The sequence below is a fragment of the Pollicipes pollicipes genome, unplaced genomic scaffold (genome assembly GCF_011947565.3).
Source record: "Pollicipes pollicipes isolate AB1234 unplaced genomic scaffold, Ppol_2.1 Scaffold_4740;HRSCAF=5597_pilon_pilon_pilon, whole genome shotgun sequence".
Classification (NCBI taxonomy): Eukaryota; Metazoa; Arthropoda; class Thecostraca; order Pollicipedomorpha; family Pollicipedidae; genus Pollicipes; species Pollicipes pollicipes.
Window position 1 is genome coordinate 40,716,926 of NW_023596545.1, and position 70,770 is coordinate 40,787,695.

General features: G+C 50.5%; 3 protein-coding genes and 1 long non-coding RNA gene across 4 annotated transcripts; 2 read left to right on the forward strand and 2 right to left on the reverse strand.

The window, feature by feature from the left end:
- Nucleotides 1-10,752: 10,752 nt before the first annotated feature.
- Nucleotides 10,753-21,570, reverse strand: LOC119098394 (cilia- and flagella-associated protein 45). Its single transcript, XM_037221310.1, has 11 exons — nt 21,379-21,570; nt 17,268-17,457; nt 16,807-16,914; nt 16,260-16,460; nt 15,646-15,801; nt 14,806-14,946; nt 14,327-14,500; nt 14,013-14,186; nt 13,363-13,578; nt 11,598-11,767; nt 10,753-11,355 (listed from the first exon to the last, which is right to left on the reverse strand). Exons 2-11 carry the CDS (start codon nt 17,409-17,411, stop codon nt 11,271-11,273), a joined length of 1,569 nt encoding a protein of 522 aa, XP_037077205.1. The 5' UTR covers nt 17,412-17,457; nt 21,379-21,570; the 3' UTR covers nt 10,753-11,270.
- A 1,587-nt stretch (nt 21,571-23,157) lies between these two features.
- LOC119099050 (39S ribosomal protein L39, mitochondrial-like) lies at nt 23,158-31,037 on the forward strand. The gene is made up of 8 exons (XM_037222101.1): nt 23,158-23,300; nt 24,202-24,393; nt 24,815-24,948; nt 26,789-26,897; nt 27,550-27,771; nt 29,440-29,578; nt 30,094-30,175; nt 30,752-31,037. The coding sequence occupies exons 1-8, from the start codon at nt 23,246-23,248 to the stop codon at nt 30,815-30,817; spliced, it is 999 nt and encodes a 332-aa protein (XP_037077996.1). The 5' UTR covers nt 23,158-23,245; the 3' UTR covers nt 30,818-31,037.
- Nucleotides 31,038-34,730: 3,693 nt separating this feature from the next.
- On the forward strand, nt 34,731-39,579 carry LOC119099000 (uncharacterized). The gene is made up of 4 exons (XR_005094301.1): nt 34,731-34,859; nt 36,725-36,805; nt 37,175-37,315; nt 38,832-39,579. It is a non-coding gene; the product is annotated as an uncharacterized LOC119099000 (long non-coding RNA).
- A 9,387-nt stretch (nt 39,580-48,966) lies between these two features.
- On the reverse strand, nt 48,967-55,581 carry LOC119098395 (uncharacterized). Its single transcript, XM_037221311.1, has 8 exons — nt 55,495-55,581; nt 53,386-53,573; nt 52,140-52,320; nt 51,077-51,216; nt 50,372-50,462; nt 49,631-49,745; nt 49,338-49,479; nt 48,967-49,021 (listed from the first exon to the last, which is right to left on the reverse strand). Exons 1-8 carry the CDS (start codon nt 55,579-55,581, stop codon nt 48,967-48,969), a joined length of 999 nt encoding a protein of 332 aa, XP_037077206.1.
- Nucleotides 55,582-70,770: the final 15,189 nt, after the last annotated feature.

Below are 70,770 nucleotides of genomic sequence, written 5' to 3' on the forward strand. Positions count from 1 at the left end.
GGGTATTTGCGAACTAAAAATATTATCATCCACGCATCACCTCAATAATTTCTTCTTTTTGGTGCCTGAATTAGCTTTAATTGTATGACACGCAAATAAATTGCAAAGTGCGGCTGGTACTCACGGATTTTGAGTAGGACGGTGGTGGACTGCACATTAGCGCTTCTACGCTAGTTGAAAACATCGTCAAAAAGCGGAAGCAACCATGACTTCATGCTCGTTTTGCGATCTAACCTCAGTGACGGATCCACCTGAGGGGGAGGGGTCCATAGGTCCATGTCCCCCTTCTCTTGGGCCCCAAACACCCCACATACTCCAAAGGGGACCATAGCCGGCCAAACGAACAGTTAAAAAAAAGAAGCAAAATTGATGTCTTTGGACCGCCGGGCGACCAAGAACAGCTTTTAGCGATGATAAATTGCTCACGAGCAGAACAAATAAGTAGTCATTGATAGCAAAATAGTCATTATATATATGTATATAGAGAGAAGGAGAGAGAGAGAGAGAGAGAGAGAGAGAGAGAGAGAGAGAGAGAGAGAGAGAGAGAGAGAGAGAGAGAGAAGAGAGAGAGAGAGAGAGAGAGAGAGAGAGAGAGAGAGAGAGAGAGAGAGAGAGAGAGAGAGAGAGAGAGAGAGAGAGAGAGAGAGAGAGAGAGAGAGAGAGAGAGAGAGAGAGAGAGAGAGAGAGAGAGAGAGAGAGAGAGAGAGAGAGAGAGAGAGAGAGAGAGAGAGAGAGAGAGAGAGAGAGAGAGAGAGAGAGAGAGAGAGAGAGAGAGAGAGAGAGAGAGAGAGAGAGAGAGAGAGAGAGAGAGAGAGAGAGAGAGAGAGAGAGAGAGAGAGAGAGAGAGAGAGAGAGAGAGAGAGAGAGAGAGAGAGAGAGAGAGAGAGAGAGAGAGAGAGAGAGAGAGAGAGAGAGAGAGAGAGAGAGAGAGAGAGAGAGAGAGAGAGAGAGAGAGAGAGAGAGAGAGAGAGAGAGGAGAGAGAGAGAGAGAGAGAGAGAGAGAGGAGAGAGAGAGAGAGAGAGAGAGAGAGAGAGAGAGAGGAGAGAGAGAGAGAGAGAGAGAGAGAGAGAGAGAGAGAGAGAGAGAGAGAGAGAGAGAGAGAGAGAGAGAGAGAGAGAGAGAGAGAGAGAGAGAGAGAGAGAGATATATCTCTCTCTCTCTCTCTCTCTCTCTCTCTCTCTATATATATATATATATATATATATATATATATATATATATATATATATATATATATATATATATATATATATATATATATATATATATATATATATATATATATATATATATATATATATATATATATATATATGTAGTCAGTCCCCGATCAGCGCTGTGATCGGGGACCTACATAATGACTTGCTTGGTCGCTCTTGATCGATCAGGGGCCATCCACGGATTCTTCCCACTCGCCCGGGAGGCTCTACAAATGCTATTCCCGGGGACCATATGTTATCTGGCGCGACAATCTCGGTTGTTCAGGAACCCTTCACATTCGTCTTAGTTTTCACTTGCTTGGAAAGCCCTGTGCTGTCGCTGAGGCTATAGCAGTTGACGTTCCGAGGCGCTCGAAGCCCAAGAGCCCTCGACATTGGTGTGGGGCTTTTTCCATTTGATTTCAGTCGTGGCGGACACTACACTAGCCTGTCGGAGCCCCTCCTGCCAACCTGCCCGGGCATGATCTATCACACAGAGGCCCGACACCGTTCCCGGATAACAAGTCGAGTGGAAAAGGTCGAACAGAAATGAGTTGAACGGAAAAAGTCGAGCGACAAAAAGCAGGAAGAAGAAATCAAAGTCGACAGAAAAATGTCGCATGAGAAATCATCTACAGGAATGCAATCTCGGCAGGTGTTTAAGTCGAATCGGGAAATGTCGACGGATAAAAATATTAAAAGGATATAAGTTTAACAGCAGAAAAGTAAAAAGGAAGACAAATTGTGTAGTCTAGAGCAGTCTTTTCCACTTAAAAGTGTACCAATGGTAATAAGCATGCTTAATCCATATTTTTATCATTGCTTCAATATCTGCAGAGACATTTCCTTCACGGCGGCTTTTGTAGCGCTGCTACCTAAGGGCTTAAGGGCCGGGCCTGCGCAGCGGCGCGCGGCACATTTTCCCCGACTATCTACGTATGTCCGTGAAGCTACCGATTTATTTAGCGAGTTATTCAGCAATGAGTTCTGATTTCTCTGAAAATGGTCAAGATCAATTTTGATACGAGAACATCGAAAATAAAGCTAATTTTACAATGTCATGTAGCCTAAAGATCAAAACCTAAGTCAAAGGACGGGAATCTCCTAATCACTCAAAAATCACCGCTCGATCTAAAATTTTCGAGCACCAAAAAATTCACATGCGCAAGAACCTTGCCGATCAAGATCATCCTTCAAGGTCAAGTTCAAGCACACAGAACGGGGAACTTCGTACCACCCAAAAATTACTGGCCGATTTCATGTTTGCCAGCGTTACAATTGTGGTATCCTTATAATTTAGTAGTTGCTTCTCTTGTAAATTGTCCGCTGCGTCTGAACCTTGGAACAATGAACAGTCCGGTATATGAAAAAGTGGCGGCGAGTACGGGACACACGCAGGTTTGATTTAATTCGTTATTTGAAGTTATATAGACCTAGATTAGCTATATAAACTATCAAGAAGTGTGCTAAGACATAGAGTATATTTTGAAGGTGGTAATATGACCAAGTTTTGGCAAATTGCACTGGAAAATCAAGATGAGTCTGGGCCTTGATGTGCCACAAGCTTATCAGAAAGGAGAGGACTTCGAGTTGTGGCTGGGTAGCTTTGAACTTTATGTGTGTGCAGTTGGAGTGGTTGGGACAGAAAGAAAGAGAAGCAACTACTAAATTATAAGGATACCAGATCTCCCCCTCCCTAAATAAAGCTACCCTTTTGATACACCCGTTGTTTCCGTCAATAATTGAGTTCGCACGCTTTAGCAATACCTTAACTTTCTTAGACATCGTCTGAACGGTTAAGAAATACAATGAGTTCACAAACTTCTCATAACCAAAATTACAAACCGAAAATTCCCCTCCACAGCAATTTCTCTTCTACGCCACTGACGTGAATCAGCACTGACTATTTAGCATGATACTGTGACTTTACAAAACTCTTTGGACGTAATCGCGATATTTACAGGAAGGTTTTACCATACGTCCACTTCTAGTTGTCACCGGATCAGGCGTCACGGCTGGCGTCGGTTCGGCCAACTCGACTCTCGGCGCGGCCTGGTCCTGTGGCTGGTCGCTGCTGCGAGGCGTCTCGACACCCCGCGTCTGCTGCTCCTCCGGTTGGTCCCTGCCACGAGGCGTCTCGCCACCCCGCGGCTGCTACTCCTCCGGTTGGTCCCTGCTGCGAGGCGTCTCGACACCCCGCGGCTGCTGCTTCCCCGGTTGGTCCCTGCTACGAGGCGTCTCGCCACCCCGCGGCTGCTGCTCCTCCGGTTGGTCCCTGCTGCGAGGCGTCTCGCCACCCCGCGGCTGCTGCTCCTCCGGTTGGTCCCTGCTGCGAGGCGTCTCGACACCCCGCGGCTGCTGCTCCTCCGGTTGGTCCCTGCTGCGAGGCGTCTCGACACCCCGCGGCTGCTGCTGCTCTAGTTGGTCCCCGCCGCGAGGCATCTCGGCACCCCGCGGTTGCTGCTCCTCTGGCTGGTTTCTGCCACCAGGCGTCTCGGCACCCCGCGGCTGCTCCTCCGGTTCCTCCCCGGCCCCATCGTCCGTTGGAGAGCGTGGAGATTGCTCCTCCGCGATTGATGGCTGTGCGGGCTGGTGTACGTCCTGTGGTCCGCCGGCTCCCGAGGTGCGCTCTGGCAGGCCTGCCATACTGGCTGCCTGAAACATCCTTTGTCCATTTTCTGCCGTTTCTTGCATGCGGCTTGCTCTTGGTGGCTTTGGTTGTTCTCTTGGCTTCGCAGTAGCTGTCCAGCGTGGCGTGACCACACCAATCCATCCACGGTCACTGTGTACGAGACTGGACCGGTGCGGCCTATCACCTTTCCTTGCTTCCATTTCGCTCCTCCCGCACAGTTCTGACCGAGAATCGTTGATCCAACCTCAAACTCGGGGAACTGTCTGTGGTTCTTCATCTAATTCATCTGGGCGTTGAGGACTTTCTCCGCTGTGTTGGGTCTCAGCAGATCCATTCTCGTTCTCACTCGTCGGCCCAGTATGGCCTCGGCTGGCGCGATTCCTGTCGCCGCGTGTTCTGTATTCCTGTACTTCATCAGGAACGAACCCAGGAGAGTTTCCACTGGTCGCCCGTCTCCTGTTGCCATTGCCGCATTCAGACTGTTCTTCATGGTTTGGACCATTCGTTCCGCCAGACCGCTGGACTGTGGACGATACAGAGCCACTTGGATGTGCTTGATGCCCAGCTTCACCATGAAGTTTTCAAACTCCTGGGACCTCAGCTGCGGTCAGTTGTCAGATATTAGTTGGATTGGGATACCGAACCGAGCAAATATGCTGGTCAGCTCCCAGGTGGTTGTTCCTGCCGTGATGTCCCTCATTGGTACGATTTCCGGCCAATTCGAGTGGCTGTCCACCAACACGAGGAAATATCTTCCTCGCATTGGACCTGTGAAGTCCAGGTGTACCCGCTCCCAGGGATTTTGGTGTGCTCCCATTGGTGCAGGAACGCTGCCGGCCTTTCTCTCCGCGTTTCTTGGCATCCTGCGCACCGCTTTGCCAGGCCTGTCATGTCCTTGTCGATTTTGGGCCACCAAACGTAGCTCCTGGCGAGCATTTTCGTTCTGGTGATGCCTGGATGGCTGTCATGCAGCTCCTCCAGCACTTGGTTTTGCAGCTTCTTGGGGATGATCATATTCAGAAAAAAACTAGCTTCTGTTCAAAAGTCCTGGCGTCTCAACGTCACCCTGTAAGGTCAACTGCGAGCTCAAAAGACTGGGAGCTATTTAAACGATTTAAATAAAAACTGTTCTGAAGATCAGCTTTGTGAGTCCCGGTTTTTTGATGGACTCCAGTTGATACGTTTGGTAACATTTTGATATTTGCAATTTAAAATCGGCCGGTAATTTTTGGGTGATATGGGTTTCCCGTCCTTTGAGCCCGCATTTGATTTTGAAAGGTGACCTTGAGAGGTCATGACTTTTTGACGGACGCTAGTTTGCTATGTGGTGAATATTCTGGTGCCGAAAAGTTTAAAATCGGCCAGTTAGTTTTTGGTGATATTGAATTCCCATCATTTGAGCCCGCGTTGGACCTCGAAGGATGGCCTCAAGAAGGCAGGACTTTTTGACGGGCCGACGCTAGTTCTTGCGCTGGTGAAGATGCTGATGTTTGCAAGCCTAAAATCTGCCGGTAATTCTGTGGTGAAATGTAGCTCCCCGTCCTTTGAGCATGACTTTGATCTTGACGGATGACAATGTCAGGACTTTTTGGCGGACGCTAGTTCCTTCTATGGTGAAAATTCTGAGGCTGGCAAGTTTGTATTCTGCCAGTCATTTTTTTTTTTTTAGTGATAGGGCGTTTCTCGTCCTTCGAGCCCGCGTTTAACCTTGAAGGATGTCCTTGAGAGGTCAGAACTTGTTGATAGACGCTAGCTCTTTTTGTGCGAAAATTCTGGTGCTGGCAGCTTAAAAAATCACCAGCAATAGTTTTTGTGATGTAGAGTGACTATCATTTAAACCCCGTTTCATCTTCAAGGGTGACCTCGAGAGGTCGGGGCTTTTTCATTGACGTTAGTTTTTTCCGTGGTGAATATTTTGGTGCTGGCAAGTTTAAAAGCGGCTATTAATTTACTTGGTAATGTAGAGAACCTGAGTTTGACCTCGAAGGGTGACCTTGATAGGCCAGGACTCCTTGCCGGACGCTAGTCTTTTCTTTGTTGAATATTCTGGTGCTGGTGAGTTAAAAGCTGGTCGATATTTTTTGTTGATGTTGAGTTCCCGGTCCTTTCAGCCCGCTTTTGACCTTCAAGTATCACCTTGGGAGGCCTGGAAGTTTTGATGGATGCTAGTTCTTGAGATTGCGAATATTTTGATGCTTGCAAATATAAAATCGGCCGGTAACTTTTGGGTGATGTGGAATTCCAGGTCATTTGAGCCTGAATTTAATCTCGAAGGATGACCTTGATAGGTCAACACCTTTTAACGGACGCCTTTTCTTGCGCGTGGAAATTTTTGGTGTCGGAAAATTTTTAACTGGCAGATAAGTTTTTAGGAACATGGAGCTCCACGTCTTTTAACCTAGCTTTTGACCTTGAAGGTCGCATGCTATTGCAAAATAAACTTTATTTTCGATGTTCTCGTGCCATACTTGACTTCAAAACCCTTGTCACAGAAATCGAAGCTCGTCGCTAAATAAATCGTCGAATATATCGCCAGCTTCACGGGCACGCGTTTGAGGAGAGGGATCGGAGCAGAGTATGTAGGGGGGCCACAAAAGAACGAAACTTGTCTGCTGTACGACTGTATTGGCAGTGAATCCGCGTGTGCATAAAACCCTAATAATCCACATTGTGTAGACCTGTTCCAAACACCAAACTAAGGTACTCGATATCAGCGAAGAAGGCGTTAAAGACTTGTTCTACGGCCAAAAAAAACGTCAAAGACTTCGTCTAGAGCTTAGTTTCGCGAGATCCGTTGGGGGAGGGGGAGGGACAGGGGAAAAATGCAACTTTTCTTCAAAACGCCAACGGAAGGTTTTCTCTCATGACCTGACCCACCTCTTTCCTAAATTTGCCTCCTCCTCTATTTGAATAGAAAACTACACCCGTGGTTGGCATGAATAATTCAAGAGTTCTTATGCCGAGTTATTAGCCTTCATTTTGCCAGGAGGTACAGTTAAACGGCGCAATAGACCAAACATTGGTTACACTGTGAGTACTCGGCGTTTTAAGCTGCGTTTATAACAAATGTGTCACCACAAGCACTCAATGTCCCCTGGACTTCCTGCCGACTTTTATCCATTTTAACTTTTCGTCTTTTGACTTTTCAACCTGACTTATTCTTGTCGTTGTTTAGTTTTAGACTTTCTTAAGTAGAGTTTTTCTCCTTCCATTTTTTCAATTAGGTGTTCCCTGTCGGCTTCTTGTCCTTTGAATTTCACAATCTGTCTTCTATTCATGCGAATTTTTGTCGTTCCGCCTTTTCCCGATTCGCCTCTTATCCCTGCCGACTTTGTATCCTTAATCCTTTGCCGACCTTACACCACCATCATTTTAAACTTTTCGTCCCTCGACTTTTTCCGATTCAACCTTTATCCCCGTTGACTTTTATCTCGAATTTGCATCGTTCTGCTTTTTCTTTCGACCTTTTCCATTCGTCTTTTGTCCAGACACATTCCGCCACATTGGTCCTGAGTACTCCAAATTTGTCCGGAGGGCCTTACGCTGTTATCGGAGGCCCCGCACATGCATCTGCCAAGGCCCTCGAGAGCGTTCGGGGGTGTTTATTCATGTATATTGGTTTTGGGTTATCCAGTTTACTCAGAGGCCCCTCCGCTATGACCAGAGCCATAAATGTTAACCTAGCGAGACACTCTGCACCCTGCTGCCGAAAGCTCCACATGGGCATGCGTTTTCAGTGTCCCTGCGAGGTAGGGTACGGTGTGGAGGCATAAGCCGCGTTTCAAATGGACCACACGGAATAACTAAGTTTTCGTTTTGAGAACTGTTTGCAATTCTTATTGTAGAGCAGCATCGACAAGAAGACTTTGCTTGCTTTATTCAACAGGCCCTCGGGTGGCCTGTTGGATATCCTTCACTAGGGTGGGGGTCACTTCGACCCTCCTAAGATCTCAGGAACTAAGAGGACTAGAGACGATAAATCCACGGGGTGTCTTGGCCTGTATGTGAGCTCACTTCAGTCAAATTGTGAGATTCCTAGGCCATGACCTTCGGGTCAAATCAGGTCAAACTCCAGGTTCGCCTCCAAAGTGCCCCCAGAACCTAGATACCTGTTCTAAGCGAAAGGTCACATGCTCATTTGAGTGCAGTGACCTTATCCGACCTTTCGAAGGTCATGGTGATAGAAATCATACAAGACTGCTTTCAATTTGCAACTGAATAAGCGACAAAGATTACGCTAGACAGTATGCTCCTAGAAGCAAAATGTTCACCTGGGTCAGTTAAGGTACGTGACCTATTCTGACATTTAAAAAGTCAATGGAAGATGCATAATGCAGTTCCTGTTATCAATAATTTCGAACTGAGCACCAGAAACTACTCCAAACAGCAGCCCCTAGAGTAATAAAGCAGGATGGTTTTGACTCTGGTCTGACCTTCATACCTGATCCTTGGTCAATGGAATTGCTTCATTCAATTGCTGTGTTGCCTAATAAAGTACTTCAGAGATGTACGGCTTTATCCAACACTCCACTGCTGCATCAGATTAAACGATTCCCCAGAAATTAACCCCGCTGATTCCATGGTCTGACTTTATCCTGTCTTATGTCAGCGGCCTTACATGGTACATTTAATTTTTGATACCAAACGAAACGCTATTCAATTATCTAAAGCTATGCAAAATGTGGTATGGCTACATCGCACTGTTCGGAAACCCTTTCGGAAAAACCTTCGGGGTCAAACTGCCCCTCCCCAACCGAGCGCGTATTGAAGTTCTTGGATCTAGAGGTCATGATATTGGGTGGGTGCACAGTGCGACAAGAGTTAATTCGGGTTTAGTTGCCGGTTTCTGTGAAAAAATCGATGGCCCGCGAACTGGGGCTAAAAAGTCCACATTGAAAGACTGCGTCGGCATGAAGGACGCACGTAATTATTCGTAAGCGGGTGCATGCGATGCGTAAAGCTCGTATGGCAAAGTACGTTCGCAGAAATTCGGAGGCAAAATTCTGTATGCCAATTGTACATACGATACGAAGTACAAATGTAAAATACTCGCATTGACAAAAGCTTTTCGGAACAAAAGTTTCTATGGAAACGGTCCGTATGTATTAAGTACTAAGAACGTACTTACTCGCGGGGTACACACACAAACATTCGTAGCGGTCCAAATTCGCTCGCAAAAATACATACGTTAAGCGATGCACGGCACGGGGATGTGTGAAGGTTATCCAAATCGGGCCAATTTTGATGTTCCCGTGGCATAATTGACGTAAGTCGTTCAGTGCATTAGCGGGGAACATTACTGACATAGATAAAACAGTAGACTTAGTCTTATTCCTCGGAAAAAACAGAAGAATGGAAATATAGTTTGACTGATATTTCGGCAACATGCCTTTATCGAAACAAAGCAAAAGTGAATTCAAAATTGCCCCTCCCCAACTTTGAAGGATTGTCAATTGCTTTTGTTTCGATGAAGACATGCTGCCGAAATACCAACCGAACTATATATCCATTCTCCTGTTTTTTTCCGAGGAATAATGCTAATACTACTGTTTTATCTATGTGAATAATGTTCCTTAATGCGTGTGGGTGTGAGCGTTGTTGAATGTGGGTTGTCGGTGTTAATGCGTGTGGAGCGGCAGCACGAAAGGCCAAACAACATATTTACATCATATGGTATGATAAAGGTGCGCGCCATTTGACATGTCAAACAACATTTAATGATGCAAAGTAAGTTGTGCTGCCAGATACTTGCGTGCCATGATCCATATACCATATCAAGACCATTTGCCACGCGATTTAAAGGTCAGTGGTTTAATTCTCATTCCATCCGCCGCTGAATCTACATTGGCCCCACCAGCAAGGTCCCGAGTCATAAAAAACACCTATGGGCTTCGCATTCGGGCGTGTGCCGTGTGATTTGCGGAACATTCCCTGCAACAGATGACCGCCATTAACCCGTTTGTGAACACTACGCTCCCATCTGACACTACAGTTTGGTTTGGGACCTGCTGGCGTTCGAGGGGTGATCTGACCCGTCCTGTCTCGCAAAATTTCGCAGATTTTCTTGTACATGAGCTGAAATACATGGATAAAATAAAAGCTCTCCCCCACTCATCGCATGTTTTGCCTCCTTCCCCTTCCCTTTGCCTGCACATATCCATTGATCAAGGCATGCATAATAGCCTCACAATACGCGGAAAAGAAAGCTACGAATGTTTATGAGGTTTCGGAACTATCTTTGATAGATCGTAAATAGCATGCAAAATGGTACGGAAGGCTAACACGTCCCCTGTAGGTGCCAAACAAATTGACGGTTCACTGCGTGCTTGCCGGGTTTAGGGGGGAGGGGGGGGGAGATGGGAGGCAATGTCTTTAGACGTCACATTAGGCCTATGGCGACTGGCACGCATAATGACGTCGGAAGTACACATCCATCGTGAAACAGCCCTCGCTTTTGTGGAGCATCTCTCCTGAAAGGGAGAGTTGTAAACGTGCAGACAACAGCTGACATATGATCAGGGGCCCCGTTGGCAGCCGACCTCCGCGGTAACGGCACTAGAATACAGAAGCCCACCCTGCCTATTTGTCCGGTATCGGAGTCTCCATCATCCCGTTAGTGGTGGGGACGGCCGCCGGGCTGCTGCGCCAGTGGTTTTCCGGGAACGGCGCCGCACGCGAGGATCGTCGTCGCCTTGACCCGACAGGATTTGCTCTTTAGTCTCGGCGAGGGTGTCGCTTCATTACCATGGGGTGTGTATTGGGAATGCCTTCTCTTAGGAAAGGGGAAGTTGTCGCTAATCATCAAGCATTAATCCCGCGCCGTTGCATTGCATGAAAGCGAAACAGGAACATTATTTCACACACATTTAAGAGGCTCCACCGTCACGATTCCTAGCGCCAATGCCAGACCGGACGCAAACACAGCTCAAGAAAGTATTGTATTCAAAGCTTATAGACACGATTCGCATCATACGCGATTTCACTTTGCTACTAAGTCATTTCCGTCTTGAAGATAACTACTGTGGTTTTCTCCGTGACACAGGGCATGGACAGAAGAAGATTTATCAGCATTAGTGATGCCATTAAAGGAGACTAGTGGAAACTTCGAGAGGCCAAGTGACATTAAAAGGTCAAGATGTCAACGCCTCTCTCACTTTGGACACATTCGTGCATAGAATAATAACCAACCACAGGAACATTCTCAGCCATATGCGTCCTACTCTAAATACTCAGCGCACACTGCGTGAAGCATCAGTGGAGAAGCCGTGTCCTGCTACAACCCGTGGCCAGACTACTTTTGTCGCGCGTGGCATTTGAAACGCTCTTTACGTCGCGGGGTCTACTGGCGCCGTCGGTCGTTCATCCGCGCATGGCGTATATTCTCGGCTCGCGATGTGCGGCTTCGTGATGACAGTGACACGGGCCAGGCCGCTGGACCCTATGCCTTCGATGTCGGCAGTTCGGAAGCGATGTGGGCTCGCCGCGCCACGTCGTTCAGATACTTCTCGGGAACTTTGTATTTTCTGAAAGTCAAACATAGGTTACGTCTGGTCACGTCTCAGGAAAAAGGCCAGATAGTATCTGTGCATGTTCCGCAAGTGTCTTGTGTGTTATCGCAACACAAATAACGCCCTTCCGTCCTTCTAAAAGTGGTCTTCTCAAACCTTGCACCATACTGTAAAATATCAATCACTCCCCTGGCACGACTCTAACGAACTCCCTTCCTAATCACTAGACAGCGCCGTGATCATTTGTTCAGCCTCACCTAAGTTCTTCAAGTTTCTTCTTCTTGTGTTCGATAAGCTGTTGCTGCTTCTGCGCCTCCAGTATCCGGGTGTGCATGCCCTCCTCGAATACCCGCCTTCGGTCGGCCGCGCGCTTCTGTTCCATCTCGCACATTTGCTTTTTCAGCAACACCAGGTGCTTTTCATTACGCTGCAGGAAAGATGCACGTATACATAGAACTGTTCCAAGACCTTAAGCCTAGATCTAAAACCGTAACAGCCCAACAGAACCCGGCCCATCGATCAAAGGATCCTCTCCAGAAAATGACTCGTGACTGAATGACGGGAAGCATACTGCGCTGACATAATGCCAAGAACTTCTTGTTGGTACGACAAAAAAGAAGAAGAAATGAATGGGAAGTACGGCTAGCTGATGGAAAGTGAGGCGAACTGAGATACCTGCCATGATGGACATACCCCCTAAGCAGCATCGAAGGAGAGGAAGCTAAATAGTCTCACATTTACAAAGATTTGGCATACAAAAAGTCACTTTGTGATAAAATGCAGAGATTCCGGAGGGGTGCTTCCGTGATACATTTACTTCTTCGCTCTTTTGTCTGAACGTCGTAACAATTACGCTTTACCTCATCACATGGACTTAATTAGAAGCGAATACCACACAGCGATACTTCAATATGATACAGGATTCGTCTTTTGCGTTGATGGCGAAAAGAACGCGCAAATGTGGCAATGGCGTTCGATGCTTTTTGTTGTCACGAGTTCGGAGTTCTAATCCGACACCAATCGCCTTTCAGCATAGCAGAAGGTACTGGTTAAACGACGTTAGCAAGCAAATATTAGCCATATCGACCAATTCGGTTTTGTCCGCTCAGTCAACGCTTAGTTCTACGGAATGGCTGAGACGGGACATTAGTAATAGGAATGTAATTCTTGCCCGACTATCGTCCACGACCTCATGTGTTTGCATTTACACAACGTTACATCCAGTAATCCTCAGACCGTCGTCAAGTGTAACTGAGCCCTAAGGACCGCATGGTGCTTGGCCTTCAGCCATCTATGCACGCGTCACAACCCATTTTTGTCCCTGAATCTGGTGGGATTCGAACCCTGGTCCTCTTGCTACATGCCCAGCATTCTACCACTACTGGGCCAACCGGAGCGGACGAGGGGCGCTCACGGTGGTTGCCCATTTCCGGTTAGCCCAGTGGAAGAGCACTGGCCTTGTCATCAGAAGACAAGGCTCGAATCTCAGCAGCTCCAGGGACAAAATTCGGATTGTGACGCGTACCTGGCTGAAAGCCTAGACCGTCCAGTGCTTCTCAGTACTCAGCGACAGCTGTTGACGGCCGGAGAATAAGCTGGCCGAAACGTCATGTAGATGCTAACACACCAGACAAGGACGATGCTCCGTACAAGCATTCCTTTCGTACAGCCAATGCTTGCTCCATAGCGTCGTTTCATCAGTATCTCATGGTAAAGTGGATGTCGCTAGTGTCAGAATAAGAACTCCCAACTCATCATGGTGAAAAAAAAAACAGGGGCTGAAGGTCGTTCTAACTTTTAGCAAGGATTCGTTGTTGTTCAAAAATTGACTGGACACCGCAGTTTTCTGCCGTTCTGTAGAAATTAACTTGGAGAACTTTCAGACCATACATCCAATCACCCTAAATGTACGTTCTTGAAACATAAGACGCCTCAAAACTGGCCCACGTCCACCCCAGTGCCACAAACCACGAGCGCCTGGCTCCCAGCCCTCGGCCCGCTCACCGCCGGCGTCCCACGTACCAGTTTGTGCATGGCGTCGTCGGCGTGGCTGAGCGCCTCGGCCTCCTTCTGCGCCTGTAGGATACGATAGAACTCGGCCCGCTCGCGCTGCGCCTCCACGGCCACCTGGCGCTCGCGCTGCTCAACCTGGTTGTGGCGCGCCTGCTTCAGTTCCGCATCGTTCTCGGCCTTGAGCCGCGCGTCCTCCAGCTCCTTGCGCCGCCACTCGCGCTCCATCTGCGGTGGGGGGCTGACATGTGCACAGGAGCATGCGCGGAGCGAGAAGCAAACAGCGAGCACGAGGGGCCGTCCGTCCGGGAAACGTTACCCTTTCTGGTCAGGGCGTGATGCGTTGATCCGGCGGCGAGGACACTGCCGGAACAATGCATGTATGAAAGTCGCAGACTGGTTAAGCTGTTGCAGGCAATTTATTTGGGGAGGAAGATGCCTGCCAAATTTTTAAAACACCAAACGGACAGTAAATGACTCGTATGTTGAAAATGTAGCGCGCGAAATTTGCTCGGGGCAAATAATGAACATCTATATCGTACGAGACCATGACGCCCTAAATAACTCCACCCACGCGGCCTGAATGCAACGAATCAGGGTAAGAGACGACATGAATATCTGATTGATCGAAGCAAACCGCCACGGCGCACACGCAGGCGTACCCGTTCCCTGTCGCGGCGCGCTCGCCTCTCGTGCTCGCCAGCCAGTCTGTCCTGCTCACGCTGCTGCATCGCCCGCATCTTCGCGATCTCGAGTTCCTTGGCCTTCTTCAGAGCCGCCTGCTCCTCCTCGTACTTGGCCTCCTGCTCCGCTTTCTGGCGTTGGTATTCACGAATCTGCGCAGGAGTGAGATCCCATCACCGAACTGTTGGTCGCCAGCCCGGCCCCCGTCCGCGACGAATAACACGGTTTCAGGTTTCACTGTGCTCTGGGCTCCGGTGAAACAAGTACAATAGACGGGAACGACGAATGATACCTGATCCTCTTCAAGCTTGGCGAAATCCTTCTGGTTTCTCTTCTTTTCTTCCATGGCCTCGTTGGCAATTCGCAAAGATTCGTGCATTTCGTGTTGCGCTTTCTTCTTTGCCTCGTCTGCCTCAAGATCCTCTAGTTGCATCTTGCGTATCTTTTTCCTTATCGTTTCAGCTTCCTGGGAAAATGGCATGCCACGTGAAATAAAAGAAATACACGCTGACTGGACAAATGACTACCTTCCCTGCTGAAAGTCAGTCGTTTATGACCACATAGCCAAATACTGACTACGGCTTTGCAAAGCGCACGTCACGAGCGTGTTGACTACCAGAGCTCCTCGGTCGTGTACATTTCTTGACGCATGGCATGAAGGTAATTTCCTTACCTTTGCGGACCACGGAACCACGATACACACTTACAAAAAATCACGGCCGTAAAACAAAGTGAACGATGAAAATAAAACACCCCGCTGTGTTGGCCTACCTGGTTTTTCTTCTCGGCCCTGAGAATCCTGTGCTCCTCGTTTTCGGCGATCTGCTCGATGATGACGGCCTTCTGCTTCTCCCTGACCCTGCGCCGCTCCTCCTCGCGTCTCTGCTGCTCCGCCAGGTCCCGCTGACGCTCCTGTCCGGCCCGACCCAGCCGTCAGGCGCCGACGCTCGTCACGAACCAGCACAGCGGCCGCCACAGCAAGGCACGCGTCCGTCTAAAGCGACTTCATCGTGGATAGGATAGTGCGAGAAACAAACGGGATACACAATCTTAGGAAAAAGCAGTATACGACATTAAAGCGAATGTTTCACATTTGAAGATATTGAAACGAGCATCAGATATGATGATACAAGCTCACTTAGAACTGTTGATTTACATTTTAAGTCAAAAGACTGCTCTCGACAGAACAATTCTCTGTTTAGTAGATATGTTCCCCAATGAGTCATGGCTTAATTACGTCATCGTACCCCGTGCAACACTGAGAGCCAATTGACGGACGTTCTATCTGGAAATCGCGCCCACGAACGCCAGATGTGAGCGTCTCGACAATTTTATTTTTTTCTTGGCCTTGATCGCCGCATGCCTTATGGAATGACAGGAGTTGAAAGACGTTATTAAGATGACATGAGTGCCAATGTGGCTTTGAAATGCTCTCCCCAATAAACCCTTCCCCATCTTCGCGGGGTTGTAACTCAGAAGCTAGAGGGCTTTAGCATTTACGAAGGGCAAGACTTAAAACATCACAGAAAAGTCTTCGAGATGGCTATTTCAGTCCAAAAAACCCATATAAATGTGGAACGCTTCCTTCAAGAGAGCGCATCACCAGTCTACCTGTTCCATCATGTGATCCAACCGTCGCTCTTCCTCCATCATCTCCTTCGCGATGACCTTCTTCTCCTCTACCTGCGCGTCTCGGACAGCGTAAACCTTCGCCTGCATGATCATCTGGTTCATCTGCTTGATGTCTTCATCAGCCTCCATCTCGGCCTGAAGTAGTATATGCGGTGGCGATAAATAAATATTGGATATCAAAATTTAGAGTGCTCAATTTCACAGCGGTATTTTTCCTACCACATTACAAGTACTTATGCACGCTATTGAGCAGACGCTATTTAAGACTGAGAATGGCTTTCCCCAAACCAGCAACTTAAAAACGTAAATAAGTAGCTGCTCAAACGTTATTCCTGCTGATGGACGAGCGACAGACTGGCGTCATGTGCAGCTCTTGGACAAGGCATTCGGGCTTCAGTTGACCAGTATCAGTCTGGTCGCCCGTAACGGGAAATCGTTGACCACCGGCCACGGATGGATTTAAGATCTGCGACGAATGAGAAAACGAGATGTGCATGCTTTCAACGTCCCAAGTTAGATATTTCATAAGCTATGCGCAGGCAACATGCATGTATTTTAACATAAGCGCTGGTTGCGGGCAGGCGATACATTACTATTTTCGCGCGATCCACGATATTTTTGGCGCGTTTTCTGGCTTCCTCCTTCAATTCGTCTACAGCTTCAGCTTCCTTGGACTCACGGACGATGTCCGCGGCCTCGAGCGCCTGGCGGCGGGCCAGCGCCTCGGCCGCGAGGCGGTCCTTCTGCTCCTCGCGCCGTCGCTCGGCCGCCTCCACCTCCTGCTTGGAGAGCACCTGCCGGACACAGTCACTACCGTCCAGCGCATGCCCACAGCTGTCTCACTGCTTGGAAGGCGATCGCAGGCGAGAAAAAGACGCCAGAGGCGTGCTGCCACGTAGTGCCACTTGAGGCGCTTGCGTCGTTTCATGGTAGACAGATGTGTTTCGTATATAAGTCCGTACGAAAACGAAACCACATTAACCTTGCTGCGAGAAAACGTGTAAACGGGCGAAACCACGTGCGTCACGTTCCACGAAAACGTGGCATGTGTGGTTTTGCCTCTGCGCGCGCAGACGTGCCGAATAAGTCCATGTATAGAATACGTGATGCACACAGCACACTGGATCAGAGTGCCGTTACCTTAGCGGAGCTGCTGATCTTCTGGAACTTCCCTTGGTTGATTGTGACTGTCTGTGGATCTCTCTCGTAGGGGACACGAATCTTCCGGATCAAGTCACTTGTAACCAGCTGCAAAAACCGTATGCTGATGATGATATCAACTACATGTGTGTGCATGGATGAGCCAAAATAGCAATACACAAACATCTTTTAAACTTGTTTTGGCAGCAAACAGCGCAGAACGGGTGTTAAGTACATTCCGTTGAATCAAAAGGCGTCTGTCCCCGTGTTTATTCTCATATGACGCTACTGATGCTACAGTTACTATGCTATGAAAGGACCTTGTATACATACATACATACATATATGTATATATATATATATATATATATATATATATATATATACATATACTTTGCACAGTATTCAATGGATGACTGTGATTGGCAGCAGTTGCCGGGGTCAGTAAGTCGTTTCCTTACCATTCTTTTCGGCATTTCTCTGGGCTTCTTCTCCTTTTTGTCCTGGGGCTTTCTGAAAACCTTGTACGTTGACTTCTCCGGTCCAAGGCAGATTGTGCGAGCCGTGACATCGCGGCAGCCTTGGCGAATTTCTGGTCCCGGCATGACGCAGTCTCTGGACGGTTTCTCCGGACTTCGCAAAACGCTTTACCTGAAGTAAGGGAGCGGGTCAATGAGCCTCTGGCTGGTTCTCTCAGTGCATTGGGTGTAAAGGTAAGTTTTGTTTAGTGATAACTGGATATTAAATCAATGGCCTTGAACATGAGAAAGCTTACGCACAGCTCATGTCCCTTCAGGTCAAAATACGAAATTTTAGCCAGCTTAATACTTAGGATGGGTACTTACAATATGTATCAGGATGGCAAATAACTTACATGTAACCGATAAAGCCGTCACGACTCAGCCGTTTAACTTCAAAATCACATGGATTTTGAAGCGGGTCATATGAAGCTAAAGATTCACAACATTTTAGGGTTTGAAGCCTAGGGCAGAGGATTCGGGTTCGGAACCGAACTAGAGATTGCCAAACATCTGAATAGACTATATTTGATTGAAATATCGAACTAAAACGTTGAACTAAAAACGAGGACGGGTCACTCAGTCCGGTGCAGCTCCGATCTTTACATGCTACGTTTAGTTGCTCTGTAAGAACGTTAACACATAATGCTGCAATTTAAATCATGGCTTTTCGGATTATATGGGCTTGTCAGAATCTAAATCCTGATCTTTATGGCTGACATCCTTACATTTAGGGTATCAGGATTCGTAAGGCTCGAATTTCTTCGAATCCTACAAAACCGATTGCTGATCTGTAGTAGCTTTAGTTAGCCGCCAACCTCCATTTAGTTAGCCTCCGTACGGAACGGCGTGCAAGCCCGGTGGATAACCTCCAGAGCTGAGGATTCGGATTCGCATCACTCGAAAGAATTGGAACAGATTCGAACCTTTTGAATCCAATGATGCTGAAAACGAGGAATTAAACCCTCGTTTTTCCTTTAGGGATTTGTCTTGAGGGATTCGATAATCCGAATCCCTAAAGTCGGGATTCGAATTATAAAAAGCAGTATCGAGTCATGAAGGCCATCATCGCGGAAACCCCTTAGAGCGCCCTCAGGGCGTGCCAGCGGCGACCAGTCTTGCCGCACGACACAGCAGACACGGGGCACTACGGGGTCCACGAGAACACCCGTTCTCAGCGGGCTGGAGCCGTGCGGTCCTACGATGGGAGCGAGGATGCGTCCTCCGAACGGGCCGCAGCGTCTCCCGCCAAACCTCTCACCTACGTGACGCGGCATCGACCAGACAATGCGAATGATCACAAGAAATTCTGATCCAGGATACACTCTATATCGCCAATATGGGACGAAACAGACACACTGAGCCTTAGGGTTGTGGCGTTGGAACGGCGATGGCGTAGCCCACCTTCCCATATACTTTCCACATCCTCATCAAAGTGCAAAACTTCCGACACCAGTACAGACTGGAACCAACGCCTCAGTCTATTCTTTTGACCAAGTGCGAAATGTACCACTGACCGAAGCACAGAGCAGTCAGCTTGAAACCAATGACGTCGTCTGAAAAGTGGAATCTGCACACCAATCCAATTCTGAGGTTTCGGTGCAAACATTCGAATCAGCATGACATTTTATAATATCCAATTAGTATCCAGCATAATATTCAGATTCCGAACTGCCACGAACCTCCCGCTTCAGTAGCCACAGTCCGTTTTGGCCGTTCGTCAAGTGACAAACTGGGCTGGCAAACAATTCAGATTCAACTTCAGATCGAAATTCCGTTACTGCTCCGTCAGCTTTCGTTGTTACACTTTTGCTGAAATAGAATGAGCCCGTTTTAAACAGAGACGTAGCCAAAGGAGGGGGACGGGGCGTCATGCCCCGAACCAATAGGAGGTTTGCACCAGATGCCTGGTGATTTGTCAGAAAAGGGTATACACAAATTGACAAGAGCTGGGACAAAATCTTACATGTGCCCCAGCCCTCCACAAAAATTTGACGTGCCTGGCCTTAAATTATATATCCGTGCACTTGATATGAGCAAGAAAGGCCATGAGCTTCTAATTTTTCGGCATTGTGAGTCGGAATGTCTTATTTTGACAAAAAAACAGCCTTCCACTATAACAGGAGGTACTGTTTAAATGACGGTATCAGGAAAGCACTGAGTCTATTGACAATGTTCGACTTTTCAATACCACGATTGAACCACGACTTAACAAAGCTAAACAAAACATTACGTCTGAAAACCAAAACAAGTAGATCCAGAAAATGCTCCGAACCTGTGCAGACATTGCCACTACAAAGCTATCCAAATAACAATTAATTCGAGCTCTCACATCGTAACACCCGATACACGGTACGACACGAGGTGCTGCACGAAACATGACGGCTAAGTCGGGAGGCTACGGTGACCCATATCGATGAAAAGGCTAGAAAAGCTAAATCTACATGGACAGGCTTAAACAATAGGAACCTGTGATTATTCCGCCGTACAGTGTTTATAGGAGACCAGTGAATACCGTTCTTCAGCTTGCATGCCGTTTACGGTGAAAACTTGAGGATGTAAGATCAAGCAAAAATGACATTTGCAAGTGTTTCAACACAGCAGAAGGCAGCGTGTCACACATTCGGCTTCAAGTGTTCCCTTGTCTTGAAAATTAAAGTCCGCGAAATTAGTGCAAGAGATAAGCAGAATTTGTTGATTTTAACTATGTTGCCATTTTAAGAATAAATTCCCTCCACATCCTGACAAACACAAATAAATTTTTCACCAAGTGCAATACTTCACGACCACATAACTTCAGACCGAAAACGAGCGAACTGTATTGCCACATATTGAGCCACGTACTGAACGAGAACACAGATATGAACGCAAAAACAATACAAAGAATTAACGAGCGAAACGTCAGCTATTGTCGCCATATTATCTTCCCTGGCAGCTGTCTGCGCCACCGATGACGCAAGCCGCTGTGAGCTGGATGTGACAACGATTACTCAGCTTAGAATGTAACGTGCCGCATTTGGATGACGCCTTCTATGCAATATCATATCCACTTCAGTCCGCGCACTCAAAATCAGACTGCTCAGAGATGCACACATCGTGTCTGCTCCAGGGTGCGGGTTCGGCGCTATGTACCCCAGCTGGTATCCGCGCTGCCTCAGTGCAACGAGGGGCGGTCACAAGTCAGCAGATGCAAGCTTTCGAGCTGTGACTGACATAAATCTGAACAAACGGTCTTGAAAATCATTATCCGGTATTAGAACAACGATGGTATATGCATCTTCCTAAAAACTGCCCCCGTTATGCTTCGACCGAATTACACTGGGCACCGGTTCCGGACTCGGTCGCACTCGGTATGCAGCAGCGCCACCTATTGAACGTACGTAGCCGTGGTTCAACGGAGACACAATTCTAGCGTTCTGTCCCTGACGCCATTATTCCTAAGAAAATCCAGGTATTAATTTTGTTGGACATTAAATATGAAAACCAGGGAGTCCAATTCATGGGCAACTTAACAAGCGATGAAAACGAACAGCTTGCGCCACGACTTGACGTGCTGCCGGGTCACAATAATGCGCCCCTGCATCGCAGTTGGCTACGCCACCGGTAACGGTTTTAAATCTTTAGGCCACATAATTGAAAGCAGAATCCTTTGATATTCGCAAAACCTTGTGTAGTGAAAGGCATTAACGTCCTAAACACAACGCGCACAAGACGCAAATGTTGAGACTGGCATGACCTACCACCAGGCCCGTAACAAATGTGGAGAGCATCGATCTGAATATGAACCTGTCGCTTACTTGTATTTGCGCAGCATCTAACAAATGTTCGTACATAGTAGTGGTGTAATTTGGCAAAATAAGGTGGGGTTAGACAAGGAAAAATGTCTAAGCATGCCATCCCCAACGCATACGCGATAAATGTCCCCAAATTCTTATGAAAGCGTCTGCGACAGAAACAGGAAAGGTGCGACATAAGGTCAAAAGCACGTCATTTAATTTCATCATTGCTATTCACATGATTTCTCGCGACGAGACTGCAACAAGTAGGTACTTACATGCGGGCAGCTGACCTTTCAATGCGTCGCTACGCGCATTCCCATGGCCGCATAAGTATGACCTGCAACAACACAGATGTAAGAGATTGACTGTAAGCACAATGGTTTACATCAAAACTGAGATGGCTGCTTAATGGTTGCGCAACTCTTTAAAGTCTAAACATGGCTAAAATAACACAAATATAGCCGAAAACTTGCACAATACGAGAACCCAACTCACGCATCTAAATCTGGAACGAACCCGCCCACGGTTGCCATAGTTACCAGTAATAAGCTGCTAATATTTTGTCCATGTTTTGTACATTGATGAAATCAACTCAAGACAAATACATAATAAAATATGAATAAAAGGTGAAACACCGATTCTTGTCATCGTTTTTCAAATGAGTGTCAATTTTTCTTTTTTCCAACATAAGCCAAGAGCATGGATAATTTCATCTTTTTGCGACGCACATGGGGCATTTGTGGTGGTGACAAGTTCCATATCCAGCCAAGTTTGCGACTTACCGACGGTACGCTTGCTCACATTACGGCTTTAAATTGGTTCATATTCATCTTGTTAGTAATAACATTAATTAGGTGTCCAGAGCGCTTTGGATTTGTTAGATTTTATCCTGAAGCTTTGCTGGTTTCTGGTATCAATGACATTGGGCTAACACTGAACGTGCCTTGTAACACATTTGTAAGCTGCGTGCCAATTGTGCACAGGTTGTGGCAACCAGCCTCCTACTGCTTCTACAAGTGTATTTTATTTTAACATGTGCCACACTGACTGTGCAGCATCTGACAGCAAAACATCTGAGATGCAGGTGTTTCTACCAATAAGTCTGTCCAGTTCCCTACTTTTGTTGGCTGGTTTGGTCTCGTAATTTACCAGAACATTTTCATGGTCCTTTGTTGTCACATTTCAACAGAGACATGGTATTTTGTGATGATGCCTATTTGATAAATGTTTTATTGTGGTATCATGCAGCAAAGAACATGTGATTTCATAGTTGTAAATACAAGATACTAGGTGTCTCAATGTTTGTGCCAGTAAAAGTATGCCTTTTAGTAAAAGATCAAGTAGTGTTAGAAATATATGGTAATGAAAAGTGTAGAATTTAAGTGTGGTACAAATTTGGCCTCCTTTTATATTTATCTTTTGTTTTGTATAGGTATATATGTATATATACATATGCATGTATATGGGTATGTGACACCATAATATGAATGTGTTGGGCTTATGTAAGTTACTTCTAACACTAGAGTTTGGGAGAATCCTGTGTGATCAGTTAGCCAATATAGGATAGTCCCAAATGCTATGTTTGCTTGGCTTGGCTACTTAAATTTGGTTAGTTGTGTCTGTATGTGCATAAAGATCCAAAGAAAATGGAAATAACCATGTCATATTACCTGTCTTTGCTTATATGTCCAATGATTCTAATAACCACAGTGACTAATACTGGGAGGATTCTTTTCAGGCTGGAACAGCAAAGTCCTATTATCTCCTAAGTACCTAGTGGAAGTGAGAGGACTGGAGATCCTTTTCATCCTCTTGACCTCCATTCAAGATATTTTTTGAATCCTTTTTCTGTTAATCAGCACTTTTTGAAAATAATGCAGTTGTCTCACATGTGAGGGGTTTTGTCATCATGCTGTCTTTGTTTTGATACTTGTTGGTAAAAATGAAATGTATTTTAAAGGAATAAACCTTTGATAAATTGTGCGCATGCTCTTCTAAATAAATATGGTCCTAGAACTGTTAGTTTTAATCATCTCTCATTTGCAGGTGACAGGTACAACTGGACATTGCGCTGCAGGGCATTCTGTGCTCATGAGTTTTTCAAGAGTTATTGTATAGATTCTGTGAAAATTAAGTTTTGCCATGGTGTTAAGTATACACATCAAAACAGCAATGTCAGTGCTGCCACATAAAAGGAGTAAGTACTACTTGCATGCCTGACTACAAAATGTGACATGTTTTACAAAATATGTGCAACTATCACTGATATAGTTGAGAACTGATATATATATATATATATGTATATATATATATATATATATATATATATATATATATATATATATATATATATATATATATATATATATATATATATATACACATGTTGTATATATACCCAAGTTTGTGTATATTGCATTTATATGTTGTTTGAAGATGATGGTTTAGTATCCTTGATTTGAGGCTTTCAAGCCAAATTTGGAAGGCGTGATAAATATATCCTAACTTATGAGAATTAGACAAGCTTATACCATTGCTCACAGTGCATGCTTTTGTCCTTCAATCATTTCACTCAACCATAATCATCCCAGTGGTCTCAAATGAGTGCATTGCTAGACTCTCAAGCAGTGAGTGGCATTTACAGTTAACTACAGCCTAGTCTTTCTTGAAAGCTTTCCTCTGTTTGAGAAAACTCTCATGGCAGGAAGCTTTTACATAGTGTGCTGGACAAACTTAAACTTAATTTGACTAACAGTCACACTTCAGTTATTCTACAGTTTGGACCACTGGATTCACAAAGCTAGTGTATTAGCCTAAGAGCACGCTCAGCATGGGCTCTAATTGGGGTGCCACCCTAGCAAGTGCTTGGTGCAACATTTTAAAATTCATCTGGGGTAAGCTGACATTACTCCATTGTCTTTATGTCACCTGTTTTGGTACAAGTAGCCATGTCAACATGATTTGCCACTTCTTTTGGTGCACCAAGGAACAGGTTCTGTAGCTATTCACAAGCCCTCTCGACCATCTCCGTAGCGTGCCTCATGTACACCTCAGCACCTCGCTGCCGAACAGTGCGTGACCACCCCTCGCGCGCGCAGGGCTCCTCTCGCAGCTGACCAACGCTTCTGTGAGCCGGCGGCGCGCGGCGCTGTTCGACGAGGAGGAGCAGCGCCAACGATCGTTGGTCGGCCGCCTCGAGAAGGTCGAGGTGCGCTACGAGGGCGGCCCGCTCGAGCCCTGCACGCTGATGATGAACAGGGGCATCTCCACGCCACACGACTGCGCGCGCCGTGAGTGAACGCGCCGCAGGGCGCGGGCGGCGGGGCCGCGCCGGCGGGCGCTCGGGCTTGACCGCGCCTCCGTCATGTTGCCACCGGCGTAACACTGTGACGTAGTGCAGACGCGCCGTGGAACCTGAGAGCTCCGCTTGTTGCAGCACACCCCCGTGGACTCTGCAGGGGCTGTGCTGCGTGCAAGTGCGATGCGCCATATTTAACGAGATTTCAGTTGTGCCTGGCCTTGTTAAATCAGCATTTGCGTTTGCTGTCTTTAAGTGCAGACGCTGAATGGTGTAATCATACACCTTTTCAGGAGCAAAAGTGACGACCGAGAGCACTTGGCCGAGACATAAATCGCCCTGGAAGGGCAGGAACTATTCCACCGGCCTTGCGTGTGGCGTTGTCCTGACAGTCGCCATGCGCCGTGTTTCAGACCTGTCTGATGAGGTGGTGGGACGCGCGGCGCTGGCTGAGGTCAATGGTGAGCTCTGGGATATGCATCGACCCATCACCGCCGAGTCGTGCACACTCAAGTACCTCTACTTCACCGACGCCAACCCCTTCCACGTGAGCTCTGCCCTTGGGTGGGCTTCTTTCACGCGTTTGTGTAGGCCAAATGTGATCTTTTAGATGAAGTCGGTTCGTGTGGGCCGTGTTCCTTATGTTTTGGATTTTATTAGTTCGTGATGAGTTTCAAGTATCATGAATCGCTGGCACAGAATACGACGTTGTGTAACGACGCCAGAAGACTGTGGCGGTGCAGGCTGCTGGGAATGTGACTCTGTGACGTTTTCAGCTAGCTGTTCGGTAGCCAGTCCTGTGTAGATTGGAGAGCTCGTGATCCTGCCAGTGCGGTCCGCCGTGACTGACGGGAGAGTTGCTCCTCACATCTGGCTGTGGCCCGCTGACACGGACCAGATATTCTTCTGTAGCCCGCCGACATGGGAGTGGGAGAAACATGGCCACCACCCAACGTTGTCCATTGACGCGTAACACACGAGGACCTCACGAAAGGTGTGCGCAAGGGTACCAAATCACGCAGAGTTAATTTTTTTTTGTAGTCAAATAGTCCCAAGATGCAGCCACCTTCCTGTATGCTTGGTGTTGCTGTCGGCCCAGAAACACGGCATGCATGCATGCATTTTACGGTGAGGGTGAAAATCGTTTACGTTTCTTTAAAAAGCTGCAAATTTACGGCCACTACGGTGCATAATAAGTGAATTCTCCTATTCCAATACCGACGCCCCCCCCCCCCCCCGTAGCATCTCTTCTTCGTCCCATGATACCGCTCCGACGACGGCTGGTGTGTCCTTTTCAAACTACGAACGCATTTGAAGTCACTTCGGCATGGCGCTCGTGCACACCTTCGAGTCCCATGATGCCATGGGCTTCCTCGTATGGCAGGGAGCCCGCCCGTTTTTTGTTTGTTTTTTTTTTGTTTCACCTCTAGCTCGATTACATGCCAAGCAGGCGTTATCTTTTCGGGACGTTACGCTCATCACAACGCAACCGGGAGGCGGGAATTCAGGCCCAGCTTAACCGGCGCGGAGGCAGGAGGAAGGGGTTGTAAAGTGAATCCAAATGCGCGACGTAATCTTACGACAGGGAGCTCACACGGAAGCCCAGCCCGACCACGACAACCGGATTCGGCCTTGACCGCAACCTGTTGGTGAAGTGTGGGATGTGTTTTGGCCGAGATGAGGTGTGGAGAGAAAAGCCACAGCTCTCAATGGCCAGGCGCCTGAAGCCAACGACGAAGTTTTTCACAGCTCAAGGTGCTGCCCCAGGCATAGCCGTCCCCCGAAATCTGCAGCCCTCTCTCGACTTTGTATAGAAATAGGGCTCGCAATGCCGGTAGATGTTTTGGAACATGCGTAGTCGCATGGATACTCGTGGGGCTCGGGTTAGTATTGATAACCGCCCGAACACCTACTGATCTACTCGGCCCCCCAGTCGTCCCTTCGTTTTGCTCTTTCTGTTTTCTTTCGTATTTTTTCGTTTGATTTTGTTTCTGCAATATCCTTTCTTGCGTCGATTTCTTGAAATTCGTTCAGGCGGCCGGTGTTGGCGTCGTCGTAGTTCCATCAAAGTCAACTACCGACGTACGAACTTTGTAGTTGCGCTGTACAAGCGTACGTTCCACAACAGATGAGATCATGGGCTCGTCTTATTCCTGACTGAGTTATGTGCGGGTGTGCACGGCGCGTTTAAGACGTACACTTACACGTATTCGTGGCTTCACTGCGTGACCAAGAGACGTGAACAGCATCCCAGTGGGATCCTCACATACCGAAGTACAACAAGGCCCACAAAGTGACACACCTATCGCTCTACTAGACTGACGTGTACTCCGTGTGACGTTCACCCGCATGAGGTGCGAACTCGAGCCGGCTGGTCGTCGTTTCAGGCGAACAAAGCCTTCTGGCGCAGCTGTTCGCTGATGCTCGGCGCAGTCATCGAGGAGGCATTCAAAGACGAACACTACGTGCAGCTGCACAGCTTCCCCAGCCCCAATGGTGCGTGCGGCGCACGGGCGCGCCTACCACGTAGAGCTCCGTGCCACACTTGGTGTTGGCTTTTTGTGTACAGGCTAGCTCGATAACGAGCGTGAGCGGGTTTTCGAGTGGCAATGCGTTGTTCAAATGCTGACGCGCTCACTCTGTCGTCTCATCACACTTGGTTCCGAGGGCGCATGCAGGCCCTCCCAGTTGTGGAGGGAGGGGACAGCACAAAATTTTCACGAGGCGCGCAATGTTTTGCAGGGCGTATGACAGCGCGGCATGTTCTCAGTCTAGTTATTTTTACTAGACTGCGATTTACGGCGCACGCACATAAATTTGCTATCTGTCGACATTCAGCCCTTTGCATACCAATACCAGCACAACTTGGACATATAAGTGGTAGGGGGGGGGGGGGGGGCGGCTGCAGGTGACCGCGGAACATTGTATCCATTCTTCACTTTACATCTTTTCGCACAACCCATTAGCTTCTTGGCGATAAGGTAACTTCGATCGCAATTAGAGGTGATCTTCCCTCCCCCGTCACGGCTATCATCATTCCCTTAGCTGACTGTAAATGACTGCCAATCTGGCACGGATACACACCCCGCCCTCAGCCAGGCCACCCTGTCTCGCCGCCCACCTGACCGGCCACCGCACGCTCCTGCAGTGCGCAGCGGCAGTTTCGTGTACGACGTGCAGCTGCCGCTGGAGGCGTGGGCGCCCAGCGGCGGCGAGCTACGCGTGCTGGCCGGCATGATGCGCCGGCTGGGCCAGCTGGCGCTGCCACTCCGGCGGCTCGACGTGTCGGTCGAGCTGGCGCTGCAGATGTTCGCCGATAACGAGCACAAGCGCCGCCAGGTGCCCAGCATGGCCGAGCAGTCAGAGACCGGTGAGTCGTGTCGTGCGAGGCGGGTGAGTTGTGCTGCGGCGCGAGGCGGGTGAGTTGTGTTGCGGTGTGAGGCGGGTGAGTTGTGTCGCGGTGCAAGGCGGGTGAGTTGTGCTGCAGTGTGAGGCGGGTGAGTCTTGCTGCGGTTCGAAGCGGGTGAGTTGTGCCGCAATGCGAGGCGGGTGAGTTGCGCTGCGGTTCGAGGCGGGTGAGACGTGCCGCAGTGTGAGGCGTGTGGGTCGTGCTGCGGTGCGAAACGGGTGAGCTGTGCTTCGGCGCGAGGCGGGTGAGTTGTGCTGCGGTGTGGGGCGGGTGAGTTGTGTTTGTGAATGGGTGCCTAGCGTCTAGTCGTAGTAGTCCTAGTCGTACAGCAGCTGTCCGAGTTCGGTTGGCGCGAAGTGCCCGGCATTCTGGTGCTCGTTTCCGCGTGCGGTCGAGGTGGGCTCCTGCGTCATCTAGACTTTCAGTAAGCCAAGGGCTGATCGATTTCTTTGGACGTCCACGTGATGTGGAGTCCAATTTGAACTAAACGTACAGGTTTGAATCACCGATGTCTGCACTCGAATGGAAACATAGATAACGATACGTGCAGTGATTCATTCGGATGCCATAAGCGCAGGAAGAGGCATTGAATGTTTTGCCGTTTTGTTGCTGCACTTGTTTCCCTTCTTGTTACTAAAACAGCTGTTCAATACCGGTGGTTCTGAACCCGCGTACATCTATGCATTCGGAACCACTATCGCCGGAATCCACCCAGTCGGAATCGATTCCGTGACCAAACTATATGCCCTTGGGGTCGGAATCGAGTCAACTCCAAATTGGGTTGTGCTGCTCGGAGTCTGAGTTGTAAGAGCTCCGCGTGCTGTGAGCCGGGGCCGATCGGACCGATTCTGCTGGAGTGGAGTCGAGTATGAGTCTGAAGCAGGTGTGCCCAGGCGGTTCATGACTCCCTGGCTGTGCAGCGGCCAGTATTGTCAATTCTCTCTAATTATGAGATTCTCGGAGCTTGGTGAATATTCCTCGATTGTTCCAGTCGCGTTGATTAGGAAAGCCCTTTAGTCCAGTTGCTGCGTGGGCTTATTTTTTATTTGCGGTGCAAACTGCTGTCAGTAGAGTTAAATTTCCGGACTTTTCTATTTGCAAAACGCTTGGGGGAAATCTTACGCCGACATTTGCATCTTAGTGCAAACCTGCCGCTCATTCCCAAATTGACATATCTTTAAGTTAAAGAAAGACTTCTTTCGTTGGGATGTAATTCCTAAAATTGTCCGAAATAAGTTAGGTACTCAAGAACCGCACGTCACAGCGTACCTGCTCCTGACCCTGCAATGAGTTATTTTATTTTGTGGATTGTGCCTCCGTGGTGAAAGTCATATCGATTGCTGAGAGTGTGGAACCTGAAGTGCTGGTATCTCTAGGCCCATCTCGGCCCAACACGTCACCCGGACGGCGCTCGTCGACAGCGCGGACCCTGGCGTTGTGGGTATCCGTCATCGACGCCCACACCCAACTCCACTCCCCCACCAGTCAGCAGCAGCGCACACTGGTCCGACCTCGAGTACGGCCGCCCCGGGCGGTCCCAGTGCGCCTCCCCGTAACCCGCCGGCCAGTACACCCGTAGCCCACCCGCGCCTGCCCCTGCCGAACGTCAACCAGCCGCCCCGCCGCCAGGGAACCGGGTGACGGTGTACCGGTGCGGCGACCACGTGGACCTGAGCCGAGGGCCGGCCATCGCGCATACGGGCTTGTTGGGGCGCTGTTCCATCTGTGCCGTGCACCGCGTCCAGGCCGAATGCGGTCCGCTCTACAGGTCAGTCGGGGTCAGGGACCGTGTGTGGGTCAGTCAGTGGTCATTCATGATTATTAGGGGTGACGTAAGGGTCGGTCAGAAGTGATGCGCAGGTCATCCAGGGTCAGCAGGGTTGGGCTAGAGGTCAGTCCGGAATCACACGCAGGCCATTCTGGGTCAACGGGGATGTCGTGCGTGTCGGTAAAGGGCGACGTGTGGGTCACTCAGCGTCAGCAGGTGTGCCGGTTGCCAGACGCCTGAGTCGGCTACTTGTGTTACAACTGCTCTGCGCTTACTGGACTGAACAATCTGGATTGGATTGGCCACTTCTCGGTTTGTAAAATAGCTGCACACTGACGCATCTTACCATAGCTTCCAATCAATTGCAATGTATTCTCTTTGAAAAGAGATACCTTCACAATTTGGAGCGCATCAGTCACTTGCCCGTCGCGTTGTGCGCTGTTGAGCTTGTGACTTGACCGCCCCTGTGGCGTGTCCTGCTGGTCTGATGTCGACATCTTCTTCCCCGGGCGCAGGTTCCAAGGCGTGGCGCTGCCAAACGGCCTATTGCTGAACCACTTCGCCTTCGGCCTGCTGGAGGAGAGGGCGCGGCAACTGGTGAGTTCGCGGACGCCGTGGAGGCGATGACCGAGCTGATGTGTGTTTGCTGTCCCCAATGTTCTTCGTCTTTTCTGTGGTCTTTGTCGTTGCTGTCTCCATAGAGGCTGCAGACTTAGAGGTGGTCTGGATTGGTGAGCTTTTGCAGCGATTTTTGCGCGCGGCGGGAGACGAGGCCGCGTGCGCGCCTTCTTGTCATTTTTTGTTTTGTTCAACACTTATTGTGCAATTAGTGACGAATTCTTCCGGGTTGTTATATACATACATATATGCAGTGTTACATACATATATACAGTATATATGTTAATATACATATATACACATATACAGTGTTATACACTGTACTCGTTGAAATAATTCAATTTATGTTGTTTTGTGGTGTTTGTTGCCCGCATGTACGAAACTTCCACACTTAGGAATTAAAAGCTGCCCCACGCTCTTTAATTCCGCCGTTCACTGTAGCATCACCAAAACACTTCAGCAATATCCTGATAATGTACGGGGTTCACTATCGAAGCCCAGAATTCCACACGTGCTACGCCGCGTCCTGCCTCACGTGCCGCCTCTGTCCCCTAGAACACGGCTGGCGCTCTGGCACCCGGCGGGCAGACAGAGGCGGAGCCGGCGGCGGCGGCCGTCTGAGCCGCGGCGGACCCACCACGTGTCCAGCGCCGCGTCGGTGGCGCCGCGCCTGGCACGCGGCCGGCGCACGGGACAGCTGGGCGCCACGTGCGACGACAGGGTGCGGGCTGGCTGAAGAATGGCGCGTGCGGCTGGATGGCACGCGCGCTCGTCTGCGCCATACCTGAGAATACATTGAGATACGTGAGAATACATTGAGATACGTGAGAATGCATTGAGATACATGGCAATGCATTGCGACACATGGCAATGCATGAAACGAGTGGCCTCGCGGTTCTGACCATTGAATGACCAGTAGCCTCGCTTGCGTGGAATTTGAAGCTCTTAAAGTAGTGACTTTGATGACAGAACGTTATTATTTTTATGGATGAATTTCTGGAATCGGCCCACTATGCTGTACGCATTGTGTGAGACCTGGCCCCGCTATCCGATCATGCGATCCCAGGCCAACGGCAGAATTTGGTGACGCGAGTTAGTCAGGTGTTCTTACGGACGAATACTGAAGAACACCACGAGAAAGGGCCAAAACACGAGCAGATAACGATACTTGGCTTAGCAAACGCTTTCAGCTCTGCCACGACCACCTCTTGGGAGATTGAGGTGCCACGAGGACTAGAGGGTTTCTCGCCTGCGCGCGGAATACTGAACTCACGCGCCAGGACGCTCGCACACATCGACAAATGCCGCCGCGCGTGCGCCGCCCGCGCGGTGTCGTCTTTCAAGCCCGTATGAATTGCTCAAACGGTCACAAGGTGCTGGGCACATTGAGCAAATTGTGTTCAGTTACTCGCAAGTCTGATGAAGGTCGCGTTTCTGATTTGGCTCCCACTGGTCCTGATTTGTGACTAGGTTAGAGCTATGTCCTGGCCTGACACAAGTTGAGCCTGAATCCTGCATCATGTTAGTAAACAACACAGGCATAAAGATGTCTCGTCGTCGGAGTCCCTCATCGGATTGTGTGCGAGCCTCGCCTTCTGGAGTCGCCGTAATGAAGCAACGGTCCCCCAGTGACCGAATTCGCCGCCGCTGCTATGGGTCAGTCACTTATAGTCATCTTAGCAAACCCCTTATATGGCCGCATGTAAATCCACCGACGGAAAAAGTCAACCAACCTTTCCGCCAGCCCAGGGCCGTTCTCCGGCTTCCACCTTTTGGGAGTCGCAAGAAGTCGCAAGTTGAAAACAGTTGAAAACCGGGTCCCGCGTTCCGCGAGTCGCAAATCTATCAACGGTATATTGAGGCCTTACGACGCACTCAGCTACTGAGGCTATATGGCGTCGCCTGCCTCTCACTCTGGCGGAAAGGGCGGGCATCGCGGCTTCTTCATCGCTCCCCGCGAGGAGTCACTACGTAAAACATCTGTGAGATATTTTGCCAGTCGTGACAAACATCCTTCGATTGCAGTCGTGGAAGATTCGCAGTCGCTCCAAGCTGTGTGTAATATCTGAACTACGCGAGATGGACACATTAATGCCAAACGCATGGACCTGACCACGACGCGTCCTCTCTCATGACGCAAAGTTCAGGCTGCACGTTATTCACTGACCTGCTATTTTCCTAGACTGTTCATTGAAACGCATAGAGAAATACCAGGCAAGGTATAACAACACACATAAGCGGCAGATTTGCACATTAGATATGGTAATTACTGTGATGCGACGTAAGCACAAAACGAATGCACGACAGCTGACAGATCAGAATTAATGTGCTAGCGCGTAATCGCAAAAATATCTACAGAACGCGCCTTCTTAATTGTTTCAAAAGAAGGAGAAAGGATCGAGGATCTCAGAGGATCGCCGAAGCCTCGGTGCCTGCACCTCCGCCGGACTCACATTTTGCGGAGGTGTGGGCGCCGAGGGCCCGGCCGCCGACGTGCCAGGCCAGGTAATGGGAAACCACCACGCGGTGATGGTCTCCCATTCCGGCGTCCGTGTCGATGCCCCCCGGACAGCTGACAGGGTCGGTGTTTTTAAAGGGCTATTGTTCGTCGTGATGCGCATGTCCGGAACGAGCACCCGGGTCAAACCTATCAAAGAAAAACCGTACTTGCACATCGAAAAGAGCATGTGGCCCTCGGCGGATATATGTGGCCCGCGGCGGCACCGCGCGCCATGTATGCACTGCATTCACCTCAAAATGAGCAGTAGCTCGGATGGCATGGTACGCAAACTTCGTTAAGCCAAGCAAAGGCATGCAAGACGTGCAGCAGACAGTTCCTTGCGTGCAATTGCGTTAGGACTGAAGGAAACATCTTTTGAAATGGTCTTTCAGGTAAACCTTGTTTTGTTTTGAATAATTCCGCTTAGCTCTGCCACATTATGTGCTGTGCTGTGCTGTGGTGTTCTGTCCTCCGCTCTGTTGTCTCAATCCTGATTTGTTTAAAATCTCTAGAACCTGTGGTGTGTACCTAGAATTTATCTCATGCGACAAACTCCTCCTTAACTCATCCAGCCCCACCCATCTAAGCCCTCAGCCCTGCCCTCAGCCCTGTCTTTCTGTCGTCTCCTGCCCCCTGCTATCATTTGCTCCCATGCCTTGTGCCATTATTTCTGGTCCCGTCCCATCCTGCTGTCATCTGTCCGGTACTCTCCTACGCCGTGCGTTTCCGCCCCGCCCCAGCTGCTGATCATGTTAACACACGCTCGGGTGGTTTCAGTTTGACCCCCCCCCCCCCCACGAAGGTTTTCCGGAATAGTTTCAGAACGGCGCTGCACGGCCGCGCCGAACTTCCATAGCGGTAGACAATTGAGCAGCGGATCGTTTGACATCAGACATCTAGATGTGCCCTGTAAGGTCCCTGACCTACGGCAGGTCAAGGTCAGGCTACGAATTCAGCAAAGTTAATTTCTAGGGAATCGTTCAAACTGATGCAGCAACGGAGTGTTAGACAAAGCCATACATGTCGGAGATACTTTCTTAGGCAACACAAAAATTGAATAAACAAATTTCATTAACCTAGGGTCAAGTATGAAAGTCATACCAAAGTCAAAACCAACCTGCTTTATTTCTCCAGGGCTTGGTGCATGGGATAGTTTCCGGTGCTCATTTCAAATTTATTAATAACAGGAACTGCATTATGCATCTTCCATGGACTTCGTTAAGCTTGGGCTAGGGCACTGACCTGAAATGACCCAGGTTAACATTAAATTTTAGGAACTACACTAAGCGCTATCTTCGTCGCCTATTCAAACACAAAAGTCAAAGCAGTCTTGTATGAGTTTGGTCATCACGATCTTCAAAAAGGTCAAACAGTGTCACCGACCTTAAATGAGCATGCTACCTTTTGCTTAGAACAGGTATCTAGTTTTGGGGGCTCTCTGGAGACCAGCCTTCAGTTTGACCTTGTTCGACCTTATTTGACCCGAACGTCATGACCTAGGAACCTGAAACTTCTACCTTAGTGAATTCACGTACGGGCCAATACACGTACGGGCCAATACACCCCGTAAATTTGGTGTCTCTAGCTCTCTTAGTTCCTGAGATCTTGGGAGGCGGTCAAATTGATCCCCCCCCCCCCACCGGAGCGAAGGGTATCCAACCGGCCAACCGGGCGCGTGTAAATGTTGCCTGGCTCCGGCAGAGAGTAGCTACCTGCCCTCCCCAAATCCGCCGCCCCTGGCCACATTATGTCAAGCCCCATCCCCAGGCCCAGCCCCCTCGCTCTCTCAAGCTGACACCAGTCATTTCCCTCGTATATTTGGTAATTTAAACAGACATTGCTGTTCACAGTTTCCTTATACCGGTGACGAACACAAGCATGCTGGTCACAATGACCCAATCGGTGGTGTCGTGTTCACTTTGATGGTGATGGATAAAATTTGGTAGTAAGTGTTTATTTTTGGTTATTTTAGCTTATTTTTGGTAACCGGGTAATAGGATGCCCGTTTTGCCATGCGCGCGCAAGGTGGTTTGCAAAGTCGCCGCGGTGGGCACCTGAGGCGGTTTTCCCCCTTATACCTGGGTGGTGGTGGTGCGACGTTTTGTGGGAACGTCTGCCCCACTGTTCCCTCTACGTTGGGGTTATCAACGTTCACATTACAGGGTAGGCATCCCATGCGTCTTTCTCATCTACCTGCGCGCACGGGCCTTATACAGGGCATTTGCTGCCCCGGCAATTTGCCACTGGTATTGCCAAACAAGGGGCTCAGGGCTCCTATTGGAGCCAAATGTACACTCCGGTGGACATAAAGTGTATGTTAACATTCCTTGTGAAAAGTGTGAAGCCTCTTTGGACGATCACCGTCTGTTCCTCCAGCGTGGTATTGATTAAATGGAAGAGCAGGCTTGCTTTTCCTTACCTATGTGCAAGGACAGAAACCGGGAGGGGGGGGGGGGGGGGCAGCAGTGAGCGATGCTCACCCCAAATTGAAAGCTGATGGGGGTGGCACCACCCCTCAACTTGGAGGGCCTGTTGAGGGCCCATTCTGAACTTGAAAAGTGTTAACCTGTAACTCTACATGCAATGTAAATGCAAGCCTCTTACAGTCTATCCTGACAAGTTGCAGGTTGATTCTGGTCTATTAAGGTTGATTCTGACCAAAATAGGGTAATTCTAAGCTTGCACAGGGTCCTGGTCTGACCAGTAGCAGGCCCTTGATGGACTGAAGGGCCCATCTAGCCTGAAGAGACCTATTCTGATCTGTATTCAGTCCATTATTTACTGTTTAGGGCCCATGCTGGCATGTAGAAGGCTGATTCTGGCCTGTGGAGAGCCCATTTTGGTTTGTAGAGGGCCTGTTATGACCTGTGGAGGATCTAGTATTGACTAGAGGGCCATTTTTGTTTTGCAGAGGGCTCATCCTGGACTGCAGAGGGCTCATTCAAGCCTGTAGAAGGCTTTTTATTAAGTAAGGGTCCTGTAATTGATATCATTCTACAGGTCTAACCAGTGGAGGGCCCATTATTGACTTGAAAGCTCTGCCAAGGGCCCATTCTGACCTGTAGAAAGCCCATTCTGATCCACTGGGAGGTTATTCTGGCTTAATGAAGATTCATTCTGACCTCTAGAGGGCCCATCCCATCCTGACATGTAGAGGGCATATTATTGACTAAAGAAGACCCATTCTAGCATGCAGACGAGTCCCATGCAGACTTGTGGTGCCTAGTGGGCTAATCTGACTTGAGAGAGCCCATTATTAACTGTGGAGGGCCTATTTTGCTCTGCAGAGGACCCATTCTGCACCATATTGGGCCATTCTGACGTGAAGAGGGCCCATTATGGACTTGGACAGCCCTTTTTGGTTTGTAGAGCACCCATTATTCACTGAAGCGTTTCCATTCTGGACTGCAAAAAGTGAAAGCTGGCTTCTATAAGGCTAATGCCGTTCTATGCAAGATTCATTCCTGCTTATAGGGGGCCCACTTTACAATCTGGAGAAGGGCCATTTTGGCATTGTAGAGTTTATCCTCCCCACTGGAGCATGGTTTCCACATACTTGCCTGTGTCATGTTGACATGGGAAGTAAAGCATGCTGTATGTCATATAGATGATTGTGGCACATAATGTACACATCATGTTTTTTCATGCTCATAACACCACTATTTTGAAGTCACTTAACCACAGACATGTCACCAACATCTCATGTTTTCATCCCTACAGCTTCCCTCTGCAATGTTCCTCCACTAGTGGCTCACTTCAGCTTACTGAAGCTTTCCTCCATTTTGCACTGTTGTCATACTTTGGTTGTCTGTACCATTGCTTAATGAATGCACATGCAATACATTCCATTCTTCAATTTCTTCTCCATTTGATACTTGATTACACTACATGCAACCAACAACTGCTTTCATAATGTTCATATTCATGCCTTGGAAGAAAGCACAATCCCAATACACCACAATTATTTTGAGGATTTTCTGCCACTCATGACATCTGTATTACATAACAGCATCACAACATTTTTGCAGATGCCCGAAGAAGCAACAGCTCAAGATAACAATGATGTGGTTGTGAAGAAGAGACGTGGCAGACCACCCAAAAGTGATAAGGTATTAAGTCCTCACCTCACCTCCTAAACCTTACTCATTGCATGCAAAATGGGCACTTCAATGTTGTGCCCAGCCTGAATACTTAAACATGAAATGTTTATACTTCATGACTCGAGTCAGGTAGCCAGGGGAGAACATGGGCATTATGCTCCCCCCCCCCCCCCTGAGCTAAAAGGCTGTTCATTGGAAGTTTGTTTTTGCAGACCTGATGAACATATGCACCAATCAGGTCAATTGTGTATAGGTAGTGAAGTTGGTGTAGCCACTGCCACACCTGACTATCCATCCATTTATCAGCATTACATGACCCCTGATCAGCACATACCTACTGACACATTACTGCTGTTATCGGTGATGTTGCCCCAATAGGTGGCCGCGAAGGTACCCGAGAAGCGCAAGATGGCTGACTCGGGAGCGGCGGATGGGGAGGAGGGTGCTCAACAGCCTGCTCCTGCCAAGAAAAGGGGTCGACCCCGTAAAGTGGGTGGACCAGCCAAGAAAGCAGCCAAGGTTAGCATTTGCGATTGCAGGAACCAGGAGTGGGTGTGGGATGGGAAGGAGTAACCAAGATCTTAGGCCGGTCACCAAGGGATTGTTGAGCTATGAGTAATGGATCTTTATTCAGTCACGAAAAATATTCTCTCTGAGTACACTCAATCATCAATGTTTCATCAACACTATGATGTGATATAGCTGGAAAGTTACTTTTTTTACTTGTTCGGTATCGGCGGCCAGTGCTGGAGCAGCCCTGGAGCTGGGGCAAGACGGTGCAGCTGCCAGCTTCCCACACGACATCTTGTGTATGCCAAACCACACCGATAGATGAACTGCGATCTGTGTTCTTTGAGAGGAACAGATCTCAAGAGCATAAGTGGTACTGTCTGAAACTTTGTGGGCCGAGTGAAGCCCGCATTTTGGATGCAGGCAATGACTGAACCATACTCGAAATCAGCACAGATCTTGAAGGGGTTTGTGTGCGATGGCGATCACCTTTCCAGTTCAGTATGAACTTGGCGGTATTCACACAGGCAGCGTCCCTTTCCGATTTTCTCTGAATTTGCGGCCTGTAGTGAGTGCCCCGCACATGCGCAGGGACATCTCGGGGACCTCATGGGCTCCTTGGACCATGCATTCAAAGCATTGGACCGCATCATTTAGAGCGTATGACATCGGTGTTGGACATCGGTCGTTACAGCCGACGGTGCCAACCGATAACATCATTTTCTCCCGTGCCACCCATCGTAAAACATTGTGAGCTCAAAATGACCCAAATGCCGACGCGCTCTAAAACGCCAAACCACCATCACACGACGTCATTAAAAATGTCAATGAATGGGACAAATATTGTAAAAACTCGGCTTTCACTTGCCCCCCCCCCCCCCCCCCCCGGGCACAGGGACACGTCTGGGCACGCCATTTGGAAACCAAAGGTTACGATGCACATTGGACCTTTACATTCTCATCCTACGATCTCTCCGTGGCGTGATGAAAAGCCATGTGTATTGAAGTATTTGCTTTTTACCTTCCGTGTTGTCTCTGGGGCATCACTGTAGAGCTCCATAAGTGTGCGTGCCCCGATGCGTTCCAGCGTGAGCTGGTTGCGCTAGGCCCGTACCCAACAAATTCGTCCTGAAATCCGATGTGTAGCGACGACCCAGTCTGAGTCTTGCTCCCGGTAATGTTCGGCGCCGGGTCTTCTTGGAACCGTCCATTGGCCAGCTGTAGTAGGGTTTTTCTCGTGGGACGCTGCCGCGGACGGAGTTTATTTCTGGCTTATCCGGGGCCATTGCCGCCTTCTCCCAGCCAGGGCGTAATACATGTCAAGACGTCTGACTCGTCTTTGGGCTCTCGTGGATTTCTGGGCGGGCTTCTTACACGGGCAGCGTGCTTTGAAGGGAGTGCTCGCCTCTTCAGGGTAGACGCACGGACGCCCTTGGTCGTTGTGTTTGCCCGAAAATGGAGACCGGGGATACATTGAACCAGACCTATCCACACGCTTTAGCTGCGGAATGCCGTGCTGCCACAGCCCCGCGGGCGTCCGCCCAAGAAAGCGCCGAAGAAGGCCGACTCGGCCGAGGAGTCCGAGTGAGCCGCGGGGCGCCGCTGGGTCCGCCGCTCCGCGTGCTCTCCTGAAGCCGGATGAGGCGCGCGCCGACAGTCGTCCCCGTCTGCAGTCGGCGGCGCACCAGCGAGCATGGGCGCCGAGGCGGGCCGACCGTCAGCGGCGGCGCTCAGCTTCAGAGACGAGCCCGGCCGTGGGCCCATCCCCTGTCCGTTTCCGGGCGCCTCCATGAAATACACAATACTTCCTGTCCGTTCCGAGCGCGGGCGACCGCCAGTCCGCGGACGCAGTTTCAGGAGTGTGCCGGTGTGTGTTGGCGTTTGTGTGTTTGTGTGTGTCGGTCTGTGTCGGTAGCCGTGTCGTCTGGTTGTGTGCCACAGGGTACTGCGTCAGCAGCGCGCCGCCCCCTCTTCGGCGGGGGCGGACTGTGTTCGTGTCACGGCTGGAGTCTGTAGCTGGACCGCAGCTGACAGAGGCCGTCAGGGCATCCCGAGCTTTTCAGGCGCGGAGTCGCGCGTAGCTTTTCTCGCTAATCGTCGAGGTGCAATACAAGTAATCTCGTATGTACTTCCCTTATGTGTCCACCGTTGCATGTGGACTCCTTCATGACGGAATTACCCGGTGTGCTAGCGACACCACTGAGCTTTGCTTTCGGGTGAGATGACCACCCGTTCGCTGTCGTTCATTGAATAATAAATGATCCTTACATGTTGTCTGCTTCTCTGCGACGTTCTGGGGCGCGCACACACATACACAGACACACGAACAGCCAAACATACGTTCGTCGCCGCAACACACAGGTACGAAACCCATGCCATAGTGGATGCGGCCAGACCAGCGGCACCGCAGGCAGAGCGAGGTGGTGTAAGTCACCACGCCTGCTGCGGTGCGGGCGGAGCGAGGGAGCGTTTGTAAACGCCTGGCGCCGTCAGCCGCCCGTTAAATGGTGGTGGGTCCGTGCCAGTCATGTCTGGGCGCCCAGCATCGGGCGGCAACGTGCCTCATTCAGTACCGTTCCCGTCTCCTCCGTGATAGGCAGACAAGGGCCATTTTATGGTCACCGGGAACGAGCCACCAGACGACATAAGACGCTGCTTCGCCTTGGTATATGAATCGAACCAATGAGTGAATTACACAGCTGAACAGTGACGAGGCTACTTTTGCGGTCGGAAATATCGAATGGTGGTTTTTGTATGGGGATAATGTATAACGTGAGTGGTGGTAAATATATACCGGTTACGTAGCGACAGGTCTCTTATGCTTAGTGCAGGACCTGGCAAATATCGGTAAGGCAACTGCCGAAATGGAAATTTATTTAAAAAAGACGGCGAGATATCCGAAAGAATGAACAGTGAGGCGTGATTTGTATGAACGCCCAAAGCGACTGGTCGAGCAGAAAATTTAAACCTTGCGGGCATGACGTGTGCCGGTTAATGTCAAAATGGAGAACAATAGATCGATGAACTTTTGTTGTGATCAATAGCAAATGCGCAACCCACTGGCTGATCTTAAAGGGAATATTACACACTTGAAGATATTGAAGCAAGCATCAGACATGACAGGTTCACTTATAGCTATCGGAGCGCTTTTAAGCGGAAGGGACTGCTCTGGACAACACAACTGCCCTGGTAAATCAGCTCCCCAGTACGTCATCATTCGTCTGTCACCGTACCTTGCGCAGCATTGATAGGGCCAGTTGATGATCGCTACAGCTGGAAATTGTGCTCACGACGGCCAGATATGAACGGCTCGACGATTCTGTTTTTTCTTGGCCTTGATCGCCGCATGGTTAACGGAACGGCGTGATTTGAAGGGCGTCATGAATGCCTGGGCGACATTGAAAGTCTGCCCGGAAGAGCAAATTGCGCGAGCGTGCAGCTCAGAAAATAGAGGGGTTCAGATCTTCAGGCGGGCGTTGCTGTGAACCGCACCCGATGATGTTCAAGATGCCTTTCAGTTCAAAAACCCACACGAATGTGGAACACTTCTTTTAAGTTGTGCACCACGCCCTTCCCCCAGACGTCGAAAATACCATAGCCTGTCTAGACGCGTACCCCGTCGGTATTTCGATGTTCAATCACCCTTTTCAAGTTTGATCTTGTGGGCACTTCATTCCGTCATTGTGCATTGACAAACATTCCGTCATTTTCCATTTCATTTTCCGTTGTCCCATTTGTCACACTGCTTGTGTCGGCCTCTTGTTTTGCCTCATGCTCGCGATACTTCGCAACATAACTTTCGGCAATGTATCCTCAGTCCAGCAGCTGTCGCACATTAGGTCAGGTTGCGTCGCGGACTACTTCGGGCGGAGTTCTTGCCTGTCAGGAAATGGGAAAACAGTGGACTGGACAAATGGACTTGCCCACAAATGGAAACCAATCAGCCCATCTGTCAGCAGGTGGCGCGGGGCAAGGCTTCTGTGCGAGGCTTGGCTAATGGACCTAAAAGCCGATGCTTTTCTCCGAACTCGTGACATTTCTTCGCCTACCATTTCTTTCCCGCATTGCCAATTCACTCGCTATGCCGTCCAAGTGTTCTGGTCTGCCAGGTGGTACCGTGCAAAGCGCGTTGTGCGTGGTACAGGCGATATAATGGTGTCTCGCAGACCCTACAGCGGATGCGTCCGGTCGGGGCCACGTAATACCTCAATGGAATTTCTTGACAGTTGTGATGTGGGTGCGCAATAGATGCTCCCACTGCCTCGACGTTCATGTGAAGCTTAGCGACGAAGCAGACCAACACAACGATGGAAGAAAGGAAAAGATAGGACGGAATCGTCAGAACTCTCAACCGAGTGTGACCCCTGATGAAATGATGCCGTCACAAACAAGCTTCTCACAGATTCTCGCAAATACCCTGCTCACAACGAAACGCTTCGGTTCTTGTACGCGATCCTCATGTTTACAGCCAGCGTGCGAGCAGTCACAGACAGCAGACAACCATCATGCTCAGATTTACTGTCCGCACATCAGCCTGCAACACGTGGCGCTTTAGCCGCTGGCCTGCGGTTGTCAGTGGACCGTCTCGCGGGGAGGGGGCAGCGCTCGACTCAGTGGGGGGGGGGGGGGGGGGGGGGGGGGGGAGGATAAGACCACTGGCTGCGGCGACCACCGCGTGATGGGGCCGAGCCTTCCCGCGTCGCCACAGTCGCAGACAGAGAGCACTCACAACGCACGCTCACGACTCATTCCTAGAGCCCAGCGGGGCTACCTCGCGACTAAATCACGGATCTTTTGCCGCAAGAACTTCACTTTTTGCAACACAGTGTCCTGCGTCTTGAACTCTGTGTGCGACACCTCCAGGACCTTGTAGCCACTGAGCTCGAGTAAGTCCACGCCTATCTTGTTGTAGCCGGTCAGCTCCATAGAGTCCAGCGTGAAGTCCCGGTACGTCCAGGTGCAGAGGGCCACCCTGCAACACCGGGGAGTTGGCTCACCTCGTACCTCCTCATGACGGGGTGAACAAACACGCCGCATCTCACACTGCGCCGGTGGACCCCGTTTCCACAGGGGATGCCGGTGCTGGCGACCTTGGCCAGTACCGGCGTCGACAGATAGACAGCAATGACGGACTGCGCGCCCTCCAGCAGTCATCTTCGGCACTGCGCAGCCATGCGAGTGCCGTTCGTTAATGTCACCGAACAAGACCAGTGCCTCGTCCCAGCAGCGCTGGGGACGGCGGCCCAGGCGGCCCCGACCTCGGCGCCGCGGTCACCTGTGCACGTGCGGCGGCAGCGGGCCGGGCGGCGACGCGGCGCCGGGGAGCGCGCTGCCGTACGGCGCGCACGGCACCGGCGAGCCGTCGTCGCCGATGGCGAACTCGGCGTCGACGCGGCAGCCGGCCGTCGTCTGCGGGCCCACATGCAAGTGGCTAGGCGGCGGCAGCAGGTTGGCCAGCGCCTCCAGAACGTCCCGCCGCAGGGCGTCAGCCTCACGAGACAGGACCGGTGCGGCCTCTCCCGCCGCGCCGAGCCCCGGCACCGACTCCAGACCTGCGGAACACGGGCGGACTGATCACACGGAGCCCAAGTACTGACTCCAGACCTGCGGAACGCGGGCGGACTAATCACTGGGGGCCCAGGCACCGACTCCAGACCTGCGGCACGTTTTGTTTTGACGAACATGCCGCCTAAGATGTTTTTGTGCCGATTAAATGACTGAAACGTGGGCAGTCTTTTTGACCTCAAGATTACATAAGAGGAGTGCCTCACTATGACCGCGAGTTTTATTTTGCTTAGACAGACGTCTGGGCCTAAAGTGGTTGTTTGATGTCTGAGGGCACTGTGAACACCTTTCTCCAATTTACCTGGCCCATTTTTTCCAATTTACCTTATCGGACCCGAAGGTTACGACCTAAAGACTTAAAACATGTACATACATGTGTTCAAATAGTGGTCTACCTGTGAAGTGAATTTGGCATCTCTAGCCCTCTTTTATTGTTATTCGAAAGTTAGTTGTCTGATGTTGAATAAGTCATTAAGAAAAGTCACATGTTAGGTAAGAGTTCAGCTACTTACAGTGAGTGTACACTTACTTTAGTACACAGTAACAGCACATTTCATTTGTGGACAGCCTGTATCATGTGACCGACCCCGACTGTCAGACGGTCCGCCATTTTATAAATGACATGAGGACAGTCCAAAGGAGGAACGGAAACAACGCGTTACTGCACCTGGTCAAGAAAAAAAACCGCCGCGTTATCCTCCATCAGTGACGTCAAAGCTCAGCGATCCCATCTGACATCAAACCAATCTTCCTCTAGCATACACCGAAATAATTTTTCGTCAGGTACGCAAACTCTAGTTAACCCACCCTATATGGACCATAAGTTGTTCCTGAAGTCGTTGGTGGGCGGGCAGTGGTGGAGGGAAGTGGGAGGGGGACGCTAAACTCCCAGTGATGGCAGGCTGGGTCAACGAAATGGCGCCGCCGACCGGAGCGCCCTCCTCGGCCCGTCCGGCGCCGCTCGCTGCCCCTCTGTCCCCTCACCTGGATGGCCGTGGCGCAGTCGGGCGTAGGCGGCCAGATTCAGCAGCTTGAGCCGGGCGCCGAGCGCCGGCGCCTCGCCGTCGGCCAGCAGCCGGCGGCACCAGTCGGGCTCCAACACCGAGCGCAGCTGCTCGTCGCTGGCGCGCCCCAGCACGGCCAACGCCCAGACGAGGTCGAGCCAGACGCGCGGCGACGGCAGCTCGTCCCGCCGGCACCGCGCCAGCAGCGTCTGCCGGCCGGCCCGCACCCAGATCAGCACGCGCACCGGCCATCACGCACGCACGCACACACACACACGCACGCACGCACGCACGCACGCACGCACACGCACGCACGCACGCACGCGCGCACACACACACACACACGCACACACACACACACACACACACACACGCACACACACACACGCACACACACACACACACACACACACACGCGCGCGCGCGCATATATATATATATATATATATATATATATATATATATATAATCCCCAGCAAATTTATGAAATGAAGGAGCGGACCACGAGTGTTATTTGGCCACACCAATGTCTCTTAACTTGAAAGATGATGCTAGCGGACACTACAAAGCAGGGATCAACAACCCCGTGAGTCACCAGCCGTCTTGACTAGGTTCGTTCCAGCCTTCCTCTCCGCTCCCTTGTTTGGCCCGAGCCAACCGATCAATGAGGCTCCCCCACCCGCCCGCCTTCCCGTCGCCACCGTTCAATGAGCAGCATTCTCCCAGCAGATCGCGGCATATTTGGACGTGCTGGCGTCACTCGCTCACATGCCCGGGAGGGCGGCACGGCTCAGGCACCGCGATCGGTCTGGCACCGGTGGACTGGAAAGTTTCACAGATGGCGCTGTCAGCGGTGCCATTTCCGTGTTTGGTCACGCGACGCTCGGTTGGCATCGGAGCGTCCGAGGGGCAGCGCGTCATCAGTCGGACTGGGATATCACTGCGCTATTGGTCTCTCCCATCAGGCCGCCCATCATCGGTGGGATGAATGGACAACTGAAAGAATCTGCTGGCTAGTCATGGAAAGAAAATGTTACGCGGCGACCCCATATCGCGGACTTCATAAATCGGTCAGCTGTTTGTTGTGGACAAAATCCGCCGGGTACCGATCGAAGTGAGCATGCAAATCGATGCCAGTTTGGGCAACATTTTGAAATAGCTTGAATCTGGCATCACTTCTGTGTGCGGTCCGCGCCCGACCACAACTAAGGACAGGGCACTGCATGGGCGTAAGAACGAGGGGGAGGGGACAACGGGGCGTCTCCACTTTTTGAAAATTTAAACTTAAACGTTAAGACAACGCAGGAAAAGAGCAATCTACCAGCTACAAAACTAGCATTCCTTTCCTCTCACCCCGCTGTCTGAGGCGTTCCTACTCCTTTGGGCGACAGCGACGGAGATGCACCGGAGCAATGCACGTCAGCGCCTAACACTGGGCCGGGACCCTCCGCTGCGAACAGACACGACTGTTTCTCCTGCAGCGACGGGGCAAAGCTGCCAGCCACGGTCAACGCCACACGCGCAATACGTTAATGCCAAGGTCAAAAGGGTCACCAGGCCAAGGCTACCAATTGAGCTAATCGGCGTTGGGGGAATGGGAAGAACAGCAAGAACCTGTCCTTCCCATTAAGCTCAGCTGGCGGGACCCTGGACTCATAATGAGAAAACTCTGGTTCGAACCGCAGCAGCTCCAAGGAGAGAATTCGGGTTGTGACGCGTAAATGGCTGAAAGCTATATATCAGCCAGTCCTTCCATGGGCTTTTTGTCATCTGACGAAGACCGGAGAGTTAACTGGCCGAAATTTTGCGGACATGCTAATACAGGACGAGGACCATAAAAAATCATTCTATCCATTAACAAGGGTTATCCGCAATGACACTGCCAAACGGAGGGGGGGGGGGGGGGGAGGACTCAAGGGGCCTCTAGCACCCAGCCCCTCCTCCCGTCAGGTTTGAGCGCAGCTTCTTCACCACGACCCTCCTAAATAGAATTCCACATCTGGTGACCAGAAAAACGATTCTGGCCTTAGATCTGATAAACTATTATAAGCAGAGGCACGTCTATTGTCAGCCATAACTTTCATGACGGCGTCAGCGGATAACCCGGCGGACATGCATGCTCAGCATCTGAGGCAACTGTTTAAAGAATTGGGGCAAACCAGCATCAATCCGTCAATGATGCGCTAGGCATTGCACCTATTAGTTTGTGGGGCCTGTTATTCAGTTCGCAGTGCGTAGGCTTTAGGCAAATTCAATGGGACTGGGAACCACCCATAAAAAAATTAGCCCACCTCCCATCACAACTCATGGTAGCCCATCCCGTCCCGAATCCTGGCTGCGCCCTTTGTCCTCCGTAAGGACGGGGTACAGCTACATCTGGACTTTTTTGTTACGTAAGCCAATAGGCGAGGGCCGTTAAAGCATAACGAGTAACTGCTCTGCGGCAATCAGGTGTAGCGGCACGGGGTCAAAACCTAGTCGTGTGGGTCACCAATAGGTGGCGCCAACGAGTGCTGTTGTGTGTGTGGCATTGTGCGTCGGGTGAGAACTGTGTGCGTCCCCATAGCTTCGCTGCTCTGTTAATGTTAGGTAATGATATTAGTGATGTGCCTACCACAGAACGGTTGACAGCATGACCATTGTTTGGCCGCTATTGGCATATTGACTGCCGGAACTTGGCAGATGCTTGCTACTGTCAAGCGTCGTAGTCGAACCGAGCCATATCGCTAATACGCTTTTTGTGCACCCTGACAGCGCAGTGTTCTTTCCCTTCGTAATCCGTCCCTCTCTGGACGCGCTTCCCTGTCTGTCAGCCCGGGGCGGCATCACCTCGATGTCGGCATCGAAGTTTCTAACCGGGCCAGCACGACAAACGCGGCAGTGCTAGTCCCGGCCACTCGGCCGCAACCAGCCGGTTGAAAGCCCGAGTCCTGAGTTGCGGGTGATTACCCTTGTGTCGCACCACACGGGGGCTCCGGTTGTTGACTGACGAAAACAAAGGGCAACTACTGCCACATTTTCTCTTCCGTCGCCGAATACAGTGACGTGCGCGACAACGGCACAGTGGTGCTTCTACAATTCAGTCACCGCCTACCACATCAAGATCCGCATCACATTTATGCATTTCACCAACGCCCTGCAAATCGGTACGCAGAAAATCACACGCCCGAGGTTGGTCCCAAAAGTCTTAAAGTTATATGTCCGGGGTATAGAATCACACCCTTAACGGATGATTTCGGGCTCTCAACTCTGTAGTCTTTGTCATTTCGGTCTCCCATTCAACATAAATGCATCATGTTAACCTTCAGCAAACGCTATTGTGTCTCAAATGAAGCAGGCCATAAATCTTGCCCAATAAACAAAAGAACACAACATAAATTTAGTAAGGCCAGCCCACATGTTGCACATTTACCTCAAAGGAAGCCAAAGGAGCGAAGCTCTTAAGTCCATTCCGATTCAGGTCACGCCTCACAAAAAAAAAACACCATCAAGAATGGACCTCATGTGACGGGACCCCTAGATTGTTCCACCATGCGACGGCATTTTTCCGTTTCGACCGCCAGAAACACAGAGAAACTGGAAACCGCGATGGGACCCAAGGTTTCCGCTGAAGAGTTTGGGGAGATTACTGGGACCAGAATTTATGAGCAGCTGATACATAAATCACATCATATGAACCTCATGATCATATGAACATAGGATCATATGTTCATGATCATGTGAGCCTCATGAGCAGCAGTTCATATGATCGTGATCAGCAAGAGCCCTACAACGGCACCATACGCTTTTAGGTCGTCGCAGGCAGAAGCGTAGCCACGATGTGACCCAGAAGGAACCTGACGGGATCACGGGGAGGAGGAGAGGACTATCGGCTAAGGGAGCACTGCTTGCGTCCCGAACGGCCCTGCTTTTAGTTGAGGCGACTCTTCTATGCTCGCGTTCCTATTTCTATGCTTTCAGGTCCTGTTTTTCCGCTTTTTCCTTCGAACTATTTCAAGCGTCTTATACGCCGAAGGTACCACCGGAGCCTCGCTTCCAGGAGGCCCTCACCTTCAGTAGGGGGAGGGGGAGGGGACACGGACTCAGCAGTTCCCCTTTAGCCACGCCACTGGTCGTAGCTGTCTAAAACGACGTTACTGCAAGCTGAAGAAGTGACATGACTCAATCTTACATGTTAATCAATATTATTATTATATATAGGTTGTTTACATTTTTTGGTCCTACAGCAAAAATAAAGTCGATATTCTCGCATATTATGCACCGCACACAGCCAGTTAAGGAGACCAACATGGCACCCAGTGCGCTAACTCGCAAGGCTAATAAAATGTCAATCTATGCTTTGCGAAGGATAACTTTCCTCGTACATGAGCGAGCCCAGCATAAGTATTCAAACCAACACGCAGAAAAAGTGGCATTAAAACGAGTGGTGCACCGATTGGTGCAGCACACAAAAGTTAACTAGGAAATGTTTGCAGCGCCGCTGCGACTTGAAGTCGGCCGAGGATTTCTGGGACGGTAAACACAATTTTAATCTAAGACCATACAGATTCAGACATTTTTGACCCAGGGTACCGGCACGAAAACAAGGTCCAAAGGCCAAAAGTTGGGGTCTCTGGCTATTGCTGCATGTTTTCCCCATCCGAGCCCTGTTCACGTGCTGCGAGCGTCGCGCGCGCAAGCAAATGCTGATTGGTGGAGAAACGGCGAGAGGTTTCAGGCTACGCTGAGGTACCTGCATGCCAGGAACAACCGCAACACGCGCAGAAACAATATGGCCGCGCCCATGTACGACGGCGAATGGCATGGCAATTGTCGCAGGTTCCTTATCCTGTCTTTCTCATCACATGGAGGGCCAAGGACACGCCTATCGCGTCTCTTCAACACAAACCTCTTCCCTTCTACATTGCTCCCGCGTCACCGTTCACTATTTCAACGCAAAAATGAGAAATGTGCCTTCTAACGTTGGTAATTTGGTTGCAAGTTTTGTGCAGACCCGTACTGCACGCACCCGCCGCGCGCAGGCCACTGGATAGAGGACAGAGCCTACACTTACGCGCGCGGCGCACGAGCAGCACATGGGCTGGGGCCCGTTCATGTGACGCTGCCCTTGGCAGCGGTAGCGGCACTGTCTCCCGTCTTCGCAAACCTTCGGCAAGAGCACACCGGCTCCGGAGCTCGTGCAACTAGCGGTAGGGGTTCAGTGACCGCTAGTTTTTGTGGAGGCTTCGCAGTGCCATCATGATGGAACACAAACAATTCACCGGCCCCAAACACCAGGTCCGGGCCCAGCCTGTCCTACACGCCAGGTCCAGGCCCAGTCTGTCCCACACGCCAGGTCCAGGCCCAGTCTGTCCCACACGCCAGGCCCGGCCCGGTCTGTCCCACACGCCAGGTCCAGGCCCAGTGTGTCCCACACGCCAGGTCCAGGCCCGGTCTGCCCCACACGCCAGGTTTGGCCCCACCGACTACGCACCGGCAGCAGGGCGTCCGCGTTGGACGGACAAAAGTTGACCGTTGCCAGCGTGATGATCAGGGAGATGACGTCGTGCGGTCGCACGCTGTCGGCATGCTTCTCATACCAGACGGCAGCCGCCTCCAGAAACTCTGCAACAGGCCAGACGTGGCTTCGTCAGCGCCGACGACGACCGAGCAGGGGCGCGACGCCGCAGCGAGGGCTGCCACCGCAATCAGCCCGCAGTAACGAGCCACCAGCTGCCGTCGGTAGGCAGCCAGGGGAGGGGCGGGAGCCACTGACCGAGGTGTCGCCAGTGCAGCATGCCGGCGGCGGTGAGGGCCGACCCCAGCAGACTGGCCTCCTCCACGGCCGGCGTCTGGGTCACCAGGTCGCGGCCCACCTTTTCCAGCAGCACCTGCGGAACCGGAGACATCGCCGGTCACAAGTCTCCACCGTCGCACTGGGGAGAAGTCAGACGGCACGGGCACCGGGACGGGTGGCGCGCCGCAAGAGGCGCCGGTGCGTGCTGTCATCGCGCCCAGCCAACACCGCCGCCGCCGCTGCCGCCAGAGGGCCCGCGGCACGACTACTACGTGTTCCCGTGGGAGGTACGGGCGGCGGTCGCCGCTTACCCTCGCTGGACACGGGTTGACCGCCCCGCGCACAATCCAACAGGGCACGTACGAGGGGTGGAAAACGAGAAAACGTTGGGTTGGGCATTACCGGGTGTGTGACATGTCGGCGGCGACCACGCCAGCAGCCGCTGCCGCGGAACGGTAAGCCGGAGCGTCCCGGGGTAGTTGACTGGCGGCAGCTGGCGGTCTCGCCTCGTTTCTGGGGCAGCTGGCGGTCCCACCTGGTGGTCCCTGGGGCAGCTACCGGTCTCACCTGGTCCCTGGGTTAGATGGCGGCCTCGCCTGGTCTCTGGGGCAGCTGTCGGCCCCACCTGGTGGTCTCTGGGGCAGCTGGCGGTCTCACCTGGTGTTCTCTGGGGCAGCTGGCGTCTCACCTGGTGTTCTCTGGGGCATCTGGCGGTCTCACCTGATCGGGGAAGCTGAGCTTCTGCAGGGCGAACAGTGTACGGACGCAGTCGCGCACGGACGCCGGCTCGTGCTGGCGGGCCGCGTGGAAGCTGAGCGCGCGCAGCAGCGGTAGCGGCCGCCGGCCCAGCCGCGCCAGCTGGTTGAGCAGCAGCGCCGCCTCGCCCGCCGACACGCGGCCGGCCGCGTCCAGCGCCCGGTCCTCCAGCCGGCGCACAAACTCGGCCGGGAACACTTCACTGTCGGCCGCGCGCACAATCGCCGCTCGTCACTGCTCGAGCATGCCCTCCCCCCCCCCCACGCCCTCAGACAAGCGTGCACCCCCGGTCCGAGGACGAACAGACATCCCGCCATCAGGCAGACACGGCCCGCCCGCGGGAAAATACACGGCTCGTCCTCAGACACACACACGCAGGCCGCCCTCAGATCAAGGAAGGTAGCAACCGGCCGAAAGTTTTTGCCAGCAGAGTTTCGACTGGCTAAAACGGGCTACAAACGACACGCGAAATTTTGCGAATCATTCCCATATCCATTTTCTTTTATGTGGTCAAAAGCCAGATATCCAAAAATATATGGACAAATAAATGTATACATACATACCTGCATATATATATATATATATATATATATATATATATATATAAATATATGTATATAATTGGGGGATTATTGACTAAACTTGACTAGGATCTCGGTCTCCACTCACCTGTGCTTCAGTATGGGCAAGATGTCCTGCGGCTCGGTGATCTCCACCCAGCGCAGCTGAATCATCTCCATGCTGAGCTTGTGCAGCTGCTGCAGCCGGCTGTCACCGGTGGCCAACTGGCTGCGTGCCAGCGAGAACGCCTGCAGCACCGAGAGCAAGGAGTTGAGAGAGCAGAGTGAGCTGGACAGGGAGGCACGCCACTGATATTGTTGGGATTTATGCGTAATTACAACAGCACAACAGGCTCATGGCTCTGAAAGTGTCGCAGTCCTGACACGGGACAACGAATATGATACGGAATCATGACTTCCGTACAGGGTCAATGCTTTGACAGCGCCACGGTACTGGCCCAAAGTCACGGCCGCTCTCCCGGCGTCACGAGTCTGTCCGTGTGGCGACTCTGCCAGTGTGGCGACTCTGTCAGGCGTCAGTGTGGTGGCACCGCCAGTATGGCGGCCCCGTCAGTGTGGCGGCTCTGTCAGTGTGGCGGCTCTGTCCGTGTAGCGGCTCTGTCAGTGTGGCGGCTCTGTCCGTGTGGCAGGTCTGTCAGTGTGGTGGCTCTGTCAGTGTGGCGGCTCTGTCAGTGTAGCGGCTCTGCCAGTATGGCGGCTCTGTCAGTGTGGCGGCTCTGTCAGTGTGGTGGTTCTGTCCGTGTGGTGTCTCTGCGGCGACTCTGCCACTGCGGTGGCTCTGTCCGTGTGGCGGCGCTGTCAGTGTGGCGGCTCTGTCAGTGTAGCGGCTCAGTCAGTGTAGCAGCCCTGGAGGTGAAGTGGCTTGTCAGTGCCGTGACTCTGTCAGTGTAGCAGCTTTCACAGCATCACGGGCGACATGATAACCCCGGCTCCCCCTCCCCCGACTCTGGCTCTTTCCAGACCCCCCCCCCTCCCCACGACCGGGTCCCCGAGCCCGGTTCTTTTCCCCCACAACCGGCTCTCCTCCTACCCCGGCCACACGTAAACGGGGGGGGGGGGGGGGGGGCGAAGACGACGCTCCACCTGCTGCGACGACGCTCCACCAGGCCTGCTCCACGCTACATCGCCACGACGCGCTCGCTGTGGCCCACCTGCACCAGCTGACGCATGGTCATCTTGCGCAGGCTCCAGATGAGGTCGTTGACGAGCAGGGCGAGTATGGGATCGGCGGGCGACACGCCCAGCCGCAGGAGGGCGCGTGCCGGCGCCAACAGCTGATGAGGCGCCGAGCTTTGAGGGCCGCTAGTCATTTGGCGCCCCATCTCCTGGTAACTGGACGCATGGCGGACACTGTCAGTCACTCGCCTCCTCATAACTGGTAGCATGTACCAGTGTTACACGATAACTTTCGGTCATGGTGCCATGGCGCTGTCAGCGCAGCAAAAAGTGTACAAGCCGCACCATATCCGTTGCCTTACTAATGTTGGAAGCCGCATTAGGGACATCCAGAGCTTATGTAAAAGTGGGCAGGGTGGGGAAGAGGTTACAAAACATTCCTTTCACCTTTATTCGGTGGCACTGCGTTCACAGTTAAGGGATAGAAGCCAAACCCAACATAGCAATAAAATCACAAGGCATGGAAGGGGGGAACAGGACAAAAACGTCGCATGTTTACGCATAACCTCTTTCCGGAATCACGCCTTTCCTGTTCCAGACGAATTCAGGCCGACTATCTTTCTGAACCACCCAGTCACTTCGGCTGCGGTAGTGGCTGGGCTCACAACCGACAATCTTTCTGAACCACCCGGTCACTTTGGCTGCGGTGGTGACTGGGCTCACAACCAGCCAGGTCAGTTGCAACGGCGAGACAAAATGGCCCCGACACGAGTAAAAAACCAAAACTTGACGACCGGAAGACCAATGCTCTGCATATACGATGTCCTTGACGCATCCGCTCAGCGCCGCTGCCAGCGGCCGCGGAGCGGCCTGCACAGCGACGGACTGACCACGGAAACTGACCAGGGGTGCACAGCGACGGACTGACCACGGAAACTGACCAGGGATGCACAGCGACGGACTGACCACGGAAACTGACCAGGGGTGCACAGCGACGGACTGACCAAGGAAACTGACCAGGGGTGCACAGTGACAGACTGACCACGGAAACTGACCAGGGATGCACAGCGACGGACTGACCACGGAAACTGACCAGGGGTGCGCAGTGACAGACTGGCCAAGGAAACTGACGAGGGGTGTGCAGTGACAGAGCAACCAAGGAGACTGACCAGGGGTGTACAGTGACAGACTGATCAGGGGGACCACAGTGCTGGACTGACCAGGGGTGTGCAGTGACAGAACGACCAGGGGTGCAACGACAGAATGACCAGGGAAACTGACCAGGGGTGCGCAGTGAAAGCATCCGGCGGCACGGCCTGCGTGGTTGCTAGCTCCGCCAATGAGATCAGCCACAGCAGCGACTCGGTTCGGCTCAGCTGCCGCCGGCCGCCCACGGTCAGCAGCTCCTCCACCGTCCGGCACTCGCGGAACTGACGGCGCACTGCACGGAACGCCGTCTCTGCCGCCTGCTGCAGCGTCGGCTCCGGCTGCTGGGGCAGCGCGGCGGCCACCGGCGGTGGCGGGTTGAGGGCCTGTTCGTCTTCAGGCTGTCAGCAGGGGACGGTGTCTTAACAGCCCAGCATGAAGCATGGCTGGGTTGAGCACTTGGTTGTTTGGTTCTTCGGATTAAAGCCCTTTCGACCAGAAATGATCATTTCAGAGCAATCGGATGAAGGAAAGTGTCTGACAGTAGGGCAGGCTTGCATGTGTCTGGGGACCCAACCACCGAGATTTAGCCTGCACATGTGCGCTGAGTACCCTGTACAGGTCCCCCCTCTCAGCAGATCTCTCAGCCCACTCCTGGCTGATGCATGCAGCCTGCCCCCAGCAAGCAGGGTGTCCCAGATGCAGGATGAATTAAGGTAGGGGATGAGGGTTTTGGATCTTGGGCCCAGGGTTGAGCACTGTCACAGTGGAGAGACACCTAATGATATACCATTGTATGATTGTATGACAACACTTCACATGCTCAGCTTAGCCAAACTGAGTACCAGCTGCAGCCTTGCAACCTATCTAAACACTTTTGATGGTCAGACCAGCCCAGGGGCACATCCAAAGTCAGACAGGATGGCTGTATTTTTCTTGGCCTTGGATTGTATGACAACACTTCACATGCTCAGCTAAGCCAAACTGGTTACCAGCTAGTTGCAGCCTTGCAACCTGTCTAAACCCTTTTGATGGTCAGACCAGCCCAGGGGCATATCCAAATACAGGCAGGACAGCTATATTTTCCTTGGCCTCACTTGTTACATGGCTTATGGAATGGCAGGAATTGAATGGCATGACTGCCATGTCATAGATGCTAGGATGTTTTCAAAACACTCTCTCCAATATACCTCCCTGCCTTTCTCATTTTCAGGAGTAGTAAGTAGCTAAAAAACTAGAGAGGCTTGGGTATCAAGAACAACAGTTGTGTGGACAGTTGTGGACAGCACCAAAAGGTCTTCAAAATGGCTATTCTGGTTAGAGCCCTATATAAATGTGAGAAGCTCCCTTTAAAAACACATGATCTGTTACCTTGTGAATAAGCCTGGCAGTCTGGCAAGCCCAGTTCCATTGCCGCAGGAGAGCTGGTTGCCTTGGCAACAGCCTCAATGCCGACAGCATTTTATTGCAGTTGCCCTGCACACACAAACACATACACATGTCACCTTCCGAGTTCAGTTCAGTATAACCACTCTGATGCATGGAGTTATGTGGCATCAGTGGGGGATTCACATAAATTATGTAACACAAGACAGAGAAGTCACCAGCTTGACAGACCATTATGCAGTGTTTATGTCATATGACTGTGATAACCTTACTGAAATATATGATTTGTTCTGGAGTTTTTTCCAGTGACAACATCAAAAGTCGCTGTGCCAGAAAGGAAAATTTGCCCAAGATGACTATACGAATAGCATTCCGGGGCTAATTTTCTGCGCAGCACCTTGCACCTAAAGCATATCTTCTTAAATGATGGGGACGCAGATGCATCTTCAGTTAGCAGTTCTGTTACACCAATGTTGTACAAACTTTACCCGGCTATGTAGCTGTGTTGTAACGCCAGCATCCACCGGTAAACCGGGCCTCGCACTCCCCTACGCACAGTCGCTGCGAAACATGCCATCGGCATTGCGGATAATGGCTGTCTTCGCTTATGGCGCTCTTGTGGGATAACATGGCGCAGTCAGCAATGCGATAGCGTCCCTCTTCAGCACGAAGGTACATGACGTCTCTGGGACGCAGGACTCATGTTCCCATTGGTCAATGCGTGAGGACGAGGTCATGTCAGGTCATGCGTGGTGAGAAAGGCCAGCCTGTGACCGACAGCTACAAGGTAAGAGCTTCCCCTCATTTCTCAGCTGGACGTCAGCTGATGTTTACTGTAATGCAGCTGTATTGCCTTGCCAAAGTTCCACCTGTTCCACCTGAAGCACGCAGTTTGATAAACTTCTCGTGGTGGTAGGGGAGAAACCGCAGGCAGTGCGGACACATTTCTATGGGGTTTTAACTGAAATAGTCATCTTGAAGACTATGTGATGCAGTTTCACAGCCCTGTCATCTCGAGACCTAGAACCCACTAGTTTCTGAGCTACACCCCCGCGAGGACGGGGAGATTATTTCGGGCAGAGTATTTCAAGGTCACCTGGACATTCATTTCACCATAAAAACATCATCCAAAACTTGGAATTCCATAAGCCATGCGGTGATCAAGCACAAGAAAAATGTACTGGTCGAGTCATTCATATCTGGTGATTGTGAGCACGATTTCCAGATACAACGGCCGTCAATTGGCTCCTCATCAATGTTGTGCAAGATACGATGACGTGATCAGACAATGACGTTTCGAATAGCGTATTCACTTAACAGAGAGAATGTGTTGTCTAAAGCAATGTTTTCTTACTTAAAAATATACTAATGCCCAGGTGATAACAATAAGTGAGCTTGTTACATGTTGTCTGATACCTGTTCCAATATCTGTTGCCCCACCTGCTAATGAAGGACACCTTTTCTCTGATATTCTTTATTTTTACATTTCTTCCCTGGAACAGAAGCCAGAAGCTACCGCGAGACAAATTTGACCTGAATTCAACGGTCAATAAACTGAAAAAATCATGCGTTTAACGATTGCATGAAGTAAATAAACGGCGCTCTTCAGTTTGCTTTGGTCTAATGGGCTCTTTCTAAACCAAGAACAATCAAAATATCTGTCAGAACATTTGTCTTGGCTGTGCGGAGATATTGTGGACCCAGCAAATGTGCATCGAAATTGGCCAGCAAGTTGTATTGACATGGCTAAGCCATGTTTGCACAGAAATGTTCAAGTTGCATTGCAGATTGATTGGTTATACAAATTATGTAACGTAATTTCGGGCATGCGCGCTCGCAAATGTTCGTAATAAAAGTTGCAACAAAAACCTCGACGCCAGACGTTGCAGTCTCCTTAGGCCCCGCGTCGTCGGCCCCGCCGCTAACACTGAGCCGTGGCCAACAGATGGACGAGAATGATAACATATCTTGAAACAACTATCGTTGAACGCTTAAGGACATATAATTGTAGGTTTAGAAGTTAGTCAGCGGCGGTATATTTCACCTGTGCGGTTTTTAGATCGATGATAGGAACGGACTGACTTTTACTCGAAATAGTGCTGGAACCTGATGGCGGAACTGGATGAGTAAGAGTAAAACGTCTGTTTATTGCGTTGTTGTAAATGCTGTCTGTCCAGCGTGCAGCCTCAAAGTTGTAAAAAAAATGCATCCAGTCTCGTCTTTAATGGTGCGAGCTAGTTTTGAAAGACATACGGAGCCATGATTTTACGACGGTTGTTCCCGCGCGCGCGGGGCCCGCCACCTGTTGTTGCTTGCGGTGGCCAACGCCGTTCGGGTTTACAGAAACTGTAGCCCAGGCCATCACTGTCCTTGCTACCGAGGTTGCGGGCACACAAGCTCAAACCTTTTGATGTAATTTGTTTCTCTAGTCGGTTTTCCGAAAGACTAAAAGCTACCAGACAAACATGGGATGGCCTCGTTTGTTTTTAAACTCATTTCGATCCACTTAATTTAACATTAATGATACCCCTTATTTCTGTACGGGAAAGGTGCTCTTTCGAGTAGAGCATTAGGGAGCAGATCATTGCTCCCGGTCAAGGACTAAAGAGCCATTCCGTTCCAACGCGAGGTATCTCCCGGCTGCCACTCTGACGGCACGGGGCGTGACCTCCTAGTCAATCCGGAGGCCCTTAGAGAAGAGAGAGAGAGAGAGAGAGAGAGAGAGAGAGAGAGAGAGAGGAGAGAGAAGAGAGAGGAGAGAGAGAGAGAGAGAGAGAGATAGAGAGAGAGAGAGAGAGAGAGAGAGAGAGAGAGAGAGAGAGAGAGGAGAGAGAGGAGAGAGAGAGAGAGAGAGGAGAGAGGAGAGAGAGGAGAGAGAGAGAGAGAGAGAGAGAGAGAGAGAGAGAGAGAGAGAGAGAGAGAGAGAGAGAGAGAGAGAGAAGAGAGAGAGAGAGAGAGAGAGAGAGAAGAGAAAGAGAGAGATAGAGAGAGAGGAGAGAGAGAAGAGAGAGAGAGAAGAGAGAGAGAGAGAGAGAGAGAGAGAGAGAGAGAGAGAGAGAGAGAGAGAGAGAGATAGAGGAGAGAGAAGAGCGAGAGAGAGAGAGAGAGAGAGAGAGAGAGAGAGAGAGAGAGGAGAGAGAGAGAGAGAGAGAGAGAGAGAGAGAGAGAGAGAGAGGAGAGAGAGAGAGAGAGAGAGAGAGCGAGAGAGAGAGAGAGAGAGAGAGAGAGAGAGAGAGAGAGAGAGAGAGAGAGAGAGAGAGAGAGAGAGAGAGAGCTATATATATATATATATATATATATATATATATATATATATATATATAATATATATATATAATATCACATTAGCTCCCTCCCTAACGCGAGAGGCCTTCTGGGCCGCGAAGTTATCCCTGGATCAACGCAAGAACCCTCATTGACGCAACAACATCCCTGATCGTTGTAAGTGGTCCAATAACTGGCATTTAGTCTCCAGTTCGGCTTAATGGACCCATGCTGGAAATGGGTTGGAGGGCCCACCGTTCAGTACTTGGGGCACTGACTGGCACAGGATCTTTCCATTGTATCACTGTGAAATATCATCATAAGTTTTCGTTCTCCCTTTCATTACCAGAGGGTCCTGACCAATGCAAGAGGCCCTCTGTCGCTCGGGGTCCCGTCCCCGTTCCTGCCGAGCAAATTCCCCCAACCGCCTCGAGGCCCTTGTTGAATCAAAATGCCCTGTTAGGCACTGTAGGCCCCTGGCCGGTGCAGGAGCACCACAATGTTGCAGGGGCTCCGACCAATGCAAATCGCGGGCCCGGCCTCGTCCCTGCTGATGAATGTGTTTAAAGTGCTCAGACGGACATGGGTCCAACTGTTTGGCTCCGTACAGAGGCCTTTATAATGGGAGTAGAAGACCCTTATGAAAGGGCCCTTATAGACGCCCTCTGAGCGAAATTTCGGGTTACGGCACTCCGGGTGGGAGCCGGGTCCGAGTTCAATCCGGACCTTGGTCGTTGGTCCCGAAGCGCCCCTAGCCCCTCTTTGGACCTCCTCAAAAAGCCCGTGACCGAATAGGGGCCACTAGCCAACACATGAGCCCCTGTTATGTACTGTGGGCCCCAGACCGACACAGAGACCCCAGGCACTGTCTCTGCGGGGACCCAGAGCAACGCAAATCGTGGCCCGCGGCCTTGCTCCTGCTTGGGAAATGGCCCCACAGTTCTGACTGACAGGAAGCCAACTGTTCAATGTTCGTGATGTCTGGCCGACTTAGACACCCATATTGTCTCAGGGGCCCTCACCTTTGTGTGACCTACAGCCAGTCATTCGGGCTCTTATGCCCTTCAACCGGGCCTTTGGTCATCGACTCCATTGGCCCGTCAGGGCAGATTTTCGGGCCTCATTGACTACTGCTCTTGGTCGGCTCGGAGCCTCTTGTGACCACAGGACCGTGTGTTAGGCGCCATAGCCCCTGACAGACACAGAGCCTCGACCAGTGTCAATCACTGGCTCCTGTAGCTGATTGAAAAGTGGACCCTCAGACACATACAGACACGGAGTCGACTGCGCGGTATGGGTGGCGCCCGACCAGCGTATAGGTCCACATTGACTCAGTGAGTGCCCGACCGGCACAAAGGGCCCATTGGCTGTCATCTGAGGACCCGTTCCCGCAGACTCGGGTCCCTTAACAAGACTGTGACCAGCCCTTCGTGCGTTAAGACCGTCCAATCGAGCCATTGATCGTTGGTACTGCTTCGAGCCGACTCGAGACACTCTACCAGTACAGGGCCACTGTAAGTTGCTATGGACCCCGACCAACGTGAATCGTTGGCTCGCTGGCTCCTGCTTTGTCCCTGCTTGGGATATGCGCTCTCAGGCCCATGCCGCCACGGAGCAGTCTGTGCGTAACTGGTGGTGTCTGCCCGACATATAGGCCCTCATCGTCTCAGGGCCCCTGATTAGGGCGCAGGACCCTCCGGATAACATCGAGGTGACCGGCCCTGCGAGCTGGGGCCTCTGAATACCACTTACCGCCGGCTTTTCCAGTCATTCGGGCACCCAATTAATCTGGTCATTTATCGTAGGTCCCGAGGGGCCCAAAGGGCCCCTCGGGACGTAGCGCGGGTGTGGGGTGCGTGCCCTCTGTGCCCCTCCCCCCTTACCTGTGCTTCTGCTTAAGATTACTCTCTTTGGTCCTCGAGGAAGCTTTAGTCCTCGTAACCCGATGTTAACGGGTGTCTCTCCGTCCCTACCCCGTGCTATGACGTGCAATTTACCAGTCGTTTCGTGTGCACCCCTGCTTTGGCTTGCGAGTGAGAACGCCTTTGTCGGAGTGATCTGGTGCTGGCTGGCCCTACAATGCAACCCTGGCGGAGTACCCATGACCCTCAGAGTCCAAAGCAGCAGAGGAGGCGCGAACCATATAGCGCCCGCAATAGTGGTGTCGATAGTTTGGTTTGCATTCGCCTCTTGGCATTTTGTTCTGTCCTCGATTTTGGTCTTAAAAGAGGTGAAGCCACGTAAGTTGTTAAGTGCATTTGCGAGGAACATTATTCACATAGATAAGACGGTAGTAATAGGCTTATCTCTCGGAGAAAAAGCAGGAGGATGTGGATATAGATGCGTTTATACTTCGGCGACATGCCTTTATGGAACCGAATAGCAAAATTGAGTTCAAAATTGCCTGCCGATGATTCTACTCAATTTTTCATTTTTTGAGGGGGGGGGGGGGGGGATCAGCGACCCACAGTTTTTACAGAACACCAACATTCAGGGGATTGCACTAGGATCAATTGCCAGCCATTACTACGATAAGGCGCATATCTAACTTGTAATTATAATGCGCGAATATACGTGTACATACAAACGAATTCAAGTAAACAGTCATCACATCATGCTTCAGTTAAACATGCAAGTGGATTGAAGTAAACAGGCATCACACATCACGCATCACTTACACATGCAAGCGACTTCTTTTAGGTGTGCATCGCGCAGCAGGCGTCAGGCATCACTCACACATGTAAACGATTTTGAGCTCACACACATCACACATCAAGGCACATATCTTGTTCGCGCTATCGGCCATTGTAAGCTGTGTACGTTTATATTTGGTCGCCGAATTTTTATAAGAAGAATTTTCCTACCTATTTTCCTACAGTACTCTGTAGATGGCTTTGAGCTCTAAAAGTGGCATAGGGTCCGTACCTCTCTGGATTTCAGCCTGAGCGTGCTCTGCCCCAAAATGGTCACGTGATGGTGGTGATTTGTGTTTTAAGGGCGCGTTGGCATCGGGGCCATTTTGCACCCACTCGATGACGGTTATCTACCTCTGCGACGACGCGATAAGTATGTTGTCAACTGACAACAGGTAACATCACTGGCGCACTTACACTGAGGGGTGAGTGAAAATAACGTCAAAGTCAATGTGTGCTAAAAATGCGAGTATATCTCCAAGTTCACCACATGGGTCTCGACCGAGTAACCGATGAAGGGGCGCTGAAGGAAAAAATCGTCGCCTCTCCGTCTCAAGGCGCCGACGTGAGACGAGCCCATGTTCAACAGACAACTGGTCCCCGCATCTATCACACCGTGGCACATCCCTACGCGTCAAGTAAAACGAATGTGTGGCGTATGTATGACCCAACCGAAGCCTACAAAGGGCGACTTCCTGGAAGCGGCTTCGGCGATGGGAGGATTCCCAATCACCCAGTTGGGGCTTGATTTCCCTGAAAGCGTGGAGATGTTGGTCGAACATGTGCTGCCACGTATTGCGAACGTATTTGGAAATGACTGACTTCAGATCTCGAGCGGGTACATAAATTGGTATTGGGATTCTCTCACATGCCGCAGCTTTCGCTGCGGCGTCGGCTTTTTCATTCCCCATTATTCCCATGTGGCTGGGGATCCACATAAATGTGATACGACAGGAAGTGCTGTCCAGCCATTCCAATTCCTCCCAAATTGAGCGAGTCAAAAATAAGTGGTCACGCGACATCGCCGTCGGGTCTAATGATAAAAGTGCACTACGCGGGTCGGTCAACATCACTATATCCCTTTCAGGACGACAAGCAACGTACTGAAGCGCTGCTAAAATGGCAAACAGTTCTGAGGAAAAAACTGACAGGTGCTGCGGGAGGCACAGACCTACGGTATGGTCACCGCAAACAAATGCGCAACCCGTTCCCGTTGAGCCCTTGGAACCATCGGTAAATATTTGTAATGAGTTCGCGTATTGTGAGATCTGTTCCAACGAATACGTGAGGAACTCTCGTGGTGAAGTGCCATTTTTAAGATGCTGACAGAGTCCCAAATCATACTTAATACTCAGACGTCTCCACGGTGCTGGGTCCCGAAGAGTGTGCGGGGCAATGTCATCCAGCGTAATATCCGCCTCGTCCAGGCAGTCCCGGACGCGCAGGCACATCGGCCTCGCTGACGTGGGCCGCCCCCTCAAGAAAGAACGAATCAACGTCTGAGAGAAGATGAACTTAAAGGCTGGGTGATCCGGAAATTGTGAAACCTTTGTAGCGTAATTCAAAGTAAGTCGTTGTCTCCTAAGAGGCAAGGGCGGTTCATTCGCTTCCACCAGTAAGTTTCTTGTTCGGGTCGTACGAAACGCCCCAGTGGCTATACGAACACATGTATGGTGGATTGTGTCCAAAACCTGCTTTGAAGATGTAGGAGCACTATCGTAGACAGGACTAGCATAATCGATGACTGATCGAATTAGGGCCCTATACAGGTTCAACAGGGTGCTTCTATCGGCTCCAAAGGTCATACGACACATTACTTTCATGAGGTTCATGCGCTTGAGACTCTTAGTCTTAACCATCTTAAAGTGTTGCTTAAACGTGAGCCGACGGTCAAACGTGAGACCCAGGAAACAAATGTCGCTACAAACTGGGGTAGTGGCATTATACAGTCGCAACTCCGGGTCTCTACAGCCTCTAATCCGTGAGCAGAAGTGCATGCACTTAGTCTTGGTGGTCGAAAATTTGAAACCATTCTCAAGGCTCCACTCAGTTAGTCGAATCAGGCATAACTGAAGCTGCCTCTCAGCAGACGTCGTTGTGGATGCCGCACACCAGATGGCAAAGTCGTCCACAAACAATGACCGACTGATGGTAGGTGGCAGACAGTCGGCGATATCATCGATCATCAGCGCAAACAGGGTTACGCTAAGGACGCTCCCTTGAGGAACACCGTTCTCTTGTTCATAGCGATCAGATAGTATGCCACCCACTCGGACGCAGAAGAATCGACGACGTAAAAAGTTTTCAATGAAGAGTGCTATGTGACCTCGGAGTCCACACTTGTGTACTTTGCTTAGAGTGCCATAGCGCCAGGTGGTATCATAAGCCTGCTCAATGTCAAAGAAGACTGCTATCGTGTGACGTCTTTGTTTAAAAGAATGTCGTATAGCTGTGTCTAATATCGTTAAGTGGTCAACAGTGCATCGGTTCTTCCGAAACCCGCATTGCACTTTGGAAAGACAACCGTGGGTTTCAAGGTACCACACGAGACGATCATTCACCATCCCCTCTAGCACTTTGCATAGGGATGAAGTCAGCGAAATTGGGCGGTAGTGCAGTGGATCGGAACCATCCTTTCCGGGCTTCCGTATCGGGACTATAATGGCATTCCGCCACGACTCCGGAAAGTCATCTTGCAACCATATGTAGTTGAAAAGTGAGAGAAAGGCATGGAGGGACTCCTTCTCTAGGCGATTCAACATATCATTGTGGACTTTATCCAATCCAGGCGACACACTCTTAGCTCTCTTAAGAGCAGTGCAGAGCTCCATGACAGTGAACGGTTGGTTGTACTCATAAATCTCTGAGTCAGGAATTCTAAAATTGATTGCCGTCTTCTCACTTCGTTCCTTGTAACGAATAAAGCGTGGGTCGTCTGTTCCATGTCGGCACCTTTCTGCAAATGCGAGACCTATTTTGTTTGAAACTTCCTGTGTGTTCAATATCGTGATTCCCGCCACTTTCAACACCGGAACTGCAGTGGAGACGCTCCTACCGGAAATGCGACTAACTCGCTGCCACACTGCACTCAGTGGGGTGTGACGATTTAAACCATTTACATATTCCCTCCATGATGTACGCTTTGCCTCACGTATTGTGCGTTTCGCAAATGCTCTGGCCTTTTTAAAAGCGATGAGGTTGTTGGTCGTTGCAGAACGCTTAAAAACCCTGAACGCCCGCTTCCGCTTGAGAATTGCCGCCTTGCAGTCCTCTGACCACCAGGGAACAGGGATCCTGCGCGGCTCAGGTGATGTCAAGGGAATACAAGACATTGCAGTGTCGACAATTGTGGATGTCACTTGTTGTGCAAGAGACGTTGCATTGTCGTCCTCGGTCGGCTGCACCCTAATGTGGCACTCATCAGTAAACTTTTGCCAGTTAGCACGTCGAAGGTTCCAGCAGGAAGGCCTCCTGCCTGGGTGTCCAGCATTCATCCCAAGCCATATTGGGAAATGGTCGCTCCCATATGTAGTGCTCTCAACGAACCAAGACAACCGACAGAAAAGGGACGAGGAGCAGATAGAAAGATCTATCGCTGAAGTAGTGCTGGACGGCAGAGATATATGGGTATGCCAGGCCGGTGTTAACAACACAAAGATTATTTGTATTCAGCAAACGCTCAAGATGTCGGCCTCGGCGGCTTGTGTGACTGCAGCCCCACAAAGGGCTATGGGAGTTGAAGTCACCTAGCAACAAGAACGGCGATGGAAGCTGATCGAAGATGGACTGTAGTGTCGAATCCGGTACTTCCTCAGCAGGAGGGAGGCTAGATAGAACAGACAGTCAGCCTCAGCGACCCAAGGTCGACGACGACAGCAACAGCTTGAAGGTCAGTGTTAAGACTTACAGGAGAGCACGGTATACTGTGATGAACTAAAACCGCCACCCCACCATGGGCGATCGTGTCAGTTCTCACGTCTTTCCGAAAGATGCTGTAACATTTGACGTTAATTTGGGTGTCATCAGATACCTTTGTTTCTTGTAGGCATGCCACAACCGGGTTACGATAAGATAAGAGTGTGCGTAGGTCCGACATGTTGGCCCTCAAGCCACGCATGTTCCATTTGTAAAAACGTCACTGGCATGCTAGGTATGGTTGTATGTGGGGTGTACGGTTAAGATCCATCGGTACAGCTTACATCTGCTTTAAGCATTCACCTAGGGCTTTGCACTAAACAAATCTCCCTGGCGACGCTCTACTTCAGTGGAGGTAAGCCGGACCCTTGGCCGGGCTTTGGGACTTCCACCCTCCGTAGGCGACGTCGGCCAAGGAGGGGCACGCTTTGTTGCACGACCCGCCACCGGGGACGGCAGGGTAGGCCGACCCGAAACCCCGTCCCCAGGTGGAGGGATGGGAGGCGGACCCATTGACCCTCCCGGTGAGTGGGGCGGAGTCGACAGCGGGAGCCGGCCCCCCGTCCGCTGTGCAGACGCCGACCTGGCGGCGCGCCCTGCAGGGCCAAGGTCCAGAGAACCCGGACGAACAACAGTTTCAGAGGGGCGGTTCCGGGAGGGAGCGACGACTGGAGGATGCCGAACCTTGTCCGGTTCCCGTGAGCCGGGGGGACCGGCGCTTCCGGCAGGGCCACTAGCTGGGGAGCCAGAGGGGCCCAACTCTCGTAGCGCCCCTGTGCCAGCGCCAAAAATGGTCACCGAAAAGGTATTCCATGTTCTGTTTTTAGCGTAGCGCAGGTGTTCATGATAGCTCACACGAACCGCATGCATGGACTCCCCGACATAAAATTGTTTCTAACATGTTTTTCACACAGTTCACACTAAATTTCGTAAACCATGTTTTTTTTTGCTGCAAACCACTTGAAACCCGGATTTGCATCTATTTGGATCTATTGCCACCCGGGTACGTAGGCTTCGATATGGAAGATTTCACCAGATATTTTTTAGCTTATTATCATTCCTCCAAGCCATGCGTACGCTTGTGAAATCTATTCTTATAAAAAGTCGGCGACCAAATCTTAACGTACAGGGTTCATCATGACCGATAACGCGAAAGTGATATGTGCCTTAAAATCGCTTACATGTGTAAGTGATGCCTGACGCTTGATCCGCGATGCCTGTTCAGTTGAAATCGCTTGCACGTATAATGCACGTAATATACGCTTGCGCGATGTATGATGCCTGTTTACCTGAACTCACTTGCATACTTAAATAAAGTGTGATGCGTGCTGCCTGTTTGCCTGAATTCGTTTGCATGTAGACATACTTTTGTGTATTTTAATTCTTAGTTACATGTGCGTTGTTTCGCAGTAATGGTTGGCAGTTGCTCCTAGTTTAATCTCATGAATGATGGTATCCTGTAAAAACTGGCTCGCTTTAAAAAAAAAAAACACTTGAAAAATCAAGTAGGATGATTGGCAGGCAATTTTGAATTCACTTCTGACATTCGATTCGATCAAGGCATACTGCCGAAATGTCAGCACATCTTTGTCTCCATTCTGCTGGTTTTCCCCTAGGAATAAGGCTGTTACTGCTGTCTTATCGAGCTGAAACCACAGTCATCTTGTCCGATCATGCACGACGAGTGGATATATTTAGGGGCAAACCCGAGATTCCTCCAGTAAAAAAGGCTCAGTTTTGTCTTTTTGTATAGCTTTTGATTCTCCTGCATAACTACCTACAGTCCCCTCAGCACATGGTCATGGTACTCGAAATGGTATAATGTATCCCTCTCAAGGTCTTCGGATCGACCATGAGACCCCACCCCCGCGTCCGCCAGAATGACAGCCGGAATGCATACCGCGCTGGGACGAAATGGCTTTCAGTTCTGGGCCGGCAATGATAATGTGCCCCCTAGTGTTCCAGTCATGGGCCCCTTTCCCGGAAAACGTAAGGGTTCTCAAAAATGTTGAAAAGAGCGGATCGGAATGAGGTCAAAAATGAAAAAGGGAAAATCACGTTCGCCTGAGAACGTTCATTCTATCGCAAAATTAACAAATGCAACAAATAGCATAAAACGGTTCAGACCCTGCACGTTCGCAATCTCAGGAGCAGCAAGAGCAATGGCCGGGGTTGCAGTTTTCGTAAAACCGAACGTGTTGGCCGCTGCAGGGAACACCAGGTGGTGGGTCCGTGCTCGCGAGAAGGACCGTCGTGAAATGATGCTTCTGAAAAGCCTTCCAAAAGTATTTAAGTAAGTGATTTAAGCCATTCAAAGTTAGACTGAGGCGTATGATATCAACAATTTTGAGGATGTGTTTCTGGACATATTGATAGTTACAGCAACACGAAAGACAGAGATTCTGACGTTAATCTTCCAGTTCCACCACCAGATTCCAGCAACACTTCACGGTGCTGTAAAGGCCAATCTGTTCTTTTTATCAATCACAAAATCGTTTAAACGAAATACACGTTCGGACTACTTTCTAAATGTACAAATTATTGTTCTAAAGCGTTCAAGCTTAGCATCAGTCGCGGGGCCGACCTTTGGATAGACAAAAATGTAGAGAACGATGTCCAGATGTGTACAGAGCCATGTACATAAATGAACAAAACCATGTACAAAAAGAACCTTGGGCCTATATTGTCCTGCCACATGTCCGATCACGAGGCAGTGATTAAACGCTTCTTTTAAGCATATATGGGTAGAGTTCAATGAAAACTCGAATTTTCGAAGGCAGCGCTCACAGCTACATGTGCCACTTGGATGGTACGTTCCTAGCCAACCTGTAGAAGGAAGCCATTCATAGGCGCGGACCAGATGTCAGAAATCTCATCAAGTGAAACATTACTTGTATTCTGTTTCATCCATCCAATATCGCTTCTAATAGGCGGCTGCTGTCTGACAATTTTTGATAAACTGCTTCGGAAAGCCGTCACGGTTCCGGAGTTATGTGTCCTGCGCACCAAGTATAAAAAAGAAAGCAAAAAACAGACACTTTGAGCCGCCTGTACCCCTAGGTACCGAACTTGGTGACGGTCTCCGTCTGCATGGCGCACACAAGCTCGTTTATCTTGTTTCGTTTGATCGCTCAAATGAGAGAGGCAATGTGCGAAGCTCCGCGCACTCTGTTCTGCCATAGTCTCGGTATCTGTTTCACTAGCAGAGTGATGCTGTTCTGCTTGCGTCTCCAGTTTTATGAGCCCTGAAATAATTACGCTGGATGCAAATGATGCGGTGAGTATTGTTCTGATGTCACCTATTGTTTTTTGCGATGATAACTGACGTCTGATCCCGTGATAGCATTCTCACATTCACAACTCCCGACTTTCTCCTCATTGACGCGTGCCATATTCTTGCACATATAAAGCCATCCAAGAAGAGAAGTCAGGTCGATTACAGCGACACCTGTCAGTGCCGTAACTTGAGTGGTGGCTGGCCTATGCCTAATCCCTATCTAGCTCACGCCCAGCTGGTCTGAGAATACGTTGCCTGCTTTTCTCTCCCTTCCGTTGCCTTTCGGTATTTGGGAGGATTTCCACAGCTCACGCGTCGCAAACAGATGAGTATACATCAAGATGGCCTTTTCTAGCCAAAGGTTACCAGTTCGATAAATGCATGCAATTACAAGAACGCTTTCGATGTACGATGAACACGTTAGCGAAGTTGAAGTCTCCCGTTTATATGAAGTTCTAATGGGGTTTGATCATGAACTTTTAAATGTAGGTCTTTGTTTGTGCCTTTGGGCTAAACTACAGAGTCGCGTAGAGATAACGTGACAACGCCAGAAAAAAACCGAATAGGAAGCGTGCTTCTAAGGAGAGCGAAATACGCCGTATATGAGTGCATGGTTATTCACAGACCAACGAAAAGCTTTTCTGGATAGCCAAGCGTAGAAGCTCAATGGTTTTAGGAATGGGAATATGAGATCACGAATTCGGGATGCACGAGCGATCACACAAGTACACCTGCCAATGACCTGTCATAATTTCCAAGTCAAAAAATTACTGAACGTGTTTTTTAAGACTCCTGTGCTCCTTATGGATAATCAGGGAAGGCAATTTTGCCCACATTACCAGCAAAGTGATATGGACATTATAGAAGGGAAAGCCTTAAAAGAACGTAGACTATTCATTGCCTCGCATTGATCTGAGGGTTATTGATTCATTCCTGTGTCCACATTCTTGAGCATACATACCTGCAATAGCATAGCATGTTTGCCTTGTCGACAGCGCGCCATGTTACGTCCGATGAGCACATTATGCTGTTTACCTTCACTTAGCATTTCCTGCAGACTTTTCGCTATTTCGCTTAAGTGCATTTCGTTTTCCATGCCTCCCGAGGGTGCATGGAGGCATGACAAACTTTACAAACCATTTGGTTCATGAAACTGTCAATCTCAATTGAGTCAATCTCTATTGAACTCGTGCGCTGTGTGCTGCCTGTCCGAACAGGCTGTCGCGACTGAGGCAGAAATGCAAACACGTTTATCCGTAAAACACCTGTCTCCAAAGGAGACATCTATTTTCGCCTGCTCTTCGAAGTTCAAATGGGGCTGAAACAGCAGTCGGAGTTCGTAACACACAATTTAGTCACACGATGTATTTCCGGAACTTGTTAGGACAATTTTCTACATAACCTTCTGGTCAACACAATATGCAACGATAATAACAACGCAATGCGCCAAGCTCGCATCGTCATAGCATAGCCTTGAGCGACAGATTGATCATCTGGTATCTGCTCTTGGGTCAAAAGTAATAGCTAGCTAGGGCATCGCAGCACCTGGTGCCTGCTTCTGGTTGGTATCAGCGTGAGCATAAATGTCAGACTTAAGGGTGCGGCGTATCTCAGCACACAGACAACAAACAGTGAAGCTCACCATAAACTACGCTCCTTGCTCAGTGTGTAAGGAGTCACATCAGCGGTGACGTTCAGATCAGTTAACCTAATTCACAACACCTGACAACAATTACGGCACCGAAAATGGAGCACACCGACTCCGTGGATTGTTAGGGTGTTGTGTGCTCATTGGCATTACGATGTGCTGCGCCTCTCCCTAGATATTTCAAGGGATGATCGCTGGCTAGCCCATGTTGGAACACCGACGAACGGATGCATTCGTACGAGAACTGAACGATGTTTATGATCAGTTTCTACCGCTCCCTTATCATTCCATACAGCCATTTGACATGAGTGCTTGCATGCTGCATTCAGCCATTGCCCATTGAGATCAATTGAGATCTCAATGGGCAGTTGAGATCGCCCATCAGCTAACGAACGAGATCAGGTGATAATAGTGGAACTCTCCGTGGAGAAGTGCAGACGACTATGGGGTCGTAACGACACGTATACATCTCGTGAAACAGGATGGTCGTGAAATGTTTGTGCAGGTCTTGTAACGGAAAGCTAACGTGTCGGGCGCCAGGGGATGCATTTCTATCATGTTTTCATTGGAAAAAGACCCAGAGAATCGAATGTCACACAGCTGTCACGTGAAGCGAATAGGTCGGTTTATTAATCGATCGTTCGGAAACGTAGCCGCTGAAGCCTCGCTGCAGAAACGTTTTCTACTCTATGCCTAAGCACTCGATGTGGCATTGGCGGTGAGACGCCCGCCGGCAAGACAGCCGAGCTCTGCCACGAAAAACTGAACGAACACTATGATGTAGGTCAGAACGGTGGAGGCAACTGATAAAATCGTCGTGCGCTCTAGGCGGTAGTAGCCCAGGTGGCCCAAAGTGTCTAGGTCGCGCCGCACGATCTCAGCGAACTTGGTGACCTCTTGAGTTGCGTCGGCCGCCTTCGGGTCCATTTCCAGCAGAAGATCACGGGTTTCACCCACCAGGTCCAAGATGCGCTGTGCCGTCTCGCAAGGGACAATTATGCTGATGACCATGTCGTTGAAGTACAATATCCAACTCAGCATTGAACCGATTGGCAACCCCTCACCGTCTATGTCCTGAATGCTTATGATGATTAGCAGGTACACCGATATGTTTGAAATGATACCATACAGCATCAAAACAGATAGCTCTGGTTGCATGCATGCGGTTAGACGAGAGTACGCACGACTCAGCCGATTGTGCCATTTTCTCAGTCGAATTATGTGGGCAAGGTCCGGTACTAGATGTCCTCCATCGTTCACCATGGTCTGCAGCTCCCTGTTCACAATACGGAAGCCATCAGCAAGAAGCAGACTCATGAAAACAAACTTGGCGGGTT

Excerpts from the sequence above, each read along its gene's own strand:
- LOC119098394 (XM_037221310.1), bottom strand. The coding sequence starts at position 17,411 with ATGCCGGGACCAGAAATTCGCCAAGGCTGCCGCGATGTCACGGCTCGC. Across the intron at positions 14,187-14,326 it reads CCAAGCTTGAAGAGGATCAG|ATTCGTGAATACCAACGCCA; the intron begins GTATCATTCGTC and ends ACTCCTGCGCAG. Across the intron at positions 11,356-11,597 it reads AAGAAACTTGAAGAACTTAG|AAAATACAAAGTTCCCGAGA; the intron begins GTGAGGCTGAAC and ends TTTGACTTTCAG.
- LOC119099050 (XM_037222101.1), top strand. The coding sequence starts at position 23,246 with ATGGTGTTAAGTATACACATCAAAACAGCAATGTCAGTGCTGCCACAT. Across the intron at positions 24,394-24,814 it reads GCCACACGACTGCGCGCGCC|ACCTGTCTGATGAGGTGGTG; the intron begins GTGAGTGAACGC and ends GCCGTGTTTCAG. Across the intron at positions 24,949-26,788 it reads CCGACGCCAACCCCTTCCAC|GCGAACAAAGCCTTCTGGCG; the intron begins GTGAGCTCTGCC and ends TCGTCGTTTCAG.
- LOC119098395 (XM_037221311.1), bottom strand. The coding sequence starts at position 55,581 with ATGTGTCCGCACTGCCTGCGGTTTCTCCCCTACCACCACGAGAAGTTT. Across the intron at positions 51,217-52,139 it reads CCATGCGTCAGCTGGTGCAG|GCGTTCTCGCTGGCACGCAG; the intron begins GTGGGCCACAGC and ends TCGGTGCTGCAG. Across the intron at positions 50,463-51,076 it reads TTGCCCATACTGAAGCACAG|CTTCCACGCGGCCCGCCAGC; the intron begins GTGAGTGGAGAC and ends GCGCGCGCTCAG.